The 72,089-nt window shown below is 45.7% G+C and overlaps 1 long non-coding RNA gene and 4 other non-coding genes across 5 annotated transcripts; all 5 read left to right on the top strand.

Moving 5' to 3' along the window:
* Window positions 1-40,134: 40,134 nt before the first annotated feature.
* On the top strand, window positions 40,135-40,229 carry LOC125555089. The gene has a single exon (XR_007304534.1). It is a non-coding gene; the product is annotated as a small nucleolar RNA Z103 (small nucleolar RNA).
* Window positions 40,230-40,482: 253 nt separating this feature from the next.
* On the top strand, window positions 40,483-40,577 carry LOC125555086. The gene has a single exon (XR_007304532.1). It is a non-coding gene; the product is annotated as a small nucleolar RNA Z103 (small nucleolar RNA).
* A 15-nt stretch (window positions 40,578-40,592) lies between these two features.
* LOC125553238 lies at window positions 40,593-42,913 on the top strand. The gene is made up of 2 exons (XR_007303999.1): window positions 40,593-42,443; window positions 42,572-42,913. It is a non-coding gene; the product is annotated as an uncharacterized LOC125553238 (long non-coding RNA).
* Window positions 42,914-53,758: 10,845 nt separating this feature from the next.
* On the top strand, window positions 53,759-53,853 carry LOC125555087. Its single transcript, XR_007304533.1, has one exon. It is a non-coding gene; the product is annotated as a small nucleolar RNA Z103 (small nucleolar RNA).
* A 253-nt stretch (window positions 53,854-54,106) lies between these two features.
* Window positions 54,107-54,201, top strand: LOC125555085. The gene has a single exon (XR_007304531.1). It is a non-coding gene; the product is annotated as a small nucleolar RNA Z103 (small nucleolar RNA).
* The last annotated feature ends 17,888 nt before the right edge of the window (window positions 54,202-72,089 follow it).

Below are 72,089 nucleotides of genomic sequence, written 5' to 3'. Positions count from 1 at the left end.
TTGAGTATATCTCCGTCCGTCCTCTGTTGGCCTCGGTCATTGTACGTCTTCTTAATAAAGGTTTTGTGCTGTACCACCCAAGGATCGACCACGTCTATGTGTTGTAGCGCGACTAGGTTTGCTCTTTCAAAGTCGGCGAGTCGACCCTCGAAGTCGACATGCATTTCGCGACGACCCTCACGGTGACCCCATCCAGCGAGCCTGCTGAGGTGCCTGTTGACGGGCAGACCAACGGGGTTCTCGATGCCTAGATAATTCGTGCAGTAGGAGATGCACTCTTCGGTCAGAAAGCCCCTGGCTATGCTTCCCTCTGGACGTGACATGTTGCGAACGTATCCTTTGATGACACCATTCATCCTTTCGAACGGCATCATGCTGTGCAGGAACGTCGGCCCGAGTTGGATGATATCGTCCACGATATGGACCAGCAGATGCACCATAACGTCGAAGAATGCGGGCGGGAAGTACATCTCAAGCTCGCATAGTATCACCACGATCTCTTCCTGTAGCCTTCTGAGTTGCCTCACGCCAACAGACTTCCGAGAGATGACGTCGAAAAAGTTGCATAGGCCAAATAGGGTTTCACGGACGTGCGCGTCCATGATCCCACGGATTGCAACTGGAAGTATCTGCGTCATCAGCACATGACAGTCGTGAGACTTCATCCCGCTGAACTTCAGCTTCGCTGGGTCTAGGTATCTGCTTATCTTCCCCGCGTAACCGTAAGGAAGTTTTACTCCTACGAGGCAGGTGAAAAACTGCTCGATCTCCTCCTGACTTAGAGTGAAGCACGCGGGAGGGTAGTCATTTCCGGTCTTCTTGGCCTTTTTGCCTTTGCGACGACTTTCCGTGTCCTGCTTTGCCTCATCATCATCATCATGATCATCATATATAGCGTGAAGCTCCTTCCTGATGCCCATTGATTTCAAGTCTGCCCTTGCTTTCGGCCCATCTTTGGTCCTCTCTGGCATGTTGAGCGGGGTACCAAGCAGACTCTCGCACACGTTCTTCGTGATATGCATGACATCAAGGCTGTGAGGCACACGGTGGATCTTCCAGTACGGCAAGTCCCAGAAAACAGACCTCGTTTTCCATACCTTCAGCAGCGGCTTTGGCGCCTTTCGCTTCTTTCCCAGCTCTGGCGCCTTTTGCTTCTTTTCCGGCAGTGGGCAGTCTTTCCAATTTTTCAACAGCTCGTCTATTTCCTCGCCGCTCCTCGTACGCGGGCGTCCTCGGGGTTCGGTTTCACCATCGAACAGATCCTTGCATTTTCTCCACGGGTCATCGTCGCAAAGCCACCTTCGATGTCCCATGAACACGGTTTTCGAAGACCCGGGATCTCTATCTAGCTGGCGATACGTTGTGTCATCCATGCACCTGACGCATCCAGAAAATCCGTGGACCACCTGCCCCGCGACATATCCGTAACCGAGGTAGTCGTGCACCGTCGTGAGCAGCGCGGCTCTCATAGGGAAATATTCTTTCTTTGCGGCGTCCCACGTATTGGCTGGCGTTTTCCACAGTGTGTCAAGCTCCTCTTTCAGCAGCCCCAGATACAGATTGATGTCGTTCCCTAGTTGTTTCGGTCCTTCAATTAGCATACTCATGTGAATGTACTTCCTCTTCATGCACAACCAGGGGGGAAGGTTGTACATCCACACAAACACAGGCCAGGTGCTATGTGTGCTTCTCTGGCTGCCAAACGGATTGACTCCATCGGTGCTCGCGCCCAGCACGATGTTCCTTGGATCGTTCCCAAATTCTGGGTCTTCGAAGTTCAACGCTTGCCACTGGCTCGCATCCTTAGGGTGACTCAACATCTTGTCTTTTTTATCTATCTCCGGATCATTTGCGTCATCTTCTCGCTTCTTCTCCTCCCTATCCGCGTGCCAACGCAGGAGCTTTGCTACCTTAGGGTCCGCGAAATACCGCTGCAGACGAGGAGTGATCGGAAAGTACCACACCACTTTTCGAGGAGCTTTCTTCCTCTTCTTGTATTGAGTGACGCCGCACACCGGACATATGGTAGACTCCGCGTGCTCGTCCCGATAAATGATGCAATTGTTCATGCACACATGGTATTTCACGTGCGGTAAATCCAGAGGACACACGATTTTCTTCGCCTCCTCCAAACTGGTCGGGCACTTGTTCCCCTTGGGAAGACGTTCTTGCCAGAATGACATGTTCTCGTCGAAGCATGCGTCGGTCATTTTGTGTTTTACCTTCATCTCCAAAGCCATGAGCATTACTTTCAGGCGGGTATCCTCGGGCCTGCATCCTTCATACAATGGAGTAACCGCGTCTAACTCAAGTTGATCCATCTTGGCTTTCTCTCGGGCGGCAGCTCTTGCGTTATCCGTCTGCTTGAGAAGCAGCTCTTGAATATGAGGGTCCTGCACCCAGCCCATCGATGGTCCAGCGTCGTCTGCTCCGCCGACATCATCATCTTCATGATCATGCCCGTCGTCTGCTCCGGCATCTTCCTCATCATCATGTCCTGCATCTTCTACATGATGACTGTGTACAGCATCACCGTCGTGATCATCTCCTGGGGATTCTTCGTCTTCTCGCCCGCCCGAGCCGCGGTGGTTATCTTGCTGCCCTTCCTCATTTCTTGCCCGGCCCCCATGGACGACTTCGTAGTCATCTTCATCACCTTGCCACCGATAGCCATCCATGAAACCACGCAAGAGCAGGTGGTCCCGCACCTGCCCGGATTCCAGGTCCGCAATAAGGCTCTTCAGCTTGCATCTTCGACACGGACATCTTATCTCCGTCTCGTTCTTTTGAAGCATCTCGGTCTTCGCGGACCTCAAAAATCTATTCACGATGCCTTCGGTCATCATGCGGACCATGGTCGCCTGCGGGGTAGAGCAAAACGATATTTTAGAACCAAGAAAAAATTTGGCATGACTTTCCCTAAAAATAGGACCAAAAAGAATGCTTAATGCCAAAATTCTCGCCGAAACGGAAATGAATCAACATTCCGGCAAAATATTGGCAACTATCGCATTTCAAATACCGGTACACCTCCAAACACAAACACATATGCAACACCACAAACATATGCAGCACCACGAACATACATAGATCTAGTTAGGCCATAAAAAGTGCATGTGCACATTGTTGTAGGGATAACAACATAAATATAGCTTCCCTCCTTACTTACCTATCAAAACAAGGTAATTTAACCACTTAAATTGAATGAATCTATGGTGGAAATGAGGTGAAAAAGAGGAGGCACCCGAGACAAGGAGGAGGTGGAGAGAATGAAGTGGGGAGAAAGTGAGTGTGGGTAGGAGAGGCTGTCCAAAATATCTTGTTGCTGCCCACTTACTAATGGCGCACCAACTCTAAATGCGCCATTAGTAATCCAGGTTACTAATGGCGCACCTTCTGATGGTGCACCATTAGTAGTTTTGCAAAAAAAAAATACTAATGGCGCACGGTGGAACAGTGCGCCATTAGTAGTTTTGCAAAAAAGGGAATAAAAAATATAGTAAAAAAACAACATTAGTGGCGCACTTTCCGGCAGGTGCGCCATTACTAGTTACAACTAGTAATGGCGCACTGTGTCTGGATGCGCCATTAGTATGTTTGGACAGGCGCACTAGTTAAAAAATGACTCTACAAAGTTGATAAAGTGGTGCATGATAATATACACATGTTACTACCCACTATATAGGTAGTAACATATCTAAGTTACTCCCCACTATGACTAGGCTCATTGATAAAAAAATTTCTTAATCTTGCATGCAACGATTGAATGCTTCTTAAAATCTGGAGTACATGGTACACGATACAAACGGCCACATGCTCCTCACCAAAACGTACATAAAATAAAAATAAAAGCAGCGTCATGGAAAACCGCGCCGGTCACATGACTCTCCTTGGACTGTCCGCAGCATTGCGTGTGACCTCTGGCCAACTTGCAGTTAGACTAGCCACAGTGGTAGTAACTTCAGCAGTAACATCGAGTCCAACTCAGCAAATTTGCTTATGTGGCAATGAGTTAATGAGGAGAGAGGTAGTTGTAGTAACTTAGCTTTTTTTAGAAAAGGAGGATGGCCCCCGGCCTCTGCATCTAGGAGATGCATACGGCCACTTTATTGATTATTCACGAGTACCTTACAAAGTAGTACAACAAAATGCCTGAATCCGCCATCTTGGCAACATATGCCACTACTCCTATCCATATGATGAAGGGGTGCTACTTGGGCCAAATACCCGGTCTACTCACCTAAGCCTATCATCAAAAGCCAGAAACCCCAGCCGAGTCACATACCGGGTCTGGGGCATAAACTGGTCTGACGCACTCACATGTGTCGTCGCCGCCATCTTCCACAGGTCCGTCTTCAGAGCAGATATTGAGGCTTCTACCTTGTCAGGCCACGCCGCCATCGACGCCACCTTGACGCCAGACAACTACCTCCACCTGTGCGAGTCCATCACCGCGCATCGGGCGCCGAGTCTCCACTACACCACGCCGCCGAGATCCGCCGTCATCAATGTGAAGGATGAAGTACCGCTCCACCAAAAAAGGCGCCCGCTGGTCCCTCGAACCTGTGTACGCCTCTAAGAATGATGCCCCCAAGGAGGAAATGACACCAACGCATCGCCGTCATCCGATCAACTGATCTAGGGTTTCCCCCGGAGGTAGCGGATAGAGGTCTAGAGCTTCTCCACGGCGATGCCTTCAAGAAGGTAATGACACCACATGGTGCCACCAACGCCGGTCTTGGCATCAGGCCGAGCACAAGGTTTTCACCCGGATCCGCTCGAAGAACCTTCATCACGTACTGTGTGCACGGGTCGCCGCCGATCTAAGCCGCCGCACATGGAGCAGGCCGCACCGGCCAGATCAGATCTGTCCGGAGGGCACAACCCGCATGGTGCCGACCCAACCACCAGGCCCTCCATACCGCCACCGCCGATCCGAGGTCAGACGTTGTGTCGCCGCAAAACCGACCGCCGCCGCCGAACGCCGCCACGCAGCCCGAGGCAGGGCCGGCTGCCGCACCCCACCATCGCCGCCCTTGGCCGAGGCAGCCGCCGCGCCGCCACCGGAAGGCAGGCCCGCCGCGCCGCCAGGCCAGATCGGCCGTGCCACCCACGCCACGGGGCTCCGCACCGCCCGCACGGCGCAGGCAAGAGGGAAGACCCCCACCACCGCCATCAGCCCCGGGCTATAGCCGCCGGCGTCCTTCGGCGGCGGCGGAGGGAGGGGAGGACGGATGGGGACCCCCGACGGCTAGGGTTTTAGATCCCGCCCGAGTCGCCCGAGCGGGAAAGATGGTCGTAGTAACTTAGCTAGTTATTGTAATATCACATTTCCCAATGCAATATGTGAAGGAAATATGCCCTAGAGGCAATAATAAAGTTATTATTTATTTCCTTATATCATGATAAATGTTTATTATTCATGCTAGAATTGTATTAACCAGAAACATAATACATGTGTGAATACATAGACAAACAGTATGTCACTAGTATGCCTCTACTTGACTAGCTCATTGAATCAAAGATGGTTAAGTTTCCTAGCCATAGACATGAGTTGTCATTTGATTAATGAGATCACATCATTAGAGAATGATGTGATTGACATGACCCATTCCATTAGCTTAGCACCCGATCATTTAGTATGTTGCTATTACTTTCTTCATGACTTATACATGTTCCTGTGACTATGATATTATGCAACTCCCGTTTGCCGGAGGAACACTTTGTGTGCTACCAAACGTCACAACGTAACTGGGTGATTATAAAGGTGCTCTACAGGTGTCTCCATAGGTACATGTTGGGTTGGCGTATTTCGAGATTAGGATTTGTCACTCCGATTGTCGGAGAGGTATCTCTGAGCCCTCTCAGTAATGCACATCACTTATGCCTTGCAAGCAATGCAACTAATGAGTTAGTTGCGAGATGATGTATTACGGAACGAGTAAAGAGACTTGCCAGTAACGAGATTGAACTAGGTATTGAGATACCGACGATCGAATCTCGGGCAAGTAACATACCGATGACAAAGGGAACAACGTATGTTGTTATGCGGTCTGACCGATAAAGATCTTCGTAGAATATGTAGGAGCCAATATGAGCATCCAGGTTCCGCTATTGGTTATTGACCGGAGACGTGTCTCGGTCATGTCTACATTGTTCTCGAACCCGTAGGGTCCGCACGCTTAACGTTACGATGACAGTTTCATTATAAGTTTATATATTTTGATGTACCGAAGGTTGTTTGGAGTCCCGGATGTGATCACGGACATGACGAGGAGTCTCGAAATGGTCGAGACATAAAGATCGATATATTGGACGGCTATATTCGGACACCGGAAGTGTTTCGGGTGATTTCAGAGAAAATCGGAGTGCCGGAAGGGTTACCGGAAACCCCCGGGGAAGTATTGGGCCTTAGTGGGCCTGAGGGGAGAGAGAGGGCAGCAGCCCAGGAGGTGGCGCGCCCCCTCCCATGAGGAGTCCGAATTGGACTAGGGGAGGGGGGTGCGGCCCCTCTTTCCCTCTCCCTGTCCCTCTCTTTCCTTCCCCCTTTTCTCTTCCTAGTTGGACTAGGAAAGGGGAGTCCTACTCCTACTAGGAGGAGGTCTCCCCCCTCCTTGGCGTGCCCCAAGGGCCGGCCGGCCTCCCCCCTTTCTCCTTTATATACGGGGGCAGGGGGGCACCTCTAGACACACAAGTTGATCTTCATGATCGTTCTCTTAGCCGTGTGCGGTGCCCCCCTCCACCATAATCCTCGATAATATTGTAGCGGTGCTTAGGCGAAGCCCTGCGACGGTAGAACATCAAGATCGTCACCATGCCGTCGTGCTGACGGAACTCTTCCCTGACACTTTGCTGGATCGGAGTCCGAGGATTGTCATCGAGCTGAACGTGTGCTAGAACTCGGAGGTGCCGTAGTTTCGGTGCTTGATCGGTCGGGCTGTGAAGACGTACGACTACATCAACCGCGTTGTCATAACGCTTCCGCTTTCGGTCTACGAGGGTACGTGGAAAACACTCTCCCCTCTCGTTGCTATGCATCACCATGATCTTGCGTGTGCGTAGGATTTTTTTTGAAATTACTACGTTCCCCAACAGTGGCATCCGAGCCAGGTTTTATGCGTTGATGTAATATGCACGAGTAGAACACAAGTGAGTTGTGGGTGATATAAGTCATACTACTTAGCAGCATGTCACACTTTGGTTCGGCGGTATTGTTGGATGAAGCGGCCCGGACCGACATTATGCGTACGCTTACACGAGACTGGTTTACCGCCGTGCTATGCACACAGGTGACTAGCGGGTGTCAGTTTCTCCAACTTTAGTTGAATCGAGTGTGGCTACGCCCGGTCCTTGAGAAGGTTAAAACAACACTAACTTGACAAACTATCGTTGTGGTTTTCGATGCGTAGGTAAGAACGGTTCTTGCTAAGCCCGTAGCAGCCACGTAAAATTTGCAACAACAAAGTAGAGGACGTCTAACTTGTTTTTGCAGGGCATGTTGTGATGTGATATGGTCAAGACGTGATGAGATATAAGTTGTTGTATGAGATGATCATGCTTTTGTTGAAGTTATCGGCAATTGGCAGAAGCCTTATGGTTGTCTCTTTATTGCATAAGATGCAAGTGCCAAATAATTGCTTTACTTTATCGCTATGCGATAGCAATAGTTGCAAGAGAAATAGTTGGCGAGACGACCATGTGACGACACATTGATATAGATCAAGATGATGGAGATCATGGTGTCATGCCGGTGACGATGGAGATCATGACGATGCTTTGGACATAGAGATCAAAGGCACAAGATGATGATGGCCATATCATGTCACAGATTTTGATTGCATGTGATGTTTATCTTTTATACATCTTATCTTGCTTTAATTGACGGTAGCATTATAAGATGATCTCTCACTAAATTTCAAGATAAAAGTGTTCTCCCTGAGTATGCACCATTGCCAAAGTTCGTCGTGCCCAGACACCACGTGATGATCGGGTGTGATAAGCTCTACGTCCATCTACAACGGGTGCAAGCCAGTTTTGCACACGCAGAATACTCGGGTTAAACTTGACGAGCCTAGCATATGCAGATATGGCCTCGGAACACTGGAGACCGAAAGGTCGAGCGTGAATCATATAGTAGATATGATCAACATAGTGATGTTCACCATTGAAAACTACTCCATTTCACGTGATGATCGGTTATGGTTTAGTTGATTTGGATCATGTGATCACTTAGATGATTAGAGGGATGTCTATCTAAGTGGGAGTTCTTAAGTAATATGATTAATTGAACTTAAATTTATCATGAACTTAGTCCTGGTAGTATTAGCATATCTATGTTGTAGATCAATAGCTCTCGTTTAGCCCCCCTATTTTATTTTTGATATGTTCCTAGAGAAAACTAAGTTGAAAGATGAAAGTAGCAATGATGCGGACTGGGTCCGTGATCTGAGGTTTATCCTCATTGTTGCACAGAAGAATTATGTCCTTGATGCACCGCTAGGTGACTGACCTATTGCAGGAGCAGATGCAGATGTTATGAACGTTTGGCTAGCTCAATATGATGACTACTTGATAGTTTAGTGCACCATGCTTAACGGCTTAGAATCGGGGCTTTAAAGATGTTTTGAACGCCATGGAGCATATAAGATGTTCCAAGAGTTGAAATTGGTATTTCATACTCATGCCCATGTCGAGAGGTATGAGACCTCTGACAGTACTTTGCCTACAAGATGGAGGAGAATAGCTCAACCAGTGAGCATGTGCTCAGATTGTCTGAGTACTACAATTGCTTGAATCAAGTGGGAGTTAATATTCCAGATAAAATAGTGATTGATAGAATTCTCTACTCACCATCACCAAGTTAGTAGAACTTCATGATGAACTATAATATGCAAGGGATAACGGAAACGATTCCCAAGCTCTTCGCGATGCTGAAATCGACGAAGGTAGAAATCAAGAAAAGCATCAAGTGTTGATGGTAAACAAAACCACTAGTTTCAAGTAAAGGGACAAAGGGAAGAAAGGGGAACTTCAAGAAGAACGGCAAGCAAGTTGCTGCTCAGGTGAAAAACCCAAGTCTAGACCTAAGCCTGAAACTGAGTGCTTCTACTGCAAAGGGACTGGTCATTGGAAGCGGAACTACCCCAAGTATTTGGCGGATAAGAAGGATGGCAAAGTGAACAAAGGTATATTTGATATACAGATTATTGATGTGTATTTTACTAGTGTTCGTAGAAACCCCTCGGTATTTGATACTGGTTCAGTTGCTAAGAGTAGTAACTCGAAACAGGAGTTACAGAATGAACAGAGACTAGTTAAGGGTGAAGTGACGATGTGTGTTGGAAGTGGTTCCAAGATTGATATGATCATCATCGCACACTCCCTATACTTTTGGGATTAGTGTTGAACCTAAATAAGTGTTATTTGGTGTTTGTGTTGAGCATGAATATGATTTGATCATGTTTATTGCAATACGGTTATTCATTTAAGTAAGAGAATAAATTGTTGTTCTGTTTACATGAATAAAACCTTATATGGTTACACACCCAATGAAAATGGTTCGTTGGATCTCGATCGTAGTGATACACATATTCATAATATTGAAACCAAAAGATGCAAAGTTAATAATGATAGTGCAACTTATTTGTGGCACTGCCGTTTAGGTCATATTGGTGTAAAGCGCATGAAGAAAAACCATGCTGATGGGCTTTTGGAATCACTTGATTATGAATCAGTTGATGCTTGCGAACCATGCCTCATGGGCAAGATGAGTAAGACTCCGTTCTCCGGAACAATGGAGCGAGCAACAGATTTGTTGGAAATCATACATACTGATGTATGTGGTCCGATGAATATTGAGGCTCACGGCAGGTATCGTTATTTTCTGATCTTCACAGATGATTTGAGCAGATATGAGTATATCTACTTGATGAAACACAAGTCTGAAACATTTGAAAAGTTCAAAGAATTTCAGAGTGATGTGAAGAATCATCGTAACAAAAATAAAAGTTTCTATGATATGATCACAGAAGTAAAATATTTGAGTTACGAGTTTGGCCTTCAGTTAAAACAATGTGAAATAGTTTCACTACTCACGCCACCTGGAACACCACAGTGTAATGGTGTGTCCGAACATCGTAACCGTACTTTATTAGATATGGTGCGATCTATGATGTCTCTTACCGATTTACCACTATCATTTTGGGGTTATGCATTAGAGACAACTACATTCACATTAAATAGGGCACCATCTAAATCCGTTGAGACAACATCGTATGAACTATGGTTTGGCAAGAAACCTAAGCTGTCGTTTATGAAAGTTTGAGGTTGCAATGCTTATGTGAAAAAGTTTCAACCTGATAAACTCAAACCCAAATCGGAGAAGTGCATCTTCATAAGATACCCAAAAGAAAATGTTGGGTACACCTTCTATCACAGATCCGAAGGCAAGATATTCATTGCTGAGAATGGATCCTTTCTAGAGAAGGAGTTTCTCTCGAAAGAAGTGAGTGGGAGGAAAGTAGAACTTGATGAGATAACTGTACCTGCTCCCTTATTGGAAAGTAGTTCATCACAGAAATATGTTCCTGTGACTACTACACCAATTAGTGAGGAAGCTAATGATGATGATCATGTAACTTCAGATCAAGTTGCTACCGAACCTCGTAGGTAAACCAGAGTGAGATCCGCACCAGAGTGGTACGGTAATCCTGTTCTGGAGGTCATGTTACTTGACCATGACGAGCCTACGAACTATGAGGAAGCGATGATGAGCCCAGATTCCGCGAAATGGCTTGAGGCCATGAAATCTGAGATGAGATCCATGTATGAGAACAAAGTATGGACTTTGATTGACTTGCCCATTGATCGGCGAGCCATTTATATTAAATGGTTCTTCAAGAGGAAGACGGACGGTAATAGTAGTGTTACTATCTACAAAGATAGAATTGTCGGAAAAGGGTTTTCGACAAGTTCAAGGTGTTGACTACGATGAGAGTTTCTCACTCATATCTATGCTTAAGTCTATCCGAATCATGTTAGCAATTGCCGCATTTTATGAAATCTGACAAATGGATAAACAAAACTGCATTCCTTAATGGATTTATTAAAGAAGAGTTGTATATGATGCAACCAGAAGGTTTTGTCAATCCTAAAGGTACTAACAAAATATGCAAGCTCCAGCGATCCATCTATGGACTGGTGCAAGCATCTCGGAGTTGGAATATACGCTTTGATAAGTTGATCAAAGCATATAGTTTTATACAGACTTGCGGTGAAGCCTGTATTTACAAGAAAGTGAGTGGGAGCACTACAACATTTCTGATAAGTATATGTGAATGACATATTGTTGATCGGAGATAATGTAGAATTATTCTGCAAAGCATAAAGGAATGTTTGAAAGGAGTTTTTCAAAGAAAGACCTCGGTGAAGCTGCTTACATATTGAGCATCAAGATCTATAGAGATAGATCAAGATGCTTGATAAGTTTTTCAATGAGTACATACCTTGACAAGATTTTGAAGTAGTTCAAAATGGAACAGTCAAAGAAGGAGTTCTTGCCTGTGTTACAAGGTGTGAAGTTGAGTAAGACTCAAAACCCGACCACGGCAGAAGATAGAGAGAGAATGAAAGTCATTCCCTATGCCTTAGCCATAGGTTCTATAAAGTATGCCATGCTGTGTACCAGACCTATTGTATACCCTGCCCTGAGTTTGGCAAGGGAGTACAATAGTGATCTAGGAGTAGATCACTGGACATTGGTCAAAATTATCCTTAGTGGAATAAGGATATGTTTCTCGATTATGGAGGTGACAAAAGGTTCTTCGTAAAGGGTTACGTCGATGCAAGTTTTGACACTGATCCAGATGACTCAAAGTCTCAATCTGGATACATATTTAAAGTGGGAGCAATTAGCTAGAGTAGCTCCGTGCAGAGCATTGTTGACATAGAAATTTGCAAAATACATACGGATCTGAATGTAGCAGACCCGTTGACTAAACTTCCCTCACAAGCAAAACATGATCACACCTTAGTACTCTTTGGGTATTAATCACATAGCGATGTGAACTAGATTATTGACTCTAGTAAACCCTTTGGGTGTTGGTCACATGACGATGTGAACTGTGGGTATTAATCACATGGTGATGTGAACTATTGATGTTAAATCACATGGCGATGTGAACTAGATTATTGACTCTAGTGCAAGTGGGAGACTGAAGGAAATATGCCCTAGAGGCAATAATAAAGTTATTATTTATTTCCTTATATCATGATAAATGTTTATTATTCATGCTAGAATTGTATTAACCGGAAACATAATACATAGACAAACAGTATGTCACTAGTATGCCTCTACTTGACTAGCTCGTTGAATCAAAGATGGTTTAGTTTCCTAGCCATAGACATGAGTTGTCATTTGATTAACGGGATCACATCATTAGAGAATGATGTGATTGACATGACCCATTCCATTAGCTTAGCACCCGATCATTTAGTATGTTTCTATTACTTTCTTCATGACTTATACATGTTCCTGTGACTATGAGATTATGCAACTCCCGTTTGCCGGAGGAACACTTTGTGTGCTACCAAACGTCACAACATAACTGGGTGATTATAAAGGTGCTCTACAGGTGTCTCCAAAGGTACATGTTGGGTTGGCGTATTTCGAGATTAGGATTTGTCACTCCGATTGTCGGAGAGGTATCTCTCGGCCCTCTCAGTAATGCACATCACTTAAGCCTTGCAAGCAATACAACTAATGAGTTAGTTGCGAGATGATGAATTACGGAACGAGTAAAGAGACTTGCCGGTAACGAGATTGAACTAGGTATTGAGATACCGACGATCCAATCTCGGGCAAGTAACATACAGATGACAAAGGGAACAACGTATGTTGTTATGCGGTCTGACCGATAAAGATCTTCGTAGAATATGTAGGAGCCAATATGAGCATCCAGGTTCCTCTATTGGTTATTAACCGGAGACGTGTCTCGGTCATGTCTACATTGTTCTCGAACCCGTAGGGTATGCACGCTTAACGTTACGATGACGGTTTCATTATAAGTTTATATATTTTGATGTACCGAAGGTTGTTCAGAGTCCCGGATGTGATCACGGACATGACGAGGAGTCTCGAAATGGTCGAGACATAAAGATCGATATATTGGACGGCTATATTCAGACACCGGAAGTGTTTCGGAGAAAACCGGAGTGCCGGAAGGGTTACCGGAAACCCCCAGGGAAGTATTGGGCCTTAGTGGGCCTGAGGGGAGAAAGAGGGCAGCAACCTAGGAGGTGGCGCGCCCCCTCCCATGAGGAGTCCGAATTGGACTAGGGGAGGGGGGCGCAGCCCCTCTTTCCCTCTCCCTCTCCCTCTTTCTTTCCCCCTTCTCTCTTCCTAGTTGGACTAGGAAAGGGGAGTCCTACTCCTACTAGGAGGAGGACTCCCCCCTCCTTGGCGCGCCCCAAGGGCCGTCCGGCCTCCCCCCTTGCTCCTTTATATACGGGGGCAGGGGGCACCTCTAGACACACAAGTTGATCTTCGTGATCGTTCTCTTAGCCGTGTGCGGTGCCCCCCTCCACCATAATCCTCGATAATATTGTAGCGGTGCTTAGGCGAAGCCCTGCGACGGTAGAACATTAAGATCGTCACCACGCCATCGTGCTGACGGAACTCTTCCCCGACACTTTGCTGGATCAGAGTCCGGGAATTTTCATCGAGCTGAATGTGTGCTAGAACTCGGAGGTGCCGTAGTTTCGGTGCTTGATCGGTCGGGCCGTGAAGACGTACGACTACATCAACCGCGTTGTCATAACGCTTCCGCTTTCGGTCTACGAGGGTACGTGGACAACACTCTCCCCTCTCGTTGCTATGCATCACCGTGATCTTGCATGTGCGTAGGAATTTTTTTGAAATTACTACGTTCCTCAACAATATGAGTCTATAACCTAATAAATGAATCTTTGCATGTTACCACGCTTAAGTTACTACCCACTATGAAAGTAATAATATAGTCTAGGAATATGTGTATGTTACTAGTGTATAACACTCTCCATTGTGGCTAGCCTTAAAGCAGAGCCTAGTCTGTTCACATGAAACGAGGAGGAAGACACGCACAACCATTTGCAAGGAGAGGCTGCTTACCGCCCAAAGACCGTCTCCAGATCTCCAGAGCTAAAAATATATACTCCCTATACTTCAAGGAATAAGACGTGCATGTATGCGGAATTTAGTTTTAATCATAAGTTCAACCAATAGAAAGTGTGTTATATGTGAAGAAAATTACACCGTTGAATTTGTATTAAAAAATAGTACAATATAAATGTATTATCAATCTAGTATATGCTTAAAGTTGCATTTAGAGATGCCCGCACACCTTATTCGTTGAAATGGACGAGAATAATCATTTTTGTAAAACCTATCAACACGCATACTCTAGACAAGGGCAAGTCTTATGAAAATTCGTGCAGGCTACTTTACAGTTCTACCATGGTGGAGCATCTCAAGTTGCTAGAGGAAGTGTTCCAGCAGAACAAACTTTTTGTGGGTGAGCTAAATTTCATAAAGGAAATACATTATTTATGAAATTGGGATATCTACTGATACAAACAAGGTAGAGGGCATGACAGCTTGGCCAGAACCAGCCAATGTCAGAGAACTCCGAGGGTTGCAGGGGTTATTACAGGAGGTTTGTACCGGGGTATGGAGCTATCAGCAAGCCTTTAACTGAGTTGTTAAAGAAAGGTGTGAAGACGAAGCCAGAAAAGCATTTCTCAAGCTCAAAAGTGCTAAGGTATGGTGATGCCTTTGAACGTTGACTCTCCAATTGGGCCGACAAGGACCAGTGGCCAACTTGCACTCAAAGCAGCCTAGCTGACATTCAATATGGCCAACTTGCACAGTTGCACTCAAAGCAGCCTAGCTAAGAGCATCTCTAGCCGCGTCCTCAACAGACCCTTCCCAAATGACTTTTCCGTGCCGGCGCTCAAAAACCGGCCCAGTCGCGTTCCCAAGAGCCTGTTTTTCGCCGGTTTGGACCGAAACTGGCGCCAACGGACCCAGGCCGAACCGGGCGCACTGGGGGGCACCGAGGCGAGTGTTTTTGGCATGAAAGAGGATGGGCCCGCCGAGTCAGCGAGACGCCGCTTCGTCGCCCTCATCGCCTCGGTTTCCGTGGGAATCAATTTGGCTGGCCAAGGCTGCCACGCTGCCTCGTCGGTCAGCCTCCATTGATGCCTCACGGATAGCGCAGTGAACGCGCCGCGACGTGCGTCCTGCCACGCGTCGCCCGACATGCAGCCCGTCGCTGCCTAGCTACGGCTATAAAGGGCGACCTCCCCGCCGGTGGACGGCACAACCCTCATTTCCCCCCTATCTAGCGCAGAAAGCAACACTCTTCCCTCTTCCCGCCGACGAAAAAGATGACCGAGAGGTACCCAGGCGACGGCGCGGCGGCGAACGGCTTCGGCCGCCGCCACCTCCAAGAGCTGGAGGCGCGCCTTCTCTACGAGACCGAGTACCCGGAGCCCCCGGACATGCGGGTGCCGGGGACGTGGAGACTGAGCGCCGGCGGCGTCCCGATGCCACCAGTGCCCGAAGGGGCGGCGTGGCGGGCCGAGATCGCCCGCATCCACTCATCCCTGACGAAGGAGCAGCGGAACGAGCCGCGCTACGCCACCGACGGCCACACCCTCTAGACCATGTACTTCCAACGCCACCGCGAGGAGCAGATCACCTCCACCAACAGCGTCATCCCGCGGGGCCGCCTCAATGCTGACGGACGGCGCGAGTGGTGGGGCATGCCAGGCGCGCCGCACCCTCGAGGCCGTCCTCGACCACATCGAGACCGGCAACGTACCGCGCCTCAAGTACCCGCCGAGGCCGTCCTTCTCTCACCGCCGTGGTAGCTCCTGGACGCCACGGCGGATGGAGCCGGGGTCGTCCTCGTCGTCCGACTCTGGCTCGCCAACCGCGCTCCGCCCCCTCAAGCCCGAGCCAGAGGAGATGCCGCTGGGGCGCCGCACCCGCAACGGCGCCCTCGTCATCAATGAGGGTGGCCGGCCGTCCCCGCGCGGCTCCCTCCGCCTGGTCCAGCCGAAGCCGGAGCCGGGGCTGCTCCCAGTGAAGCCGGAGCACGTCGAGATGGCGGCCCCCCGACGACGAGTCTGCCCTCAAGTGGGCGAAGGAGGACTATGTCCGGGAGCAGGTATGCCGGCAGTGCCGGGCGTACGCGAAGCTCCAGGCCCGGCGCCGCGGGCGCAAGGAGGGCGGTTTCATCATCCTCGACAGCGACGAGGAGGACGAGGCCGGGCCGTCCAGCGTGCCACCACGCCTCGGCGCCCCTGCCCAGGGCTGCAGCAGGGACGACACCGGCCCAAGCCATCCACGCGCGATGACGACGACGACGCCCGCTTCTACAGGCTTCTCGGCATGTAGACGACGGCGGCAGCGGCAGCTAGGCGTAGTTTGGCGTAGTTTAGGCGTGCAAAAATTTCTGTACAAATTTCAATGAATTTTCGCCAAGTTTGTGCAAAAATCGCCGAGTTTGCATATATTTGTACGGAACATCGCCGAACCCGGGGCGTCCTGTGGGCCGACGACTGGGAACAAAGTCGCCCCCACGCGCCAATCTAGCGCCGGCTCGCCCCCAGACGGCTCTTTTTCGGTGCCCTTGGGGGCCGAACGGCTGGAGATGCTCTAACGTTCAATATAGAGCATGTACTCCCTTTGTTTTCATTTACTTCGCATATTAGCTTTGTTTTGAATGAAACTGTCTAAACTTTGATCAAGCTTCTAAAAAAATTAACATTCACAACACAAATTAATATTACTAGAATTATCATTCAATATATTTACATACCATTCTTTTATTGTGAGACTTTAGATTGTTTTTGATAAAGTTGGTCAAACTTCATAAAATTTGACTGAGGTCAAAACTAATATGCAAAGTGAATCATGTATGTCATTTAACCTCTGAGTGGGGAGCAAAATTATGTTGTTGAATTCATATTCGAACAAAATTTTCAACAGTATAGCTTTTATGATATTTTTCGTGTGTATTATTAGTGAGATTTATGAAACTGGAAAGCCGTGTAATTATGAAGGAAGTACTACCTCCATCCTGATTTATTAGTTTTCTTCTTATTTTGTGTCAAACTTTGACCATAAACTTAACTAACAAAAATTTAATGCATGTCACAAAAAATTATATCATCAAAAACTATATTCAAATATGAATCCAACGATTTTTTTGCTGACATGCAATAACATTTATTAGTTAAATCTATGGTCAAAATTTCGCACAAAATACGTAAAGGACTAATAAACCAGGACGAAGGTAGTATCTCACAACCTACTAAGAATAATAGTCAACCGTTTCCAATGCATGGGGTGCTTGATGAGGTGCTAAGCACATTAAAGACTTTAGCAAGTAAAGCCCCCAAATGCATAGATGCTTAACTTGTTGTAGCTAAGCTCCCTTCATTGAATGATTTAGCAACTAAGACCTCCTCCAATGCACAAGTGCTTAGATGAGGTGCTAAGCACATTAAATAGTTTAGCAACTGTAGTCCCGAGTGCATAGGTGCTTAACTTGTTGTAGCTAAGCTCTCTTCATTTACTGACTTAACTACTAAACTCGTTCATGCATTGGTGAGTATGCTTCACTTAAACGTTTTGCCAAGGTTCTCGCGGTTGGTATTGGTTCCTCCTGGGGTCACCAAACCCATCTCTCTCCTCTTAATTGTCTTGCCACATCAGTTTTTCGCCTACATGATAGGCTTAGCACCTGTACAAGATGGAGCATTGGGAGGGGCCTAATGTCCTCCATGCAGTGGTGGGCTTCTTTCATTTAATTATTTTGCCTAGGTTCATTCGCTTGGCATTGTTTCTTTCTGGGGTTGCCACACTAATCTCTTTCCTCTTAATTACTTTGCCACATCAGCTTTTTAGCCTACATGGCTGCCTTAGCACCTGTACAAGGTGGAGCATTGAGAAGGGCCTAAGGTCTAACTATTGACCACTTTTGGACTTTGTCTCACAGTTGGTGTAATGTGCTACTACTTCTCGATCTTCGATGCCTTTGGTTGTTCTTTTACCAAAGAGTACAGATTTCCAAAGGACCCCATCGCTACACTAAAAGCAACTCTAGCATATCCGTGTGCACCCGCCTTTATGCTGCAGCTCCAGCCACAGTTCTTCGGTAATTCCGCTTCCTCCAGCTAGCCCGCGACGCCGAGAGCTTCGGCCGTCATCGCCCACATCTTCTCCACCAAGATTGGACCTCAGGGGTACCCATTTCTTGATGTAGGTGGGCAGTAGCCGCCATCGCCATCGATCCTGTTGGGGAACGCAGTATTTCAAAAAATTTCCTACGATCACGCAAGATCTATCTAGGTGATGCATAGCAACGAGAGGGGAGAGTGTGTCTACGTACCCTCGTAGACCGAAAGCAGAAGCGTTTGACAATGCGGTTGATGTAGTCGAACTTCTTCTCGTTCCGACCGATTAAGCACCGAACGTATGAAAACTCCGAGTTCTGCACACGTTCAGCACGATGACGTCCCTCGAGCTCTTGATCCAGTTGAGGACGAGGGAGAGTTCCATCAGCAGACGGCGTGGCAACGGTGATGATGAAATTACCGGTGCAGGGCTTTGCCTAAGAACTACGCCGATACGACTGAGGTGGTAAACTGTGGAGGAGGGCACCGCACACGACTAAGAGATTGTCTGATGTGCTATTGGGGTGCCCCTGGCCATGTATATAAAGGAGGGAGGGAGAGAGGAGGCCGGCTAGGTTGGGCGCGCCAGGGGGGAGTCCTACTTGAACTCCTAGTCCAAGTAGGATTCGCCCCCCTTTTCCTTTCTTCTACCGGAGGGAAAGGGAAGGGAGAGAGAGGGAGAAGGAAAGAGGGGGGCCGGCCCCTTCCCCTAGTCCAATTCAGTTTGGGCAAGGGGGGGGCCTCTCACTTGGCCCTTTCTCCTCTCCTCCAATAAGGCCCAATAGGCCCAATACTTCTCCCGGGGGTTCCGGTAACCTCCCGGTACTCCGGAAAAATGCCCGAACCACTCGGAACCATTCTGGTGTCCAAATGCAACCTTCCAATATATGAATCTTTACCTCTCGACCATTTCGAGACTCCTCATCATGTCCGTGATCTCATCCGGGACTCCGAACAAACTTTGGTTATCAAATCACATAACACATAATACAAATCATCATTGAACGTTAAGCGTGCGGACCCTACAGGTTCGAGAACTATGTAGACATGACCGAGACACATCTCCGGTCAATAACTAATAGCGGAACCTGGATGCTCATATTGGTTCCTACATATTCTACGAAGATATTTATCAGTCAAACCGCGTAACAACATATGTGATTCCCTTTGTCATCGGTATGTTACTTGCCCAAGATTCGATCGTCGGTATCATCATACCTAGTTCAATCTCGTTACCGGCAAGTCTCTTTACTTGTTCCATAATGCATCATCCTAGTAAAGAGATTTGCCGGTAACGAGATTGAACTAGGCATGAAGATACCGATGATCGAATCTCGGACAAGTAACATACCGATGGACAAAGGGAATTACGTATGTTGTCATAACGGTTCAACCAATAAAGATCTTCGTGGAATATGTAGGAGCCAATATGGGCATCCAGGTTGCACTATTGGTTATTGACTGGAGAGGTGTCTCGGTCATGTCTACATAGTTCTCGAACCCGTAGGGTCCGCACGCTTAACGTTCGATGACGATATAGTATTATATGAGTTATGTGATTTGGTGACCGAATGTTGTTCGGAGTCCCGGATGAGATCACAGACATGACGAGGAGTCTCGAAATGGTCGAGAGGTAACGGGTACCGGAAGTGTTTCGGGGGGTAGTGGGTACTTATCGGGTCACCGGAAGGGGTTCCGGGCACCCCAGGCAAAAGATATGGGCCTTATGGGCCAAGAGGGGAAACACACCAGCCACAAGGGGCTGGTGCGCCCCCCATATGGGCTGGCCTAAGGAGGAGAAGGAAAGGGGAGAAGGGAAAGGAAAGTATGGATTAGGATTCCCACTTCCTTCCCTCCCCCCCTCTTTCCTCCCCCCTCGGTTAAATATGGCAGGGGAGGGGCGTGGCTTTGGAGGGACTCCAAGTAGGATTCCTCCTACTTGGGCATCTCCTATGGCTGCTCCTCCCTCCCTCCCACCTATATATATGTGGGAGGGGGGCGCCTAGCACACACCAGACAATTGTTTACCCGTCACATTCTAAATTACCACCATGCTATATTTAATTGCAAACCTATTCACACCGATCAAAATCTAAATGGTTTCCCACTTAGGAGTGTATTAGTACTTGGTTATAAATACTACTCCTCCTCAACTCCTCATCCACAAAAACAAACAAGTCATTCATCGTCATTCCCTTGCGCCTGCCATGGCTAGTGTGAGTTCTGGGTCAAGAGATTACTACCAGGGAGAGGCGAGCATGGAAGCGGAAGCACGAGATATGTCCCGCGTCGCCGCAAAAGTAGCTGACATGTCCCGCTGCGCGGCCGTAGCAGCACAGAGGTCCCATCGTGCCGCCGAAGCAGCACAGAGGTTCCGCCACGCCGTCGATGCAGCAGACTGGTCCGGCCGCGCCGTGGAAGCAGCAAAGATGTCCCGCCGCGCCACGAATGCAACACAGATGTCCTTCCGCGCCTCGGCGGCCTGGGAAAATGTCTCGCGGGCAGGCGAGGACTCTCACAGGCGCATGCGTGCTATGCTTGATGACCTGATGGGTCGGATCTCCGAATGGATGAAGCAGCAGGACGAGATGAATGCCTCGTTTGAAAATGCTACCAGCGCCATCCGGGGACTAGGGGAGGACAAGGCGAAGCTCTGCACCGAGCGCGACCTGCTAAGGGCGAAGATCGCCGGAAGGATGAAGTAGCACGAGGAGACCACTGCCTTGTTGCAGAGGACTGGCGTCATCATCAAGAAACTTATGGATGAGAATGCCATGCTCTGCATCGAGTGCCAAAGGCTGGTGGAGGAATCTGTGGATGCTCTCAAGCAGCGTCCTGAGGACACCAAAGAGCTCATACCCGTTCGCCGCGGAGACTAGTTCCCGCGGCCTGCAGCAACGTATCAAGAAAGTAGAGATCAGCGAGCCAGATCGTTGTCTTCCTTCTTCTTTTGCCCTTGTGTATTTCGGGCGTTGCCGCATGTGGCTTTTTTAATTTTCTTCCTAAATATGTAAGACAATTATTATACACTGTCATTGTCCTTATATTTAACAGTCTTGCTATAAGTCGCAGTCAATGCTATATCGGTCCGTCGGATCTTACATCAACAGTCGAGTGAGACATAGCCACGCCATGAAATAGGGGCTCGGGCGCCATTAATGGAGACATTGGGAGGGAGGTGGGCGGCAGATAGAGGTCAAAGGGCTCTCCTCCTGATGAGCACGCGTAGGGGTCTGATCGCACGCCTGCCATACTCAAATAGCTACCCTGCACGACACCTCCTAGACAATAAAAGAAGGGGACGCGTGGTGGCACACAAATGGTAAGTAGAACGCTCATGGTTTCAATAATACTTGTGTTTCCAATTTGTAACGTGACAACACTTGTTCCAAAATGACTTTGTTGATTATTAATGTGTGCGCCTTCGCAAATCGGACAAAAAATTTACCACATCATGTTGGTGTCATGTCATGACACCATGCCAAGTTTCATGATTTTGAGGTGAGTTTTGGATTTACGAAAATTTTGAAACCAAGTTTCTTGATGTTTCCAGCCTAGCCAAGATGCCCAGATGTTTGAATTCCATTCCCACTTCTTCCATGGGACCTAGAAATTCGCCCAAGTACACATAAATGATTTTCCAACTAACTTTTGTGCACTGGAGCATGCATTTGTACTTCAAATTTGAATTATGTGCATTAAATCCTGGAAAATCAATTAATGTATAAAAAGGCCAAACGAACCTGGAATAATTCCAAATTTTAGCACGAAACGCCTATTTGGTATAAGCTACATGTGTAAAAAAATCAAGGCGGGAGAAGGTAGTGTATGTTGTTTCGCACACAGAGGTGACACGTTCCCTCTCGGAACCGCGAGCCTTCTTGAGAGAAGCTCCGGTTTGCAAGAAGCTTATACCAAAGCTTGTCCCAATTCGGCCAAAAAAATTACCACATCAAGTTGGTGCTATGTCATGACACCATGCCAAGTTTCATGATTTTCATACGTGTTTTGGATTTACAGGAATTAAAAACCAAGTTTCTCAATATTTCCGGCCGAGCGACGACGCCCAGATGTTTGAATTCCATTCCCATTTCTTGCATGTGACCTAGAAATTCACCCAAGGACACACATGTGATTTTTCAACCAACTTTGCTGCACGGGAGCATGTGCTTGTAGTTCAAATTTGAATTATGCACATTAAATGCCCAGAAATTCAATTAATGTAAAAAATGCCAAACAAACCTGAAATAATTCCAAATTTTAACACGGTACTCATATAGTTCTATGTTGCCTTTGTAAACAATCAAGGGGGCTGCGTACATCGTTTCGCACACAAAGGTGACACGTCCCCCCCTCGGGAACCATGAGTCTTCTTGAGAGAAGCTCCAGTTTGCAAGAAGCTTATACCAAAACTTGTCCAAATGCGGCCAATTTTTTTACCACAACATGTTGGTGCCATGAAATGACACCATGCCAAGTTTTATGATTTTCAGGCAAGTTTTGAATTTACAGGAATTTAAAAACCAAGTTTCTCAATGTTCCCGACCGAGCCACGACGCCCAGATGTTTGAATTTCATTCCCATTCTTGCATGGGACCTATAAACTCACCCAAAGACACAATTGTGATTTTTTAACAAACTTTTGTGCACTAGAGCATGTGCTTGTAGTTCAAATTTGAATTATGCACATTAAATGCCTAGAAACTCAATTAATGCATAAAAAATACCAAACAAACCCGGAATAATTCCAAATTTAGTCACGACACTCATGTAGTTGCATGTTCACTGTACATAAATGTTCTAGCAATTCAAACACCATCCTTTCTCTTCGTGACACCATTTTGTCTTTCAAAACATAATGACAAAATCAGGTATACCACAAACACTTTATTAGCAAGAATCGTGTGGGATGCGATATAAAATATCTTGGCGCATCGTCTTGTCTGGCTTACGCAGGAAGCGTCGTCGTCTACAGTCCACCGCCCGCGCATGAACCACACTTGCCAACCAGTTTCTCGCAGCACCGAGCGAATTTTTTCTGCCACCGTGGAAATATCTATCTCGCTGCCCCTCCCTCCACAAAAAGCCACATTTCCACTGTTCCTCCTTGCTTTTCCAAGTTCAAACCTTCACTGTTGCTTACTAGCAGCCCAGCCTCCTCACCGGTGACCCTCTTCTTGCAGCGCCGCCTCCTCGCCGGCGACCCTCTTCTTGCAGCGCCGCCTCCTCACCACCGACCCTTCTTCTTGCTGCGCAGCCTCCTCGCTGCCGACCCTTCTTCTTGTCGCACGGCCTCATCGATATGGTCAGGTAATCCACACCCCACGCACACCATCCTCATCCTTCCCCATCCCACATGCCCCGACCGATGGCGCGGCACCTTCCACCGAAATCACTGGCCCAGTCCTACAATTAAGCGCCACCCACAGCCATTTTGTACGTAGTATAACATGGAGCTCAGTAGCAGCTGGCTGCGGAGAAGCAATCTGCGGCCGCACGCGCGCACAAGGTCACTATGGCTGCCATGCGTGCCGACCGCCAGATCTTAGAGGAGCACCTCGTCTTCGAGGCCACCGTTGACACCACCACGCGGTTGTATACTTTAAAATATAGTTCATGCTGTTTTCTCGAGGCCACCGCTAGTGCCTTCTAGTGATTTGTCCTTTATAATGTTAATATGCAATCTGATGTTCAGCTAACAGTTTGGTCCTCTGAAATGTAATGTTCAGTTAATAGTTTGGTCCAACAATTGCTACATTTCGTAGTACTGTTCTCAAGCATTCTTTGTTTTGTTAACTGTCTTATCTTCTAGTACATGTTTCTATTCTGCAATGTCATGCCCAGTTAACTATTTTGGTTCATTTGGTCTGCTGTCCATTTAACTATTTGGTTCAATTCTGCAATTTGATTTTCATTTGCTGTGGGTACAATTTTGTATTGTTATGCATGTGAGAAATAAATCGAATTTTGCTGTACTCAATACATATTCTACTGATAGTATGGCAGCTCTCAGTTAGCCTGATCAAGATCTTCCTTATATGTGTTGCAGGGAAACAATGGGAGACACTGCGGTTTACCATCGAGGTTTGCTCATGCATGGTCCTTTCGCTAATAGCACATTATTGTGTAGTTAGGTCCTGTTGTAGGTTCTGCTGTCAGAGGTTTAGACCCACTTTTAGGTTTCTTACAATTTGGTCTTGCACATGTAGGTCCTGCTGTCAGAGGCTTATACCCACTTTTCGATCCATTTTGCATATGGGGAAATGAGATGTCCATGAATACCAGTCAAGTCAAGAAACTCAGAAAGATTGTTAGGATGAAGAAACTTGCGACGAATAATAGCAAGATCTTTGTTTGCACAATGAAGAAGACATCAGTCAATTATAGGATGGTACTAACTCTTTTACCTTGTTTTTACCCCTTGCGCCATTTCAAAAGTTATAACAGTGATTTATGCATATCTTTGTTTTCAGTACTTTTCAAAGCAGTTCACCGATGATTTCCTCTCAAACCACCTGCATGGTCAAAAGGCGAGGAAGGTATTCATTCAACACCCATGGGACAATATTGAAGTCTTCCTGAAGAGGACTAAGGTTGGGCGGACAATTATCCATAGCCACTGGCCTAAAGTTGCAAGGACATTCAACATCACTGAAGGCTCAATATTTGCCTTCCACTTCTGTAGTTTCCTAGATGAGATTCATCTGTCTATTACCGTGTATAATGCTACTTTCCAAAGGTTTTCGATGTTGCATGTGAAACCTGGTGCTGTTGTGTAATGGTGTAACTGAGTGCTGAAGCTATTTGATGTAATTCGATTATGAAATCCTAGTTGTCGTTATACTTATACATATATGAAATATTTGGTGTGTTTTATAAGATATGTCAATTTGATTACTACATGGATTATCAATAATAGGCTAATTACGCTGCTTATTGGGGTTTCCTATTGCAGACGGTTACTCAGACAACACCGTGGGCGATGAACTCAAACAACCCACACGGTTTCTAGAAAGTAGGCGTGTTGGATCAACTAACAATCACACATGGCTTCCAGCAGAGAACTATTTGCGTTAGGCCACCTTGCACAGACGTTTCCACACAAAAAACTATGTGTGATATACATACGAACGAAAATGTTTTTCTGGGATTCACCGTGTGGGATGTACATACGAACGGAAACGATTGGGTTTCGATGCCTCGCCCGATCGCACACGAGCTCATTTTACCCCCGCCTATGTGGCCGGAGGGCCTATCCCCGACGATTTCTGGGTCCTGTGGGAAGGACCCCCCTATCGCACACACTCACTAGGCGATGGTCTAAAACTCCATCGTGGAAAGGGGGTAAAAACCGTTTGTATAGCACATCTCTACACCAGTGCTGGAACACAGGGTCTCTGACAGGGAAGCTTCGGGAGCTAGTTGATGCCGCGGTGACAAGAGGTGTTGATATACTTTCTGTCCAAGAAACTAAATGGAGGGGATAGGAGGTGAAGGGGGTGGAGGGTACCGGCTTCAAGCTGTGGTACACGGGGACGGCTAAAAACAAAAATTTCCTAGGCATCTTGATCAACAAGAGCCTCAAGTATGGAGGGGTAGACGTGAAGAGACATGGGGACCGGATTATCCTGGTCAAGCTGGGAGTTGGGGATTTAGTTCTGAATGTTATCAGCGCATATGCCCCGCAAGTAGGCCACAATGAGAATACCAAGAGGGAGTTCTGGGAAGGCCTGGAAGACATTGTCAGGAGTGTACCGATTGGCAAGAAGCTCTTCATATATAGGAGGAGACTTTAATGGCCACGTGGGTACATCTAACACAGGTTTTGAAGGGGTGCATGGGCGCCTTGGCTACGGTACCAGGAGTCAAGAAGGAGAAGATGTCTTAAGTTTTGCTCTAGCCTACGACATGATTGTAGCTAGCACCCTTTTTAGAAAGAGAGAATCACATATGGTGACTTTTAGTAGTGGCCAACACTCTAGCCAGATTGATTTCATCCTCTCGAGAAGAGAAGATAGGCGTGTGTGTGCCTAGAATGTAAGGTGATACCTGGAGAGAGTCACTGGTGCACATCGGTCCTAAACAAACTGTTTTTAACCCCTTTCCGCAACGGCATATGGAACCGTCGCCAAGTGAGTGTGGGCGATAGGGGGGTCCATCCCACACGACCCACAAACCGTCTGGGATAGGGAGCCTTGATGCATATAGTTGTCCCTATATAACCGTTTCCGATATCTCGAATATCCCAAATGCTTCATCCTTGCTAATCGTTTATGCTCGCATTGCCATCGCAGTCGGAGTTTTGTGGTTCTGCCTAAAACTAGGCAGATTCCAAGCATGGGAGTTTTCCAGGCAGATTCTAGGCATGGGAATTTTACGATTCCTGGCACATCACAAACAGTTCATGATTATAAACCGTGTATGATAGGTAGACAATCACACACATTTAGTTTTCCCGCACCGTATGTGATAGTGTTTGACATCACACACACTTTGCAAACGGCAACTGTGTGCATGCTTGCACATGTTTCCTCTCTGTGAACCGTCTTAGATTATGGTGTATATCACAAACGTTTGTGTTTTACCAACCGTGTGTGCCGTAATGACCTGCACAACGTAATTTCTCCCTAATTAATTGCTGCTATTTAAAATTGTACCTAATTTAAACTTGAAAGTAGGCTATAGCTTTATTCATATCCATCAAGTTCAAACAACCAATCATTATTCGATTCACAGGTACATATGTTTAAGAATTACAGAAGCACCAAATAAAGAATGATGTACCAGGGTTCCATACTTGTACTATTACAGATGGTAAACAAAGAGGAGACAGACATTCCGGTTGTTGAACAAGGTGAAGCGGAATGGCCCTATTGCGCTCTCCTGGATGCAGAAGGCATGCATGACTCTAGTCCAACCCCTTGTGATGGCCGGCCGCCAGTCATGTAGTTTGAGAGGTAATCTTGAGTAAACTGCTTTAGGATCCATTGCAAAAGAAAAAAGATTCAGATATTGTTGTCTAACACAACTCATTACGGGCAGTAAAAAGAAGGCTACAGGGTTCTTACTTACCATCCTACAGTTCACTTTTGTCTTGCATAAAGTGTAAAAAAATAGTTTGATTGACATCTTTTGACCCATTTTAATAACAATCTTTATCAGTTCCCTCACTTGATGCTGGTTCATGAGTATCTCATTGCCCCATACGCAGAAAGGGTCGAAGTGTGGATCTTTGGCAATGATATATGTACCTAAAAGCACCAAGTTAATATTAGAAGCTAAACAACAATTGAAAAATGATGTAGTACAACACTCCGTCCATCCCATTATATAAGATTTTATTACATGTGTATCTAGACATCATCAGAACATTAAGGTAACACTCTTCCTTGTTGCTATGTAGCCTGGGATTGCATATTTAGTCATTCAGTACAATGCATGTTTCTAAACAACAATTGAAAAACGAAAAGGCATGTTAACTGCAATATCCTTAACAACAACCAAATATTGTAATTCATAGTGGTATTGTTGACACTGTTATTGATGAAATTGAACTGCACGGAAAATAGTTGCACATATAGAGCATCACATTGTGAAGAACTGAAATAAACAAGTCATAAGGACATCTCTAGGAGATCCTTAAAAAGTTAAAGGACTAAAACCCTTAGTGGATATATATACTCCATCAATTTTTGGCCTTTTCTAGTCGATCCCCTAAACTTAAGGTTGTAAACTTCAATTTGATCAAGTTCAAAGAAGGTTCAACTGAAAGTAGCATGCACACTAGTAGAAAAAGGGCCTTCAGTCCCGGTTCATAAGGGCCTTTAGTCCCGGTTCTGGAACCGGGACTAAAGGGTCGGTACTAATGCCTCTCCCTTTAGTCCCGGTTCAATCCAGAACCGGGACTAAAGGGCGCGGCCACGTGGAGCTCCACCTTTAGTCCCACACCAACCGGGACTAAAGGAAATTTTATGCTTTTTATAAAAAAAATTGAAATTTTTTTAAAATTTTTTTTTGAATTTTTTTAACCTCTAGTCTGTAATCACCACCCCTCATCACTTCTCAATTTATCCTCTAATCACCCCTCATCATTCCAAATCATCTAACTTCCCGAACGGTCACCCATCCTCCCACTCTCCCAGCCTGAGCACGCTTAACTTCCGGGTTCTATTCTCCCTCGCTCCAAGTCTGCACTTGTTGTTTTCCTAACAATACTAAGATGTCAATCCTATTAACCTTCAGGAATTTTGCTTGAGCATGAAGTGACACATTTCATAGTTTTATTTTGAAACTATTGTTTTAAAAAACAATAATTATTTAGTAACACTAATATTTCTTGAATAATTAGTTTGACCATTGTTTGACCATAGTTTGACCACAGTTTGACCAGATTTGACCAAAATTGAAATAACTAAAATAATTATTTAGTAACACTAATATTCTAGAATAATTAGTTTGACCATTGTTTGACCACAGTTTGCCCACTGTTTGAATTTTTTTCGATTTTTTTCACTCTAGATCTTAAAAGCCCCATAACTTTTTTCTATTAGGTTTTTGAGGATTTTGAAAATGTTTATAAATTCGGATGTACCTTTTCGAGTAGATGATTTTTCATATAAAAAACTTTTTCATCCGAGTTAGTATGCAAAAGTTATGCCCATTTTTACAAATTTCAGAGAGATTTTGCAAATAAAGTCAAAATTCACATTTGCAAATTTTCCCAACAACTAGACCACATATCACATGGGAAACTTATTTTCTTTTATTTTTTTGACATTTCCATCATTTTCTTTTATTTTTTTGAAACTGAAAAGGCGATCCACTAGGGGGGTAGAGTTTGAAAATGGGACCTTTAGTACCGGTTCGTGGCACGAACCGGGACTAAAGGTCTCAACCCCATTAGTCCCGGTTCGTGCCTCAAACCGGGACTAAAGGTCTAATCTTTAGTCCCGGTTTGAGGCACGAACCGGGACCAATGGTTGTGGGCCAGGAGCGAGGCCCATTGGTCCCGGTTCATCCCACCAACCGGGACCAAAAGGTCCAGATGAACCGGGACCAATGGCCCACGTGGCCCGGCCGGCCCCCTGGGCTCACGAACCGGGACCAATGCCCCCATTGGTCCCGGTTCTGGACTGAACCGGGACTAATGGGTTGTCCCGGCCTGGACCAAAGCCCTGTTTTCTACTAGTGGCATTCAAACATAAACACAGATAGTTTTACATAACTGAGCATAAAACATAAATTTAAACTAAGCTAAACTACTTTCGGTTGAAGTAGAGATCGAGTCAATCCTTCCTCGTCATGTACGGTGTGCCGCGAGCCGGGTACGGGCCAGTACCATCGTAGGGGTCGTTGGGGAAGGCACTCCTCCACTCGTCGACGTCGATCTCCTTGTCCTCGGGGCCCACCTCGACGCCCTCCGCGCCACCGCCTTCAACCTCATCATCAGCGGAGAGCGCGATAACCTCGCCGCCCTCAGCGCCACCGTCCTCGCCTCCTTCGACCTCGTCATCGGAGGGGAGCGCGATAACCTCGCCGCCCTCCAAGTGGCAAAGATCTCCCGCTCCGCCTCCACAAGCTCCGGGTGATGCCGGCGGAGCTCTTGCATGTAGGCCTCGTCGGCGGCCTCGGCCTCAAGGGGCTCCCATGCCTCACGGTCCTCCCGCGCCATAGCCGAGCTCACCACCACTGGCTTCGGCGGAACGAGGTGGACCGGACGTGTGCCAAAGGGGAAATTGAGCGTAGCCGCTGCGCCGTAGTAGCGGACCTGCCAACGGTCGTACTCCATGGAAGCGAGCTCGGCCGTGTGGAAGCTACCGAGCCACAGACTAGTGTGGGTCTCTCAATCTGTAATCTCGGCGACCCACGTCCCCCACCGCCGCTGCCGGACCCCGAGGTAGGAATTCGTCAGCTGTCGGGTCCGAGGGAGGATGGGGAAGTTGTTGAACGGGCGTAGGGGTGAGGCGGCGAGTGGATCAGGGGACTGGCGATGGCGGATCGGGCCCGCGGAGGACGACAGGGACACCTCGGCGGCCACCTCGCCAGAGTCGGGCGAAAATGCCGCGATAAACCTCTTTTTGGCCATTGGCTCCTCGAGCTCCCCGGCACACAGGCAGATGTTGAGTATGGAGGCGCCGGCGATGGTGGTGACCTACCAATGGTTTCAAGGGTTGTGTGTGTCTGTGTGAGCGGAGGTTGTGTTTGAGGAAATAATGCGGCAACTGAAAATTTTACTAGGAGGGAGTAACAAGGAGGGGATACTGAAAATTTGGATCAAGGGCGAGCAAATATTTTTGAGATTGTGAGGGATGCAGAGGCGGGAGTAAAATGCCGGGGCTACCGAAAATTTAAATCAAGGGACTGAAGCAGAGCGAGAGTAACAGACATCGCACATGGTCCGCACATACTAATCGTGTGATATCAAACATTAAAACCTTCTAGGCGGTAGATATTTTCAAGATTGCGAGGGATGCAGAGGCGGGAGTTTTGGGGGAGCAAGCTAGTGTGCTTGACACGCCGGCTGTGAACTGTAGCCGACGCACCTTCTCACTTAAGCCATAGGCGTACTATACACCGACGATGCTCCAAGATATTTTGTACTACATCTCACATGGTTGGTGATAATAAACTGTGTGGGATCTACTTGATTTGAATTACAAAATGGGGTCACAACGACAATTGACGCTGTTTGAATTGCTAGACCTTTTATCTGCAGTGAACATGCAACTATATGTGTGTCATAAAAGAATTGTAATTATTCAACGTTCGTTTGGACATTTTATACATTAAACTAGTTTTCTAGCCATTTCAGGTCCACAATTCAAAATTAAACTACATGCACATGCTCCGGTGCATACAAATTGGTTGAAAAATCAAATCTGTGTCCTTTAGTGCATGCTTAGGTCCCATGCAAGAAATGGGAATGAATTTTTCGGGGTTCATTTGGCCTTTTTATACATTAACTGGGTTTTCTAGGAATTTTATGTGCATAATTCAAATTTGAACTACAAGCACATGCTCCAATGCACTAAAGTTGGTTGAAAAATCACATTTGTGTCCTTGGGTGAATTTCTAGGTCCCATGCAAGAGATAAGAATGAAATTCAAACACCAGGGCACTCTTATTGCCGGCAAAACGTTGAGATACCTGGTTTTTAAATCCAAAACTCGTCTGAAATTCATGAAATTGGCATGCTATCATGGAGCGGCATCAACATACCGTGGTGAAAAATTTTGTCCCATTTGGGGCAGGTTCGGGTATAAGCTTCTCACAAACCAGAGCTTCTCACAATAAGCATGATGGTTTCGATAGGGAACGTACCACCTTTGGGGACGGGACGATATCCGTTGCCTCTTATTGCTTTCAAAAATTTTCTAGTGTCAACATAGAACAACCGGAATGTTGTGTTCAATCTTGGAATTTTTCAGGGTTTGTTTGGCCTTTTTGTACATTAACTAGGTTTTCTAGGCATTTTATCTGCATAATTAAAATTTGAACTACAAGCACATGCTCCAATGCACTAAAGTTGGCTGAAAAATCACATGTGTGTCCTTGGGTGCATTTCTAGGTCCCATGCAAGAGATGGGAGTGAAATTCAAACACCACGGCATTGTTGATTGCCGGCAAAATGTTGAGATGCCTGGTTTTTAAATTCTAGTAAATCCAAAACTTGTATGAAATTCATGAAACTTGGCATCCTATCATGGAGCGACATCAACATGCCATGGTAAAAATTTTGTCCCATTTGGGGCAGGTTCGGGTATAAGCTTCTCACAAAACAGAGCTTCTCACAACAATCATGATGGTTTCGATAGGGAACGTCCCACCTTTGGGGACGAAACGATATCCATTGCCTCTTATTGCTTTAAAAAAAATTCTAGTGTCAACATAGAACAATAGGAGTGTTGTGTCAATTTTTGTGAGTTTTTGGGGTTCGTTTGGACATTTTTATGCATTAATTGGTTTTTCTAGGCATTTTATGTGCATAATTCAAATTTGAACTACATGCACATGCTCCAATGCACTAAGGTTGGTTGAAAAATCTAATCTATGTCCTTGGGCGAATTTCTAGGTCCCATGCAAGAGACGGAATGAAATTCATGTTGGGGAACGTTGCAGAAAACAAAAAAAAAATTCCTACGGTTTCACCAAGATCCATCTATGAGTTCATCTAGCAATGAGTGATTGGATTGCATCTACATACCTTTGTAGATCACGCGCGGAACCGTTCAAAGAACGGGGATGAGGAAGTCGTGCTCGACGTGATCCAAATCACCGGAGATCCTAGCGCCGAACGGACGGCACCTCCGCGTTCAACACACGTACGGTCAGCGTAACGTCTCCTCCTTCTTGATCCAGCAAGGGGAAGGAGAGGTTGAGGAAGATGGCTCCAGCAGCAGCACGACAGCGTGGTGGTGGTGGAGCTGCAGTACTCCGTCAGGGCTTCGCCAAGCTCTATGGAGGAGGAGGGGGTGTTGGAGAGGGAGAGGGAGGCACCAAAGGCGTGGGTTAGAGGCCCTCCCTCCCCCCCACTATATATAGGGGGCCTAGGGGGGGCGCCGGCCCTAGGAGATGCAATCTCCTAGGGGGGCGGCGGCCAAGGGGGGTGGAGTGCCCCCCAAGGCAAGTGGGGAGCCCCCCCCCCCCCCCCTAGGGTTTCAACCCTAGGCGCAAGGGGTGGGCCTTGGGGGGCGCACCAGCCCACTAAGGGCTGGTTCCCCTCCCCACTTCAGCCCATGGGGCCCTCCGGGATAGGTGGCCCCACCCGGTGGACCCCCGGGACCCTTCCGGTGGTCCCGGTACAATACCGATGACCCCGAAACTTGTCCCGATAGCCGAAAAGGCACTTCCTATATATAACTCTTTACCTCCGGACCATTCTGGAACTCCTCGCGACGTCCGGGATCTCATCCGGGACTCCGAACAACATTCGGGTTACTGCATATACATATCCCTACAACCCTAGCGTCACCGAACCTTAAGTGTGTAGACCCTACGGGTTCGGGAGACATGTAGACATGACCGAGATCGCTCTCCGGTCAATAACCAACAGCGGGATCTGGATACCCATGTTGGCTCCCACATGCTCCTCGATGATCTCATCGGATGAACCACGATGTCGAGGATTCAAGCAACCCCGTATACAATTCCCTTTGTCAATCGGTATGTTACTTGCCCGAGATTCGATCGTCGGTATCCCAATACCTCGTTCAATCTCGTTACCGGCAAGTCACTTTACTCGTACCGTAATGCATGATCCCGTGACCAGACACTTGGTCACTTTGAGATCATAATGATGATGCATTACCGAGTGGGCCCAGTGATACCTCTCCGTCATACGGAGTGACAAATCCCAGTCTTGATCCGTGTCAACTCAACAGACACTTTCGGAGATACCCGTAGTATACCTTTATAGTCACCCAGTTACATTGTGACGTTTGATATACCCAAAGCACTCCTACGGTATCCGGGAGTTACACGATCTCATGGTCTAAGGAAAGGATACTTGACATTGGAAAAACTCTAGCAAACGAACTACACGATCTTGTGCTATGTTTAGGATTGGGTCTTGTCCATCACATCATTCTCCTAATGATGTGATCTCGTTATCAATGACATCCAATGTCCATAGTCAGGAAATCATGACTATCTGTTGATCAACGAGCTAGTCAACTAGAGGCTTACTAGGGACATGTTGGTGTCTGTTATTCACACATGTATTATGATTTCCGGATAACACAATTATAGCATGAATAAAAGACAATTATCATGAACAAGGAAATATAATAATAATCCTTTTATTATTGCCTCTGGGGCATATTTCCAACAATTCAAACACCAGGGCACTGTTGATTACCGGCAAAACGTTGAGATGCCTGGTTTTCAAATTCTACTAAACCCAAAACTCGTCTAAAATTCATGAAACTTGGCATGCTATCATGAAGCGGCATCAACATGCCGTGTTAAAAAATTTGTCCCATTTGGGGCAGGTTCAGGTATATGATTCTCACAAACCAGAGCTTCTCACAACAAGCATGATGGTTTCGGTTGGGAACGTCCCACCTTTGGGGACAAAATGATATTCATTGCCTCTTATTGATTTCAATTTTTTTTTCATGTCAACATAGAACAACAGGAGTGTTGTGTCAATTTTTGGTATTTTCGGGGTTCGTTTGGACATTTTTATGCATTAACTGAGTTTTCAATGCATTTATCTGCATAATTCAAATTTGAACTACATGCACATGCTCCAGTGCATATAAATTGGTTGAAAAATCAAATCTGTGTCCTTGGGTGCATGCTTAGGTCCTATGCAAGAAATGAGAATGAATTTCAAACACCAGGGCATCGTTGATTGCCGGCAAAACATTGAGATGCCTGGTTTTTAAATTCTAGTAAATCCAAAACTCGTCTGAAATTCATGAAACTTGGCATGCTTTCATGGAGCGACATCAACATGCCGTGGTAAAATTTTTGTCCCGTTTGGGGCAGGTTTGGGTATATGCTTCTGACAAACCAGAGCTTCTCACAACAATCATCATGGTTTCGGTAGGGAACGTCCCACCTTTGGGGATGAAACGATATCCACAGCCTCTTATTGCTTCCAAATTTTTTCTCGTGTCAACATAGAACAACAAGAGTGTTGTGTCAATTTTTGTGATTTTTCGGGGTTCTTTTGTTCATTTTTATGCATTAACTAAGTTTTCAATGCATTTATGCGCATAATTGAAATTTGAACTACATGCACATGCTCCAGTGCATATAAATTGGTTGAAAAATCAAATCTGTGTCCTTGGGTGCATGATTAGGTCCCATGCAAGAAATGAGAATGAATTTCAAACACCAGGGCACCGTTGATTGCCGGCAAAACATTGAGATGCCTGGTTTTTAAATTCTAGTAAATCCAAAACTCGTCTGAAATTCATGAAACTTGGCATGCTATTATGGAGCAGCATCAACGTGCCGTGTTAAAAAATTTGTCCCATTTGGGGCAGGTTCAGGTATATGCTTCTCACAAACTAGTGCTTCTCACAACAAGCATGATGGTTTCAGTAGGGAACGTCCCACCTTTGGGGACGAAACGATATCCATTGCCTCTTATTGCTTTCAAAAAATTTCTCGTGTCAACATGGAACAACAGGAGTGTTGTGTCAATTTTTGGGATTTTTCAGGGTTCGTTTGGACATTTTTATGCATCAACTGAGTTTTCAATGCATTTATGTGCATAATTCAAATTTTAACTACATGCACATGCTCTAGTGCATATAAATTGGTCGAAAAATCAAATCTGTGTCCTTGGGTGCATGCTTAGGTCCTATGCAAGAAATGGGAATGAATTTCAAACACTAGGGCACCCACTACAAGAAATATGTCAACTAGTGACCTTCTGTCAGTGACCCTGAAAGAATTGGTCATAGATCTACGACCATTTGAGATCAATTGGTCAAAAGCTGTTCGGGTGGCTCCAAACCCTAGACTATAACGACCATTTTGGTCAGATATGTCGTAATTTCCTTACACGAAATGGTCAGAAAGTAGAAATCATTGGTCCACTGCCTTATTTCTAGCTGATCAGTGATCACGACCAATATAGATGGTCATAACCTTGTAAATTGTGGTGGATTGCTATGACTAGGCGCCACCTCATCAGTTTTGCCTATGTGTCAATTTTTGCCCTAGGTTGTGAAGCAACCTATATTTCTGTCATTCCCAAAATTCCTGAAAAAATCTCATAAATTCTTTGGGTCATATCTTCGTCAAATATGTAAAAATCCTTCCTTGCCTAGTTCAAAAATAATTCAACAATATTCATTTTCCTATTCTGTTCAGAACAACACTTTGTGAAGGAAGTGCTATTTATATATTCTTGATTGCCCTCAAAATTTTTGGGCACTCTTTCCTATCCAAATCATTGCCTCATGACAAAATTCACCTCCATTTGCTGAGTAAATCTTCCTTGGCAAATTTCCAAAGTTTTTGTCCACCTAGAAGCATTGTGAAGGAAGTACCATTTTTATATATCCAAATGACATGAAATTTGTAAAGTTCCTTCATATGACCAAATTATCACCCTCCTCCAAATTGCAGCTCAGCCAAATCATCTATGTGAGCCCAGGTTCAATTTATATTTTATGGCCAGATTGGCACGTTGCAAAGCAAGTGTTATCTAGACCCCTCCTATTACCCTCAAACTTTTTGGGCACTCTTCCATACCCAAATCATTGCCACATGATAATAGTCAGCTCCATTTTCCTGGTAAATCTTTCTCAGGAAATTTCCAAAGTTTATATCTCGAGAGAAGCTTTGTGAAGTAAGTACTAGCTAGGCTTACCCAAATGATCTAAAAATTTACCAGGGCATGGCCATGCCTATGTAACTTACCTACACCAAATGTGAGCTAATTTCATTTATCCAATTTCTCTCGCTAATTTTCCCAAGTTTTTGTCTAGAGAAGAGCATTGTGAAGGAAGTACCACTTTGGCATGTCCAAATAGCATCGATTTTCTACAGTGTTTTCCTATGCCCAAATAACCATTCTCCACCAAATTTCAGCTCAATCCATTCATTATTTTGAGCCCAGCTTCAACATTCATATTTTTGTCCAATGTGGTACTTTGCAAAGCAAGTACCACCTAGGCTCCTCCTTTTGAGCTGAAAATTTGTGAAGACAGTCTTCTTAGTAGGTGATCGTCCTCAGCCAAAACACACGCTAATTGGCCATGTGCATTTCTCGTACCGCTAATCAAACACTTGGCTGCTAATTCATATTTGAGCATAGTTCGGCCTCCTTGCGAGAAACTTCTGGTGTAATTTTATTCCTAGCACCTACCTGGGGAGTGCCCAACCCACTAGACATGCCTAGGCCACCCAGAACGCATGTTAACGCCACAGTCACGCGGTGAACACGCGGCGGGCATGTGACTTTACGCGCTTTGGAGTTGGGCCCCTCGGCTACCGTCCAAACCTCGATGTATCGCCACCAAACCATGTATTTCTGATTAAATATGGCCTAGTATTTTATAAAATTGATTTGGTCCAATTTTGCAACAAATATATGGTAGGTCCTTCACAAAAAAACTCAATTCGGGCACTCGGAAAATGGAAAATGAATTTTTCGTGCAAAGAAAATGAAAACTCCCTTAGGCAACATTGTTTGGAATTCCAAGATGCACCCTTGTGCACCATATGAGATCATTTGAACAAACTATGCCATGAATGTGGCCATAAGATTGATCATTTGGCTTGAAAACCCTGAATCTTCACGCATGATAGCTCATTTCTGAGAACACTTTTTTAGAATAATTGCCGTATTACAAGTTTATTATTTTTCCTGAAAACTTGGTCACATATAATGACACAATGCGAAGGTTTTCCAATTTTTTAATTTTTTTAATTTTTTATGCCCGTTTCGAAATGCGATCAAAACGACGGGTTTGACCGTTCCTACCTAGTGGTTGAATCTTGGAAAACTTTTGATGTTTCTCTGATTAAATAGATACTTATGTACCTAGAAAAGATTTTTGGAAAAAATAAGAGCAAACTATGAGGCAGCTGCAGTTCAAATTTGACCCGCTTCCTGCTGAATCGGCAGGAATTTGTCTTTTTTACCAGAGGTGGATCAAGGCTTTTGACACCCAACCATTTGGTCAATTGTGAATTAAATATGGCCTAGTATTTTAGAAATTGATTTGGTCCAAATTTTAAACAAATATATGGTAAGTCCTTCACGAAAAAACTCAATTCGGGCACTCGGAAAAATGGAAAATGAATTTTCCGTGTAAAGAAATGAGAACTTCCTTATCCAACATTGTTTGAGAACTTTCAAAATGTGATCAAATTTGACCGCGCGACCGTTCTTAGTTAGGTGCTTAATAATGCAAAACTCTTGGTTTGTCCATGATGAAATAGCTACTTTTCTAACTAAAAATGTTATTTGAAAAAATAAATAGAAAACTATAAAACACATCTTCTATATCTAAATAGCTAGCCCCCACTAACCTTATCATTCAATATGCATGGAGGAAGGTCCACCACAACATGCAATCATGCATAATAAAAACCACCTCAACATGCAAACATGCATGAGAATTTACATTATACAATAATCAAACACCACATATCATATTTATTTTCAGCTTCTCATATTATATATTATTCAAATATTCATGTTCCATACAACCAATTCTAACTGAATATATTGCAAAACATTCCCGCAACAACGTGTGTGGTATCATCTAGTGTAGTTCAAATTTGACCCGCTTCTTGCCGAATTGGCTGTTTCACAAAATAGCTAGAAAGATCGAAAATGCAATCAAATTGATAATCATCCATGAAAGGTGGTCTAACTTAAGTAAAAATCTTAGTGATGCCATTTTGTGAAATATTTTGGGTAGCTGCGTCAACCCCCCTGTTTTTAGCACTAAGAAGAGTAATCTTTAATAGCTCATTTTTTGAACCAATCAGGACGCACGGATCACCCCCTTTATTCGATCTGATCCGTCCTCCTGCTGATCCAGCGTCTCTCGATCCCCTCCTTCCCGAGAAACCCTAGGGAGCTGGTGTCCCCCTCTCCCCGATCCAAATCCCTCCTCCGCCGCCCTCCTCCCCCATCCAGATCCAGATCCCTCCCCACCCCTCCCATCCACTCCCGCAGCCGACGCCCCACCCTCACCGTCGACGACCCACGCCGCCGCCGCACACCACCGCGCCCTCCCCTCACCCTGGCGAATTCAATCCAACCCCGCGCGCACACCGCTGCCGCCGCCGTCGACCCCTTCCTCCCTCCCCTCCCTCGCACCCATGGTGTTCGCGCTCAAGGCCTCCGCCTCCCCCGCTCTCACCACTGCCTCCTCGGCGGCGTTCCCCTCCTTCTCAGCCGCCTCCGCGGCGCCGAGGGGCCGCGCCGCCACGGCCAGGAGAGTCTCGCTCTACGGGGCCGCACCCGCGACCTGCTACCTCGCGCCTGCGACAACTCCGGCGCTGCTCCACCCGCGCCCGTGCCACCTGCCGCTCCCGCCCCGGCGCCGGCGCCGAGGCCATCCCCGCCCACCATGACTTGGACGCCATGTGGGATGCCTGCCTCGACCTCTCCATCCGTCGCATCGCCTATGCCCCTCACCGGCTTCGGGGGCCTCATCCTCTTCTGTAAGATCCCCTCCGTCCCACCTCTCCCTTCCCCTCGCTGCATCGCGAGATCTGTTCGCTGCGCCTCCATTTGTATCTCGAGATATATTAGGCCGGCTGCCTTTGCTCTGATCGACAGGTTGGAGTCACGGATGAGTTGAACTCTCCCCTTTTCTCCTAAGATGACATACTTGCTTTCTTTCTCTGGCCTGATTACTAGAGTTATGAGCCATAGTTCTGAGTACAAGCCATATAAATAACAGAAGAAAACCATGAACCAAATTACCAGAAGTCATCTTCTGGAGTGCTTTGCTGACTTTAACAGATGTAGAATTGATACCATCACAGAGACCCTTGTCAGATGTAATGGCTACAATAACATTCTTCTTGACATTTACCCATGGCACTTGACAACAGCAGCAAGACCGTACTGCACCGCTGCTGAACTATTGGTCTGGCTGTGCTCTGTACCTTGATTTGGTTTTAAGTAGCAAGGAGTGCCTTAGTACTTTTTTGTCATGTGGTGTTAGTACTTAGCATTCTGTTCTGTTTTGTGTTGTACTCCAATTAGGTGCTTGAAATTTCGTTAGTACCTCCAAAATTATCTCATGCTTTTAAGATGTGCCATTGTGTTGATATATTTTATCTTTATTTTTCTTTACATTTTATATGCTGTACCTATCTTGGTTTGAACTAGATAAGGATGATCCTTTACCTAGATGATAAACAATTAACTAGCTCAGCCTAAGCTATGATCTACAAATTTCTTGACGGACATGTACTACTTTGGTGGAGATGATGATCCTTTCCCCAGATGATCGACAATGAACATGCTGAGCGCTATAATTTCTCTTAGGAGAAACCAAGCCAGGACTCTGATCTGCCCAGTAGTACAGATATTTGTTCTTTATTGCTTGCTACTGTTTTGTAGTTTGTTATCTTTCTTTGGCACCATGGATGTATTTTTTAATGTTTTGATATGCCCATTATGCGGTGAAAACTGATTACTAGTGGATCTATTCATATGGCCATCGAGTATGAGTCATAGTAATTCTCAAATTCTCCAAACAGATGTAGGTTTCTCTGTGCTAGATTTACTACAACATTCTATTTGTTTTCAATGTGCCATTCGATTTGGAGGATATGATGATCCTTTCCCCAGATGATTGGCAATGAACATGCTGAGCTCTATTATTTCTCTTCAGAGAAACCAAGCCAGTATTCTGATCCTCCTAGCCATTGTGATGCCTGTATTCATATGGCCATTGTGGATAATCCTATGCTTTAATAATTCTCCTGATATATCACTGTTTATTAGTAGGATATTTCTTCTGCTTGGCCATAACAACAATTTCATGTTGTTTCTTTTGTAATTCGATGGTTGACAGTCTCATATATTACACTAGCTAATATATTACAACAGAATGAATCAACTACTCTCGTGGTCGATCCCATCCAATCTAGTATTATTTACCGTCTATCTGTCTGTATGTATTTACTCTGAACAAAATTCAGTCTGCACATCTGCATTTGCAATGCACAAGTACAGATACATCCGCCCCTGCTATTTTCTTGTTATACATTACATAGACGCATACACACGCCGGGCTATTTCTGTGTCTGTCTGCCTGGCCTCTCAAGGATGCATATCTCTTTCGTATGTATTGGATTTTGTAACAATTTTGTTTTCCTCATACTTATAAGATGATGTGCTCGCTACTTACATGTTTTCTGATGCCGCAACAAAGGACTATATGTGGTTTCTTCAGTGGGGTTGTCACTGTCGCTCCTCATGTTCAATAACATTTCAGCATTGGACCTGCTAGTCACCCAAGCCAAGCCTCGCATCGCTTCAACAAAGTGATACTTCTTCCAATCAACCCCTGCTTCGACTCTGCTCTTTTTTCCATCTTCTCTTATTTAAGCTAAGAAAGATTCTGAGTTTGCATCCATCTCATTACACTAGCTAGCAGAATATATTAGTTAAGGCAACTCTACTACATATCAATTTCCCGTACTGGATTGTTCTATATTTTTAAAGTTGTTTCGTGGTGCATGAGCGCAACCAGAAGAAATATAGGCTTATGATGACAATTTTCCTTCTTAAGTAATCATAGTTGTTGGCTTCGGTAGCTTGCTGAATATGCTTTAGTTATATATAGAAATGACGTGCCTTCTATGCTTAAATGATTGTTTGGCTCTATATAATTCTTGACATGAATATCTTGACTTCCCAAACAAGTATAGGACTGTACCTATGCATACAGATTATCCTAACAAAACTGAAAATAAAAATTGAAGCATGAAATAAGCAATAAGTGGTTGATTTTTATTTGCATGTGAAGTGGAAAGTTGTAGCCAAGGCTTATATATTACGAAATATTGTCACACCTCTGAGCTTCTACTGTTGTTAGGGACATCATAGTGTGATCTTCATGATTTTTCACTTGACGATGTACTGATTCATTAGTCAAGCAGAGACCGAAGTCATCTTTTGCTACTGTTAGCTCTATGGATGTTTATTTACCTACAACTTCTGCCAGCTCTAAGTTGGTTATATAGCAGTTCAATTCAGTCAATCTGTTGGAACTCGGTTTGTCTATTACTTGTATCCAGATTTTATATCCTGCCCTATGCCATTGTCGACTTGCTTAGGTACATAATTGTTATGTCTTGCAATCTGGTATTGATGATTGTCAATGTATTCATTTATACCTTTATAGTGTACCTTGTATGTGACCCAGCTGATTTGTATAACAATGCTCTGTTTCCAATAGATGTATGTTGATGCCTGATGGCCGATTCCTTAAAACTTCACTGTTGCAGTAGCATTTTAACTTAGTGCATAGATGTATGAGCAATCACTTATGCTTGAAACCTTGCTCTCTTTCCCAGGAACCATCGTGGTCTGCGTCACTACTGGGGCAGGAGAGGAAAGACTGTTGGTGTCTCCAAGAAGCGATAAACTGCTTCAGAAAGATCCCCGCATAGCTTCACTACTACTGTGTTGGTCCATTTCCAGAATCGTAAGGAGTGTTCTTGTTTAGACGATCACCTTGGATGATGCTTTTGCTTAAGGAGAGGCTCAAGAAGATCAGGTATAAACTCCTCCCCCTCTTGTTCGTTTTTGCTTCATACTGTTTGGTGGTTGATACATTACTGTGCAAGTTCTATGGTATGTGAGTTCTTTCTGTTGCTGCAAGCATTGACACTATGTCATGTGCAGGGAGCTCCACATCCGAGTTTCAGCCATCCTCTACAGCAAGGAGCTCTGGGCCAAAGGAGCAAGCAGCGCTGCTAGTTCCTTGAGGCCAGATCGAGTAAGATGGCGCACCATGGCGTGTGGTGGCGTATTTTGCTTCCGAGAACAGTACTGTTTATTTGAAGTGAGATGTACTCATCTAGTGCCTGGCAAAAACTGAAGGATGAAGTGTCATGTACTGTCTATGTTGTAGTGAGCTATTGTAGGAGTGAAATGAAAATTTATCTGTTGGTGTATGTGCTATTTCCCTGTAATGTGTTGTGTACATTTTACTTGAACATTAAATTCCTAGAAAAAATGTTCTTACTGGACCTGATAGTGGCCACGGCCCAAATATGCTTGTACTATTAAAATGCCATGGCCCAAAATAACCTGGGCTGAAAAGCTATTTAGAATTATTATAAGCATGCCTCAACTCAAATAGAAAATAGAAACAAAAAGGAAACAAACTATGTGGAAAGGTAAAGGCCCATTATAGAAAAGGCCCAAAAACATGAAGCAAAAAAATATCATAAAAGGCTGAATTAATGGGCTTGGTCCATGTAGAACACCGAATTGGACCGGGATGAATCTTACCGATGACCAATTCAATTGGTCGCAATTTTGCCACGTCAGCTTGCCACGTCGGATCCGACGTGTCCTGGGCAAACAACTAGGGACCAAAACAGAAGGTCATAGAATCCATGACCATTTGTTTTGGTCGTGGCCTTCCACGACCTTCTCACAAAGAAGGTCGTTAATTTTCAGTTTATGACCGCCAGCTTTTGATCATTTATTTTGGTCAAAAAAGGTCGCAAATGAAAAACACTGATCTTTCAATGACCAATAGTGATAGTTGCAAGTTGACATATTTCTTGTAGTGATCGTTGATTGCTGGTAAAACATTGAGATGCCTGGTTTTAAATTCTAATAAATCCAAAACTCATCTGAAATTCATGAAACTTGGCATGCTTTCATGGAGCGGCATCAACATGCCGTGGTAAATTTTTTGTCCCGTTTAGGGCAGGTTTGGGTATATGCTTCTCATAAATCAGAGCTTCTCACAACAAGCATCATGGTTTCGGTAGGGAATGCCCCACCTTTGGGGACGAAACGGTATCCACTGCCTCTTATTGCTTCCAAAATTTTCTTGTGTCAACATCGAACAATAAGAGTGTTGTGTCAATTTTTGTGATTTTCCGGGGTTCTTTTGGACATTTTTATGAATTAACTAAGTTTTCAATGCATTTATGTGCACAATTCAAATTTGAACAACATGCACATGCTCCAGTGCATATAAATTGGTTGAAAAATCAATTCTGTGTCCTTGGGTGCATGCTTAGGTCCAATGCAAGAAATAGGAATGAATTTCAAACACCAGGGAACCGTTGATTGCCGGCAAAACATTGAGATGCCTGGTTTTTAAATTCTAGTAAATCCAAAACTCGTTTGAAATTCATGAAACTTGGCATGCTATCATGGAATGGCACCCGACATGATGTGGTATTTTTTGTGTCCATTTTGAGAGAAGGCACACTCGAATAATGACAGCCAACAAAGGCATTTTGAGAAAATAGCTGCCACTTTAATATCTCAAATGTTTGTATAATTCAAACCGTGTGCGTTCTGTTAACCATTCATGTGACGCCACGTGTCTTGATTTTAATGGCTGTAGGAGGTGCCGTGCGGACAGCTGCTTGACCTTGACTGAACGGGAGGCGTGCGAGCGTAGTCCGGTGCGCAGGCTGACCGAGAGGCGTGCAAGTTGTCCTCCAATGCGCAGGCTCACCGGAAAGCGTGCGAGCTGTACGCCACGCAGGCTCACTGGGAAGCGAGCCCTTTGACTTTCATGGCCGCTCGCCTTCCTCTCCGTTAATGGCGCCCGAGCCGCTGTTTAATACGGACGGCCTTACTGTTCGCCTCCCATTCCACTCCCTCCCGCAGACCTCCACCAACGCCATGGCACAGAATGATCATCTGCCACTAGTCTTCAAGTTTGGTGAAGTCGACTCCGAGTCGGAGGAGATAGAAAATAAGGAGGAATGGGGCCTCATGGACATGGCCCAGAACGAGATGGCCGTGGCGGTTGCTGCCCCCACTCCCGTCCCAGCTCCCATCCCCGCGCTCGCGCCAGCGACCATCCCCGTAGCATTGACGGGCTGGTCGCCGAGCACTATGGCAGAGCTGGAAGCCGCGGGCGTCAGCGAGGTCTCTGTGGACCCGCGCGAGCCCGTGTACATGCTAGCGCGCCTGTGCCCGTGCGCGCCCCTCCACCCATCGCGGTGCCGGTCCCCATGCATTTGGCTGCACCTGTCGCGCCCGTACCCATGCCCGTGCGCGCGCCCCCCTCAGCGGCATGGGACGCTGCCGTCGACCGCTACCTCTTAGCGATACCAGTTGCCGTCCTCCCGCGCCCCGCCCATCGATCGCGCGATGACATGATGTTTGATTTACAAGTGAAGAACATTTTGTGCTGCCTGGAAGACTTCAACAACGGCGTCCCGGAGGACGACAACGACAATGACGGCATGACACGCCGCTGCCTCCGCCGCTGGAAATAGTTTTTTTTGAATATAAATTCGCAGTGTAACTGAATGAAAGATATGGTTTGAACGAACTTGCGTTTTTCTCTCTTAATGTACAGACTTATCAAACAATTTTCTTTTGAAAAAACGTCAATGGTTTTTAAATATAAAACACTCATCGCAAATGTTTTAGTTAGAACATCCGTATGCAAACCGACAGTTTCCCCAGGAAGCCAAGGGAAAATGTGCCGAGCAGGATTTCTGCATCCCTTCAACGCAAACGGTTGTTTTGCATGACCCGTGTGCAACCACGTACAAACAATTGGGTAAGATTTGCATATCTGTCATTTTGGGTATGTTGCCATTTGTCAAACTGGAAAGATTGACATTTGTTTATCTAGTAACATTGCCATTTGTCAGCCTTGTAACACCGCGATTTGTCAAAATATGCAGCTACATATCACTAGCACTATCTAATTTTTGCAACTAAAATCACTAGCACTGTTCATATGGACACCACTAGCAGGCGTGAGTTGATGGACGCATATGCAATTGTACCATTGATTACATACAAAAAGTCATCAACCCACAACGACAACGAGGATACACGTTGGATTATAGATCATTTCCAACAAAACATTCTAGTAAAGTTTTTCTCACACAACAAATAACAAAGCGATGAAATGAACTTCAGCTCAACCACTCGTCGGCGTTGGAAACGCTTGCTTTCAATCAGAAGTGATTCTCTGGGAAGGGCCAGGTACTGTCAATCTCGAGACCAACGTATGACTGATCATCGAGGCTGAAGCGGCCTATGTCAGGACCCATATTGGGACGGTAGGGAAGCATACTAATGTCCGAGGTATAGATACAGTTGCTTCTCATAAATGGTAGTAACGTTGTGTCAACAGCAGCTGGGTCGCCTTCCACCATCATTGGATAGTTTTGTCCAAGGAAGAGTGATTTTCCTCCAAGACTTTCAATACTAAACCAGGGAGAAGGTGTTGGCGCTAGTACACTAGTATCCATCCCGAATACCCTGCAACCGATGTTGCAATCGGTCCGGAGAGTGCAACCATGCGAGACAACACCTGCTTCCTTAGTAACATCAGCAGTGCCTTGTATACAGACAAGAAGAGGTGATCCATCGAATAAGTTGCCAGGAGCCACTGAGTATATGGGTCTTGCTCGTCCTCATGCTCGTGATCATCAACATCGTCATCTCCCGCTTGGTTATAAAAAATTTCAAGTATAGGTGGTGGAATGTTCACAGGACCTTGGAAACACAAGAAGGTTAATTAGTAAAGGGAAACTAGCTAACCCGCATGCATGTGGATGAATCAATTATAATTAAGGTGGAAGACAAACGTACCGAAAGCATCAGGATTCCATGCAAAAACAGTGCCACGAGTGGTGGCAGCAAACACAAGACCCTCATATTGAATTGCATCACAGTACTCATCCGTGTACAGAAATTGATTTTTGAGCAATATCCATCGAGGTGTGGAAGTAAGGACGGCGACAAGCTTGTCGAAGATAGCAACAACTTCATAGTTCGTGTAATCCCAAGAGTAGTTGGGAACTTGACAAATTGCTATCTTCCGTAGACGACAGTCAGCATGATCGTATTTAACTCACATAGAATATCGGTGTACTCAACCTCTGGGCAGTCGTCTGAGATTTTTGGAAGTGGAACCCGGTGACGAGTGTACACATTCACAAGTTCCCACTCACAGTTGTACCCAATATAAACAACCCAATCTCCATTTGCGCCTGCCCAAGCCTTGCCCTCAAGCGATGGTATCTTAACATCATACGTATCATTATCAAGCGGCATCAACTTACACAAGACGAGGCTTCCCTTGTCCCCGCGCTAGTCAGCAGGGTTACAACGAAGAAGATAGGGCAGATCAAACCGCTTCTAGACCCTTGGGTTCCTTGTAATGACGTTATTAGTTGAGTCAAGAATGGTCTTGAACGAACCTGCCATGCTAGCCGAGGTGATGACATCACACCGATCAATGAGTTCCTCCACCGCGTCATCATTCAGATCGGGGCAAGAATAACAGGGTCGTTTCCGGCCCGTTGCCTCCATGGAGAAGACGATCAAACAATGGCAGAAGGAAGGGTGAAGGCAAATGGAGGAGGGAGGAAGAGCTAGCGTGTGACAGTAGTTCCAAATCGAGAGGGAAAGGAGAAGAGTCGGTGGACGGTTGCCACGGTACACGAAGAGGCGCCTGAGGAGCGAACGGTTGCCACAGAGGTCACACACTAACGACAAGGGCCTAGTGAACCGCATGCGTATATCGCACACACCTTGATCTGGCTGACCGTTGATACGTCTCCAACGTATCTATAATTTTTGATTGTTCCATGCTATTATATTATCTGTTTTGGATGTTAATGGGCCTTATTTTACACTTATATATTATTTTTGGGACTAACCTACTAACCCAAGGCCCAGTGCAAATTGCTGTTTTTTTTGCCTATTTCAATGTTTCACAGAAAAGGAATATCAAACGGAATGAAACCTTCAGGAGAGTTATTTTTGGAACAAACGTGATCCAGAGGACTTGGAGTGGACATCAAGAAACAAACGAGGAGTCCACGAGGCAGGGGTGCGCGCCTACCCCCTGGGCGCGCCCTCCCCCCTCGTGGCTCAACCGACCTACTTCTTCCTCCTATATATACTCATATACCCCCAAAACAACCAAGAGCACCACGAAACCCTATTTCCACCGCCGCAACCTTCTGCACCCAAGAGATCCCATCTTGGGGCCTTTTCCGGAGCTCCACCAAAGATGGCATCAATCACAAAGGGCCTCTACATCAACTCCATGGCCTCTTCGGTGATGTGTGAGTAGTTTACTTCAGACCTTCGGGTCCATACACAAAAAAATACACTTCCGTGATGATACGTGTTTATCACAGTAGGTCGCGTTTTCTGTCATGCATGTACATCCATGACAAATTTATGACAGAATCAAGATAGTCATACTTGTGCTGTCGTAGAAGTATTCCATGACATTAACAAAATTATCATCACGGAAGTTTCCACTTACATGACGATAAATCGCGCGTCATAGAAGTGCTTTCATCAAGGGTGACCGACACGTGGCATCCACCGTAACGGAACGCCGTTAAGTTATCGGGTCGGGTTTTGGATTCGATAACCCGTTAACAGCCCCGACCAATGGGGATTTTCCACTTGTAAAATCATCATTGGCTGGAGGAAACACGTGTCGGCTCATTGTTGGAATAGATGGCAACCACTCATTGGACGGAAGGCGCCTATGATACGTCGACACGTGGCACGGCCCAATAGAGGCCCATTCCCGTGAAAAGGCCGACCCGTTTGACTTGGTCAAAAGCTGGCGGGCTGGCCCATGGAAAGCCTGTTAACAGCCTGTTCGAATATAGCCCATTTACAGCCCGCTAACCCAAGGCCCATTACGCCCTATCCGAATTAGTCCCAGTAGCGTCATCTGGGCCATCCAATATGATTCCAGCCCATTTTCACTTCTGGCCCATGTATGGCCCATGATGTCTTTCGGCCCATATGAGGCCCTATGTAACTCTTGGCCTACTAAAGGCCCGTGGTGAAACTGGCCCGTAATGAACAGTGTATCACTTTACACCCATTAACGGCCCGTGGTGAAACTGGCCCGTAATGAACAGTGTATCACTTTATACCCATTAACGGCCCGTTATTCCGTTGGGCCGTTTCCAGCCCATGTTATCTTTCGGCCTTCTCAGAGCCCATTTATTCTTGGGCTCATTTCCAGCATTCGTTTACTTATGGCCCGTTACTGTCATTTTCTGCTTGTGGGCCAAATTCAGCCCGTGGTTACAGTCGGCCTGTGGTCCGTTAATACGTTGGGCCGATTTCATAGCGTCATCAAATACAGCCTATTAACGATGGACCATTATGGTCGGCCCATGAACGGACGATTCCAACTCTAGCCGGTTTACGGCCATAATGCGGTCTGTTTGGCCCATGTTTGGCCAATTGATTATACGGCCCGTATAAGGCCCATTGATATTACGTCCCGCAGAAGGCCCATTGTTTCTACGACCCGTAGAAGGCCCATTGTTTCTACGACCCGTAGAAGGCCCACTGTTTCTACGGCCAGTAGGAGGCCCAGTGTCACTATAGTAAATATTAGCCCATGGTTATTGTGGCCTAGTTTTAAAAAATAGGTTATTACAGCCACTAGCTAACCGCGGAAAAAGAACTGCAATGACTACAAGCAAACAAATAAACAAGACAACAAGGAAATAAATAAGCAAGCAACTAACGCTAGGCTATCACGGCTATTACACATATTACATCCACTGGGCATCAAAGTTCGCCACCAGTGCAAATATAGGGAACAAAGCAGCATATCATATACACTGGTTGTCAAAGTTGGCGACCAGCGCAAATAAATGCCGCAGCAAAACAAATCTAGAACTGAAACCACTTCAGAAGATCTCAAGAAACAATATCCTGGGTACCCATAATGCTGGCAAGATGCTTAGCAAGCTTATTAACTTTCTCTTGTTTGGCACTTAAATCCTCCAGTACTTGCTGTTGCACCAGAAAATATGCATCTGAATTCTACAGGGACTTCCTCAGTCCTTCAGCTTCCTTTCGCAGCACATCTGATCGATGTCTTTCAACTTGAAGTTGAGACTCAAGAAAACGAACTGATTCAGGCAGCGAGTTCGAAGAGCTTGTGCCAGTAGTAGTGGCCAGTAACTCGAACACTACATCAAGACAGGACTTTTGGGTTCCCTCACTGTCGTCAAGATAGTTTTTATCAGCTTTGTTGGAGACCAACAGGGATGTCTCACTATCTTGAACCTTATCTGCATTACTTCCTTTACCATTGGATAACGCGGTACTGTTCTCCAATATTTTGTCCGCATTCTAAAAGAAAAACAAGCAGACACATCATATGTTTACCATGTTGTATATGAAACTCATTTTGGTAAATGAGTTCAGTAGTAAAGTGGACAGGATAACAACATGAAACAAACATATATCTATGTACCACAGTCACTTTATGGTCTATATCATTCTAGTTTTTGTTGCCAAATCAAGATAGAGACACAGTTCAAATAATATTTGTTCAAGACAAAGCAGAATAGACAGAATATAAGTGTGGGTAACTATAGAGCAATAACAACACTTGTAATGTGCATGACATGAGAACATAACTGTTTATTCAATTGAAACTGAAATCAACATAGAGCAGGTTACAACAGCAAACCAGTTAAAGAAACAGGTTTAAAACATACCTGTTGCGCCATTGGAGTTTCAATTCCATCCTTCAAATTTGAAAATAGTTGGTATGAGTAAATACAGTCATGCAAGAGCAAAGGAGTATGAACCATAGCTACAGAACCTGACCAGAGAACAAATCTTCTCCTTTAAGCGTTGAGTTGGGATTCAGAGTGGTGGTCCTCGTGCTTTGGGCACCACAGTTCCCTTACTAACTACTCATGTTTGGGTGCTCTGTGGTGGAGACGGTGTTGTGTCAACTGGAACTGGGTTACTATCTGCTGGGGTTGGGGTTAGAAGGGGTGTAGCTGGTTCTCTGTCCAACTGGGTAGGGGTACAATCTGCGAGAGTCTGGGTTATGTGTGGTGGATCTGGTCCTTGGGCAAGTACAACCGTGGTTCTATCTGCATCAACTGGTAGCACTATCTTTTCTGAAGACCGTGTTGTTACTCTCTTAGATACTGCCATCACGCTCTCCAATTCAAATGGCTGATAAACAAGAAAAGTAATTGAAAGTATAGACATTGTATGATAGACAGGTGCAATGGATAGTGGGGAATAAAAGAGGGCATGAAATAATTCATATTTATGTTGTCTAACCAAACAGGATAGCATGACACAATTTCACATATATGATGGCTAACTAAACAGGATAGCATGACACAATTTCACATTATGATGGCTAACTAAAAAAGATGGAAAGACATAGTTCAAAATATGAGACTATGTAAACAGGATGACATGACATAACTATATAATGTGTTTATTAAATAGGTTGGCATGCCATAATTCACATACATTCACGGATAGAATGCCATAATTCAAAATATGATGACTGTAAACACTAAACAAGATGAGATGATATAACTATATGATGTCTTTATTAAATGGGTTGCCATGCCATAATTCAGATAGATGATGTGTATGTACTATGTAAACATGATGGCATGATATAATTCAAATATATGATTTATATAGTAAGCAACTAAGTAGATGGCAATCCATATATGATGTAAAAACTAAGCAATGCAAGACAACATGCATGACATGGGTAATATAACCCTGCCAAGTTTGAGCATAGACCTCAGGGGGAAAATAGGACTGGTCATCAGTCTCTGAATCCTCCTCTGAGGAGCTCTCTGTAACCAGCAATATGTCTGCTTCAGCAGGTAGCATTGTCTGCTCTGAATACCTTGTTTTCACTCCAGATACTTCCATCACTGCTTCAAATGGCTGATGCACATGAAGAGTAGTTGAATATACAAACCTTGTTGACAAATGGAACACGTAATACAAAAAAAATGATAGCATGATATAATTCACATACATGATGATTGGCTAAACAGCATGGCATTGCATAATTCACATATATAATGCCTTTGCAACAAGATAGCATTGTATAATTCACATATATAATGTCTTGCAACAAGATGGCAATGCATAATTCACATATATGGTAATTAGACACTGAACATGTGGCATTCACACAAAGCATGTCTAAACTAATCAAATGACATAGCAATGCGAGACACCATACGCACGATATGAGCAACATAACCCTGCCAAGTTAGAGCATACACCTCGGGGGGGGGATAGGACTAGTCATCTGTCTCTGAATTCTCCTCTGAGGAGCTATCCGTAACCAGCGAGATATGCGCTTCGTCAGATAGCATAGTCTGCTCTGAAGACCTTGTTTTCACTCCAGAATTTGCCATCACCGTGTCAAATGGCTGATGCACACGAAGAGCAGTTGAATGTAATAACATTGTTGACAAATATAATATGTAATGAAAAAAGGATGGCCTGATATAATTTACATATAAGATGAATGGCTAAGCAGGATGGCATTGCAAAATTCACATATATGATGCCTGGCTAAACAAGATGGCGTTGCATAATTCACATAAACGATGAATAAACTAAACAGATGGCATTCACATAAAGGATGTCTAAACTAAGCAGATGACATATTTGATGTATAAAGTAAGCAATGCAAGACACCATATGCATGATATAACCAACATCAGCATGCCAAGTTAGAGCGAAGACCTCAGGGGGTAAATAGGAGTTGTCTTCTCCTTCTGAATCCCCCCCAGAACAGATATCTTCCTCTCGATTACAATCCGAAATGCGTGGAGGGGGGGGGGCTGCCTTTGCGCCTACCATGGAGCGACGTCTGCATGAAATTTTATTGCCACGCAAGGCTTGTCTCTTTTGCTCTACATGTTCAGTTCCATTGTTTACAATAACTGTCATGCATAGGAATAAAACATAGTGAGATTATGTAAGGAGTGCATGCAGAAATCCAGAGTGATGGTAGCAACCTGTGGATAGACCCAAAACCAATAATAGCAGGCAGATAATGGCTTCAATTAAAAAATACAGATAATGGCTTCTTTGCTGTTTGTTTCCCACCCAACATGAAACTCATAGTAGACACCGGAGATTAACCAGATAGTAGATAGATAATATTGATAGCGGCCCCGATATGTACCCCACAATCATTTAAAAACTCAAGTTTGACCATTTGTTTGGAGATGACTCAGAGTCTAATCGGTGAACAGGACGATAAAGTATCATGTAATATTAAGCGATGCATAACGTAAGCAGACACGAAAGAGTGCAACCTCTCTTGCGGACCCGTGTAGTCCTCGAGGTCATCTGCTTAGTTGATGATGGTAGTGCTGTTTTCATGGCTGCCAGTGGCGGGGAAGAAGATTTGAGGCAGCGAAAGACAGTCTGGAGGCCGGATCCCTGCTGTGCTGGACCCTTCTGTCGTTGGAGCAGCTGAGCTGGGGTGGACGACGGCGCAACAGGAGCGGGACAAACCACGCAAAGTTTTCTTTGACAACTATCTATAAGAGAAGTAATTCTGTAAGGGCTCGTTTGAATTGGAGGATTCCAACAATACAGGGATAGGAAATAGACATGAATAGGATAGGAATGCACGTGCAAAATAGAGAATTTAAAAACACAGGATTTCTTCCAATCTGGGTGTTTGATTCATAACAATTGGAAGATCACAGGATGCAAAGAAGCATGGTGAGATTAAGTCAAACCACAAGAAAATGTACGGTTATAATGCTATTATGCTACTATCTCTTAGTCTTGTGCTTCATGAATAGGAATTTGAAAAGGAGGACAAGTGAAAATTATCTCATGCTTTTAAGATGTGCCATTGTGTTGATATATTTTATCTCATGCTTTTAAGATGTGCCATTGTGTTGATATATTTTATCTTTATTTTTCTTTACATTTTATATGCTGTACCTATCTTGGTTTGAACTAGATAAGGATGATCCTTTACCTAGATGATAAACAATTAACTAGCTCAGCCTAAGCTATGATCTACAAATTTCTTGACGGACATGTACTACTTTGGTGGAGATGATGATCCTTTCCCCAGATGATCGACAATGAACATGCTGAGCGCTATAATTTCTCTTAGGAGAAACCAAGCCAGGACTCTGATCTGCCCAGTAGTACAGATATTTGTTCTTTATTGCTTGCTACTGTTTTGTAGTTTGTTATCTTTCTTTGGCACCATGGATGTATTTTTTAATGTTTTGATATGCCCATTATGCGGTGAAAACTGATTACTAGTGGATCTATTCATATGGCCATCGAGTATGAGTCATAGTAATTCTCAAATTCTCCAAACAGATGTAGGTTTCTCTGTGCTAGATTTACTACAACATTCTATTTGTTTTCAATGTGCCATTCGATTTGGAGGATATGATGATCCTTTCCCCAGATGATTGGCAATGAACATGCTGAGCTCTATTATTTCTCTTCAGAGAAACCAAGCCAGTATTCTGATCCTCCTAGCCATTGTAGATGCCTGTATTCATATGGCCATTGTGGATAATCCTATGCTTTAATAATTCTCCTGATATATCACTGTTTATTAGTAGGATATTTCTTCTGCTTGGCCATAACAACAATTTCATGTTGTTTCTTTTGTAATTCGATGGTTGACAGTCTCATATATTACACTAGCTAATATATTACAACAGAATGAATCAACTACTCTCGTGGTCGATCCCATCCAATCTAGTATTATTTACCGTCTATCTGTCTGTATGTATTTACTCTGAACAAAATTCAGTCTGCACATCTGCATTTGCAATGCACAAGTACAGATACATCCGCCCCTGCTATTTTCTTGTTATACATTACATAGACGCATACACACGCCGGGCTATTTCTGTGTCTGTCTGCCTGGCCTCTCAAGGATGCATATCTCTTTCGTATGTATTGGATTTTGTAACAATTTTGTTTTCCTCATACTTATAAGATGATGTGCTCGCTACTTACATGTTTTCTGATGCCGCAACAAAGGACTATATGTGGTTTCTTCAGTGGGGTTGTCACTGTCGCTCCTCATGTTCAATAACATTTCAGCATTGGACCTGCTAGTCACCCAAGCCAAGCCTCGCATCGCTTCAACAAAGTGATACTTCTTCCAATCAACCCCTGCTTCGACTCTGCTCTTTTTTCCATCTTCTCTTATTTAAGCTAAGAAAGATTCTGAGTTTGCATCCATCTCATTACACTAGCTAGCAGAATATATTAGTTAAGGCAACTCTACTACATATCAATTTCCCGTACTGGATTGTTCTATATTTTTAAAGTTGTTTCGTGGTGTCTGGGTGTTTGATTCATAACAATTGGAAGATCACAGGATGCAAAGAAGCATGGTGAGATTAAGTCAAACCACAAGAAAATGTACGGTTATAATGCTATTATGCTACTATCTCTTAGTCTTGTGCTTCATGAATAGGAATTTGAAAAGGAGGACAATGAAAATTAAAATTCCTACATTTTTTCTTTCAAGGAGACACTAAAGGAACAAATCCGTGTGCTCAGTGGACAATATATATAACATGTAGAGTAAAAAAGAGATGCAACAAGTGTACAACCTCTTTGGCGAAGCCATGTCGATCTCAGTGTGATTGGGTTGGCCGGTGAGGATGCTCCGGCTGACTTGGCTGTCGGAGGAGGGGAAGAAGATCTTAGGCGTCTGGAGATGGAGCCCGTGGTACTGCTCCGCTGTGATGGAGGGTTTCATCGTTGGAGCAGCTCCGGTGAGTTGTACGATGCCGAGGCTAAAGCAGGACAAGAGAGACAACGAACAACGTTAACCTGAGTGGAATTCTAATAGCATCTCCAATGCATGACGTAAACTTAACTGTTGAAACTGAATTTAACTGTCGAAACTGAACTTAACTGTCGAAACTGAACTTAACTGTCGAAACTGAATTTTGCTGTCGAAACTGAATTTTGCTGTCGAAACTGAACGCACTAGCAAGGTGAGGCTACACGTCGGTCGACTGACTTTTTCATCTCTGGTTAGTCGATTTTGCAGCCGTTGGATACGAAATCAAGGGCCTGCGGTTCATCTTCAACCTCCACCCCCCTAAGCCGGCCAAACAGCAGCCCCCCACCCCCCACGGCCGGCGGTGCGCTGCCCCCCCCCCCCCCCAAACACTCCCCACCGCCGCCCTGGCCATCCCTCTAGGCCCCCCATGCCGAGCTTTTTCTCCGGCGATCCCCACGCCACCGCCCCGCCACCGCCGGCGACCACCGCCCCCATCCTGAACCCTAAGATAGATAGTGGGGTACCTCTCCGGCGAGCCCCCCTCCCTGCTGCGGCTAGTTCTTCCTTCACCCCGGCGGCATCGGAGTGAAGTGTAGCTAAATCGGAGCAGCATCGCAAGCAAGAGCAAGAGCGAGAGCAGCGGCGCTAGCAAGAGCAATAGGAAGAGCAGACCAGGCAGGGGATCGAGAGCAAGACCAGAGCAGCAGCGCGAGCAAGAGCTAAAGCAGCAACAGGTCCTACTGATGTGGACGTCGCCGCCGAGGGAGCGACTCCGTGGAGGAAGTGGCCGGCGACGCCGCCGTGTCGGCTCGAGACCGAGCGCCGACATCACCGTGAGATAGAATCAAGAAGAAAATGTGGCGATTAGTGTACAACCTCTTTGGTGGCGCCAATTGGGCCGCAGCTTCATCCGAGGAAATGGTGATGATGATGCTCATCCAGTGGTGCAGGTGAAGACGGCTTTGTGGGAATGGAGGTGGCGCGAAAGACAAGGGGAACATCGGGGCAGCTCCTTGGAGGTGGAGGACGGGGTGGCTGAACCGGCGGGACGATGAGATCGATGACGGATCCTCATCCGGTACGGTGGATGAGGGACGTCGAGGTGTTGCTGTGGACGATGTCGTCGGGGAAGAGGCTCCGGCTGGGTGGCGGACGGAGCAGGGTGTGGGGTTTCGTCGTGGGTTTTTGCGGCCTCGGTGTGCGAATGGGTGGGCGGATGGGATGGCAGTGGGGAACCATGGCTTAGAGACGCGCTTGTCCGAAATGTGGGGTAAGTTACGAAAGTACCCCCACCGATTTGAGGCGGTTCTTTCGGTTCAGGGGTAGCACGGGCATTTCGCGTGTCGGGATTTCACAGGAGGTGGGAGTTTTTGCGCGCGTTGTAATTTCGGAATAGCAAGGCGCGTGTTGAGATGGAGGGAGTTGTCGGAGCACCACGAGACAAAGATATATCTAAATATTTCGGGCTAACAAGGCACGGGTTGAAATTTCCGGACAAGCCTAACGTGTACTGTACCAAATCAATGCGCCCTACAAATGTCATTCAAAACTTTGAATTCATTTTATGTTCAATTAAAATATTTCGCTACGTGTATAATGCATGCAACCTACTACTCAAATGAACGTTTTAGTGCATTCCAAACGTATATACTACCGCTTCAATATGAACTAAATTTGAATTTGTTTCTCTATTTGAATAAGATCTACAATAATGATTGTTGTGAAATCAAAGCATTTGAATTCGTTTCTCTGTTTTAATAAGATCTACAATCATCATTATTGTCAAGTTAAACCATCGTTTGTGTATTATCTTCACAGCACACCACATGATTAGTCTCGAGTTACATATGAACTATGTGTACTATATGAACTCGAACTAGATTGTTTGAATCCACTTTATTTTGATTTCAAATCACATTACATTTCTAGCTCTAGCTAGATCTTCATAATCTAAACCATGTCTCATATGTATAATGTGCTTATCACATTATGTATGGTGCCCCGCCCCCTACGCCTACAAGTATTTAGATGTGAGTTGCAAACACCACACATTACCACAAATTCAAATAAAATGTGAGAATGTTCGATATATAGTATTGTTTAGATTGTTTGATATTTAGTTGTAAGCTGCAAACGCGACACATTATCACAAATTCAAATAAAATATGAGATTGTTTGATGTATAGTATGGTTTAGATTGTTTGGCATTTAGCTGTGAGTTGCAAACGCCATGCATTATCACATTATGGTATAACATGTGCACAACACGTGTATCACCGCTATATTCATGCATGCAATGTTTAAAACACTATGATCTCCTATTCAAATATATGAATCCGCTTTCATATCAAATTATGATCTTTGTTAGTCTCTTACACCCACACAATCCTCTAACCTTTGTAGCTACCACTAACTTTCTCTCGTGCATGCACACGCCCTCCTCGCCCTCCCCCTCCCTCAGCATTCTATCCACCGGGCACATTCATTTTTTTCTTTAGGTCATTCTCCCAGAGTCTCCACAACTCCTTTCCGACACACACCGATCGATAAACCTATCCAGTGATGCCTGCCTACAACATACAAACGCACCTTCAATCTCCTCCTTTATGTGTCCTTGCCTCGTGTCTCTCATACGGTCAGACACACGTGTAAACTCTCGCCCCTCTTTTCATCGCTCTCACAACCGCACACTCCTCCCCCTATCTAGCTAGTAGTTGGGCCTCTCGCACCAGCTCCTAGCTCCATTCTCTCTGTCTATCCGTCTCGCTGGGCCTTATTTGCCTCTAAGAAATGGATGTACACCGACCGATCTCTCGCTATACATATAGCTAGCTAGGTCCTTATAACTCATTTTTACCCACACGTCAATCGATCTACCTCATTAGTTGTGTCTCTCCCTTCCTCCAACAAACAACAATTGATCTACCAATCTAGTTAGGTTTGCTTACCAAACACATGGTTCCCCTTCATCATCCATGGATGCGTCCCGACAGATCTATCACGCACAGGCACACACAGAAACACATCCCCACTCTTATTGATAACATTGCAGTTCCACCCTCAGTTTGTCTAGTAGGACTCTCCCACCATCTTCGAGAAGCAACTCCATCACCCATCCAACACTCTACCCCTCTCCCTCCCTCTCCCTCCCTCCCTCTCTCTCTCTCCTCTCTCTCTCTCCCATCATATTTCCCGTCCTTCAGTTATGTATGGATGTCGACCGATCTCCCTCAAGACATAGCTGGGTCTCTCCTTCTCAACACATATACGAGTCGTTCTACCTCTATAGTTAGGCCTCTGCCTACCCCTCCCACCACCCCCTGCCCCCCACACACCGATACATCGAGCGCTCTAGTCATGTCTCCCTGCCACGCACAAACTTGATGTGTGCCCTCTAACGTTCCGGTAGGCCAGTTGCCCTATATCTTTGACTTGTACACACACACACAATTTCGATGGCTCTCTTCATCGATCTCGCACCCACCCACTTGATCCTCTCTTCGACTCTATCGATAGCTATGACCCCTCCCTCTCTTCTCATGGATTGCCCGACCCTCTATGTATGATATGGATAGGCCTCCATTTCACACACATTGCATGCAAAATTTTGTTTGAGATGTCATCGACACATATTCCCACAAATAATTCACGAAATCAACCCCCCACCCCACCCCCACCCAAAACAAAAAACACCCACGAACGCGGTTTGTATCTCTCACACACACCCACGTAGGTGGGGGACGTGCACGAAGAGAAGAGGTGCATGCACGGCGCACATACTCTCGTCTCTTTCCCAACCACACCCGCGCGGGTACACGGTGGAGCTCATTTCTGTACGAAAAAGGCAGCCCACGTGGTAATTTGGCACGTGTACTGGTTGTCCACTTGGGTGGAGGGAGGATCGTCTACCACGGGTGAACAAACAAATTGCGACTTGACGTGTTATGTTAAAAAAAGAGGCAAACCATGTGGGACCTACCTTAGAGGCAAGGCTCTATACACTGGAGTACTTTTGATGTGTCCCGTCTACTCGAAGAACGAGGAGAAGCTTGCTTAGTTCACCGTCTCCCCCGCCCACGGGCGCGGTGGCTCGCATGATGAGGTGAAGCTTGCTTACTACGCCTTACGCCCGCTCCCTCGCCCATGCGCGCGGTGGCTCGCAGGACGAGGAGAAAAATTTACTACTCCCTCCGTTTACTCCTCGTCCCTACTACCTTGGTTATAGAGATTATATCATATTGTTTGGAATATATATGTCCTTTAGTAGATTTCGATATGAACTACTAATACATACTCCAAACACTGATGTATATAGACGTATTTTAGAGTGTAGATTCAGTCATTTTGCTCCATATGTAGCACTCTCCCTCGCCCCTCGACCCTCGCCCACGTGGTGGACGTGCAGCAATTCATTCGGTCTCATATAGCCAGAACGATATATACCGCACTACCATTATTGCTCGACTTCCCGAAGAGGCGAAGAGCCAATCGCAAGGTTAATATTTTGGAGATGCCAAGCGCAAGGTTATAGGAGAACGAGTAGTAGGTGCCGCGTCATTTATAAATAAAGTTTTTTTCTTCTTCAGTGGCACGTACGCAATATGATAGGTTCATATGGAGAGAAAAGGAAACCGCTCCACTATATACATAGTCAGGACGGGCCAGCCTACACGGTTGCTTGCTGGGGTTGCTCTCTTCACACTCTCTCGCACAAAATGACTGTGGCCACATCTCTAACATCCCGGCGGATCACGTCCGCTTGGGGAAGGGGTGGATGCTTAGTGAAGATGCGGTGGCCGTCGCCGATGGCGAAAACCCACTGTCGGCACGTCCCGATCAGGGGTCCCCGTCGTTCTCTCTCACAAAGCCGGTGAGGTTGCCTTCGTCCCTTGCTCACTGCCACGACATGGGCAGTTGCCGCCTCCCACCGCCCTCCTCAAGGTTGAGCTACGTCCCTCAGGTACAACTCCCTTTACAGCCGGCTTGCACCACTGCTCCAGCTGCCCACATCACTCCCTGTGGATATTTCTCTACTTCTTTGCCCCGCACATACCTCTACTGGCTTCTACGTACTGTATTTGTGATGACTTTATGTCTCATCAACTAGTCCCAGTAATCTTATTCTAATCACGCTTGTTCAATTTCTTTGCCACAGGGATGCTCATCTCAATTTTGGTGAAACTGCACAAAATGATCCAATGGTCAAAAGGTTGCAAACTTCATTTATTAGGAAGCTCGAACGTTGCCAGAAAATTGAAGCCTGGTCAGGGTTCACGGTTCAAGGGCTAGGGACTGCATGGATCATTTTTTCTTTAGCTGCCTCTGTTCCAAAATAAGTGTCAACTTTAGTAGTAGTACAACTTTGTACTAAAGTTTGCACAAAGTTGAGAAACTTATTTTGGAACGGAGGGAGTACATATTTGCTATGATCTGTCAATCATTGAGATGCAATAGCATGCATGTTAGTCTCCTTTGTATTTGATGAAATGTTGCAACGGGCAACCTTGGACGCAGATACATGTAACAGAAGCTGGAAGTTTCATAGCATTGTACAAATTTATCTCGCTGATAAATTACAGTACGTACTATACTAGTACTTCCTCCGTTCCTAAATATAAGTCTTTGTAGAGATTTCACCATGAACCACATGCGGATGTATATAGATGCATTTTAAGTGTAGATTCATTCATTTTGTTCCGTATGTAGTGGAATCTCTACAAAGACTTATATCTACTAGTAATAGCTAGCCCCCACTACTAGGAATTCTCTATCCTATCCTTGAGCCACGTCATCAAAATTGATGTAGCCGTTAGATGAAGTAAATCAGTCCATAATAGCCGTCCGATCTTGACGTTGAGAGGCTCCGCACTAGGCCACATGCAAGCATGCAGAAATTCCGTGCCACATGCATGTGAGTGCATTTTAAATCACATCAACATGTCTGCATGCAAGCATGCACCGGTAGCATGCATGTAAGTGAGATTTTAAGTCCCATTAACATGTCAAAAGGAAAAATATAATCCCATTATGCAGTAGGAGTTGACTGATCTTTTTTCCTTACATGGGATGATCTAAATGATGACGGGAGTTTATTTAGTTTGGCTACCACATTTGTCATGCGGTTATAGAGTTTTTTTGTTCTATGAAATCGATAATTTTGCGTAGAGAGATATACCGCTGTTCCGCGCCAATGCGCGGGGACTCATCTAGTAATATTTAAGAACGGAGGGAGTACTATGTAAAGAGTTAGGTGTCGCACGGTGATAGTGTGAGGTGGGCCATGTAATCACTGAGCCTGCGTGTTTTCACTGCTCTTGCACGCCTCCGCTGTAAGAATGGAGAAAATTGTAATATAGTAGTAGTATACCTCCTTTTGCCGAAAGCGTGGGACATCCAGCAGTCCTACCACCTCAGTAATAAAGACCAATGAGCCGTCAAATCACATAGACCCAGCAGTAAGTTGGACGGACGAAGAAACCATCACTCTTGCGCCAGTGAGAGGTCGCGTCCGCTCTGCCCGGGCATGACTGCAGCACTGATTCTTTGGAGAGGCGCTGACCGTTTCGTGCGGGAAGTGCGCGCGGGCGATGGAGGGGCTTTGGGTGGGCCAGGCTAGTCAGGAGCGGCGTGGCAGCTATCCGCATGTCCCTATCGGACACGCCCGGAAACGAGAGGATGCACCGACTCTCGCGGCTAAAATCGTACACTACACAACATCTCTCTGTAGGAGAAGGTCGATCTGTCGCTCTCTCTAACACACACACGGTGTTAAACACACACACACACACGCACCTTGGTCCTATTGCACCTTCTAACGTGAGTTATTACACCTAGACGGAGGGAGTAGTAAGTATACGAGATACAGTGGCACACTGACTTAAGTCGAATACAAGTGCCCAAAATTTGTGTGCATGTTATAATAAGGATTCACTTAAAATAGTACGTGAGCAAAGAGAGGGATCAATTGGACAGTGTTCCCGAGCAGTAGCGAGATGTGTGAGGTAAGATACACCGCTGGCGCTTTTAATTTTTCTTATTAATTTGTTTGTTTCAATCTCTGACTGGTGGGACCCAATGTACTACATGGAGAGAGGTAAGATGACTAAGGCTGCATTATTTCTACACCACTGTGGATAGTCTTACCACCAAAGCCACATGACACGATTATGATTGAAATCCCAATGACTCCCACACACACACACACAAAACACGGCATGCTTGTCACACGAATGCAGGAATGTATAAAAGGTTATTTCCCTCTCGTTGAACATAACGGGAGGGTTGTGTAGCTGGTTAGCCTGTTCGCTCATCAAACTTGAGGTCTCGGGTTCGATAACTACACTTGAGCATAATTTGTGCCAGGAGGATTCTTTGACTGGTCAAAATGTTTTCTAGGGTTTGCACGCTTCACACTCTCTTTCACACTCTCAGCGCTTGTAGTTGCTCTCTTCACACTCTCCCGCTGGAGCCTCAGCACTTGTAGTTGCTCTGTTCACACTCTCTCGCCCTCTCCAGATCTAAAGTTGCTCTGGAGACGTCCACATTTGTAGCTGTTCACTTTCCACCCAGCGGCGGTGCAGGAGGGCCTCCGACCCCTTCTTCTTCACTGCCGTCCCGTCGCCCACCGAACCACGCCCCAAGAACCTTAAGGTATAATTTACTTACTCCACATGCATTGCTCTAGCTGCATGTATACCATGAATCTAGGACATGGTTCAAAGAGGAAAGGAGTGGGGGAAAGTAGTGGGAAAAGTTGTATATAGCATGAATCTAGGACGTGGTTTAAAGAGGAAATGAAGGGGGAAAGTTGTATAGCATTAATCTAGGACGTGGTTCAAAGAGGAAAGGAATGAGGGAAAGTAGTGGGGAAAGTTGTATCGCATAAATCTAGGACGTGGTTCAAAGAGAAAAGGAAGGGGCGAAAGTACTTTTTCAAAAAGGAAAGGAAGGGACAAGGCTGTAGAGTTTGAGCAGGACTAGATTTGCTGCGCTCACATAGGGAAAGGTGTCTAAAGATAACAAAACTGGGACCAACACAAATATGCTCATTGTTGTTTGTTTTTTGTTGCAACAGACTGTGCATGACCATAGTACATCAGTAGATGCACATGGTGCTGGTGCGTCCACTGTCCCGTGCAACTCATTAGCTGTTGTTAATCTAAGGCCCTGTTTGGTTAAAAACTCCCTAGTCCCTACCTGCTGGGTTCCAGGGACTAAACATGGACTAGAGGTTATTAAATGACATGCTAAAATACCATGTTACCCCTAGTAATGAACTAATAGAGACAAGGTGCGATGCGTGGCAGGGGCAACTATTGGAAAAAGTCCCAAAAAGACTCCCTCGGGGTCTTCTTTCTTTAGTCCCAAATGCCCACTTTTAGTCCCTAAAAGTCCCTCCTTTTTGGTTTAGATGGGACTGACACGGAGTTTTTTTAGTCCCTACACCAAAATTTCCCTGTAAACAAACACCCTCTAATAATGTCGCTGGAAAATTGATGCAACACCACAGTTAAAAGCAAATTACATGTTTAACGAATTTTATTGTTAATATAATCTCAATGTTAATATTAATCAATGCCACCGTTTGAGAAATGCTACTGTCTTGCTTTCTTTCCCATTTAGATAAGGTAGATGCTTCTTTTTGTTGGCTTCTATGTCATCCACCGTTATTGACCACTAATTGTTTCCTTTGCACCTCTGTGTAAACAGGGTTATCTGCTTCACCTCGTTGCCATTGTGACCTTTTGTTGCACTGCACAAAACACTTTTGTTTTAAGAGTGTTTTGTGCAGTTCAACCAAAATGTCACACCGACAACGTTTCTTGATTGCTTGATCTTAGTGGAACTGCACAAGAGGAGATCTTACTTCCTATCCGTTAAGGCGAATTTGGTTCGGATCTTCTTCTTGTGAGTTGTTTGAATTCTGCATCATGAGAGGTCAGTACTGTTGGGGAACGTAGTAATTTCAAAAAATTTCCTACGCACACACAAGATCATGGTGATGCATAGCAATGAGAGGGGAGAGTATGATCTACGTACCCTTGTAGATCGCAACGGAAGCGTTGACACAACGTAGAGGAAGTAGTCGTACGTCTCCCCGATCCGACCGATCCAAGCACCGTTACTCCGGCACCTCCGAGTTCTTAGCACACGTACAACTCGACGACGCTCCCCGGGCTCCAATCCAGCAAAGCTTCGGGGATGAGTTCCGTCAGCACAATGGCGTGGTGACGATGATGATGTTCTACCGACGCAGGGCTTAGCCTAAGCACTACAATGATATGACCGAGGTGGAATATGGTGGAAGGGGGCACCGCACACGGCTAAGGAACGATCACGAAGATCAACTTGTGTCTATGGGGTGCCCCTTGCCCCCGTATATAAAGGAGTGGAGGAGGGGAGGGCCGGCCCTCTCTATGGCGCGCCCTAGGGGAGTCCTACTCCCACCGGGAGTAGGATTCCCCCTTTCCTAGTCCAACTAGGAGTCCTTCCATGTATTAGGAGTAGGAGTCAAGGCAAGGGAAAAGAGGAGAGAAGGAAGGAGGGGGCGCAGCCCTTCCCCCTAGTCCAATTCGGACTAGGCCTTGGGGGGGCGCCCAACCTCTCCTATCTCTTTCCCCTAAAGCCCAATAAGGCCCATATACTCCCCGGCGAATTCCCGTAACTCTCCGGTACTCCGAAAAATACTCGGATCACTCGGAACCTTTCCGATGTCCGAATATAGTCGTCCAATATATCGATTTTTACGTCTCGACCATTTCGAGACTCCTCGTCATGTCCCCGATCTTATCTGGGACTCCGAACTCCTTAGGTACATCAAAACTCATAAACTCATAATATAACTGTCATCGAAACCTTAAGCGTGCGGACCCTACGGTTCGAGAACAATGTAGACATGACCGAGACACGTCTCCGGTCAATAACCAATAGCGGGACCTGGATGCCCATATTGGCTCCTACATATTCTACGAAGATCTTTATCGGTCAGACCGCATAACAACATACGTTGTTCCCTTTGTCATCGGTATGTTACTTGCCCGAGATTCGATCGTCGGTATCCAATACCTAGTTCAATCTCGTTACCGGCAAGTCTCTTTACTCGTTCCGTAATACATCATTTCACAACTAACTTATTAGTTGCAATGCTTGCAAGGCTTATTTGATGTGCATTACCGAGAGGGCCCAGAGATACCTCTCCGACGATCGGAGTGACAAATCCTAATCTCGAAATACGCCAACCCAACATGTACCTTTGGAGACACCTGTAGTGCTCCTTTATAATCACCCAGTTACGTTGTGACGTTTGGTAGCACCCAAAGTGTTCCTCCGGCAAACGGGAGTTGCATAATCTCATAGTCATAGGAACATGTATAAGTCATGAAGAAAGCAATAGCAACATACTAAACGATCAGGTGCTAAGCTAATGGAATGGGTCATGTCAATCAGATCATTCAACTAATGATGTGATCTCGTTAATCAAATAACAACTCTTTTGTCCATGGTTAGGAAACATAACCATCTTTGATTAACGAGCTAGTCAAGTAGAGGCATACTAGTGACACTCTGTTTGTCTATGTATTCACACATGTATTATGTTTCCGGTTAATACAATTCTAGCCTGAATAATAAACATTTATCATGATATAAGGAAATAAATAATAACTTTATTATTGCCTCTAGGGCATATTTCCTTCAAGTACTAGCCTTCTTTCACATGATTCTGCAATGTGCATTCATATGTTGTGCTACTTGTACGATAATGTTGCTTGATTTTAGTGAATTGCACAAATGGAGACAAGACTTCCAATCTGTATGTGCACCGTAATATCCCAATTGAGGTAAGATAAGGATATTTCACAACTGCTGGCCTGTATTTTGCCACTTTCATTAGAAAATTAAGTTTAGTACTATACTTGTGCTCCCTAATTGACATGCCAAATCTTACATTGAAGGCGAAGCTTGTTTGTTATTGAACCAAGTGATGAAGGGGAAGAACAAGGGGAAGAAAAACAAAAATCAACTCCCGGTGCTGTAATGAAGCACTGGAACTGTGATGACAAAAGTAATGATATAGTTTTGCATCTTAATTTATTGCTATGGCTGGAACGAGCAATTGTTTTGCCACTGATTTGATGCCACTCTTAATGTAATATGTAATTATCTCTACTTGTGAAAACAGGGATCTTCTTTGAAGATACCATATATTTTAGTGGAACTGCACAAGAAGATGTTGGAAACATTAAACTAATCGAGGAGTATATAGTAAGCATGGCCACCACCGTAGATAGCAACAGATGGTTCCGAAGAATTGCTTCATTTGTATGCTCTACACAATAAGCCTCCTGACAAAGGTTGGTACTCGCCCACTGATTTCATCCATATGATTGAGCTCTGTCATCTCTATTGGTGTTGTGCTACTGTTTAGATACTGTCATGAAAAAGTGATATTGTCCTTGAGAAGTGCTTCATCTGTGCTGTTTTAAATATTTCCTTTCCTTTTTTTCGAGCAAACAGTGATGCTAGGATTTAGTAGTCCTCTTGTCTTTGCACAACAGGATCATCTTCCTCTGAAGAAGAATATCGAGTACGTGAAGTGACTAGTTCCAATTATGCCAGGATGAAGAAGCCCTGTCTATCTTATCATCAGAAGGAGCAGTTGAAGGATGGTTACATTACTCCCCACAAGACCAAACTAACTTCAGCTCAGAAGGACTGACAAAATCTCCATTTTTTTTGCTGTGATGCGCGATTACAATGTTGTTCTAGGATTCTTTCTGGTGAGTTCCATTTTTCTAAAAGTGTGCTCTACATGGACCATGTATGTGCCTGTTGAAGCTGTCAATTCATAGTACAGTTTGCTCTATACTAATCACTTTTTTGTATGTGTGCAAACAGGGGTGCTCAGCTTGATTTCAATGGGAACTGCACAAAATGTTCATGAATACATCGAATCATTCATTTCCACCACAAGAAAGGAGGTGCCGATAAGTTCAAGGTGTTGCAACATATAAGGGCGAAATCATACAAGCTACGCACGAATTTGGTTGATTTTGGTGGAACTGCACAAAAAGAACAGCTGGTTTATTTAGCACGAGGTGCCATGTCAATGTCCGAACTGATGGCAAACCATGCCCATTCCACAATCGTAGGCATTTGATATTTTGGAATGGGACAACCTTGTCAAATTTTTCTCACTGATTTTAGCAAGACATGCGTTTGATATTTTCGAATGGGACGCCCTTTGCTGTCAGTAGCGTCGATCAATTTTTTCTTTATTCTTTAGTTGTGAAGTAAATATTGCCTCTGACATGTGAGTCGCTGAGATGCATAATCATCGATTGTTTTGAATGTTCTTTATGAATTGCCAGGCCTGTGTGTTTGATTGCAATGTACATAAACGCTAAAAAGCTGCTCAAACTCTTTGTACTCCTTCTGTTCCTTTTTACTTCGCACATTGTGAAAGTGCATACTTTTTTGTATAAGATTGGTCAAAGTAGAGATACTTTGACTGCAGACAAAACTTGTATGCAGACTAGAAAGGACCGGAGGGAGTACATGTGAAACTGCTGCAAACGAGGTGATCACCCTGGGAATAATGCTAGTACATATTGTTTTGCATATTCATCCAATGCCAGTGATACAGGAATTCGAACTAATCGAAATAAATTCATTCATACACGGTCGGATTTCATATAAACATGCCAGATTTCATTACATTTCATACATTCTTCAACTAAAAAGGGGTGCGCTGGAGGTATAATTAATTAACTGAAGCTACCCACCTGTGTCCCGCTGAGCCGAACAGAAGCTTCAGTGACTTAACTGCAGGTGCAGTTGCGTAACTGACATGTGGCCTGTTGGGACCACGTGTCAGTCAGCCAACTGCAACAGCAGTTAAGTAGAAGCAGCGTTATTCTCCAGCAGAACTCCCCGACTCCACGTCGCCGCCAAGAAGCTAACCGGCCATCAATGGAGGGTAGCAGCGGTGGCCTTGGACCCGAGCGATGGTGACCTACCATGTTCTACTCTTCCTCGTTTTCTATGTGGCGCGGCCTCGTTGGCAGCGGGGCGGGGCCTCGGCAGTGCCGGCGATGTCCTCTGTCTCGTTGCCGGCGGGCGGCGCCTCAGCGGAGCGGTGGAAATCCTCCCCCGCGTTACCGGCAGGGTGGGGCCTCGGCTGAGCCGGCGATGTCCTCTGCCTTGTTGTTGGTGGGGCAGGGCCTCGGGGGAGCCGACGGTGTCCTTTGCCTCATTGTTGGCGCCGCGGGGCCTCGGCGGAGCAGGGCCTTGTCGACGCCAGCGGAGCGGGGACTCGTCGGAGCTGGCATTGTCCTCTGCCTCGTCCTCGGTCTCTCCAAACAGCGCCTCGCCCTCTTCATCGCCCTCTTTGCTAGCCTCTTTGTAGACGGCCGCAGCCTCCTGCACCCGCATGCGGTACCGCCAGCGCTCGAGGCGGCCCTTGCGGGCGGAGCGGTACGAGTCGAGCAGCGCCTCCTGCTCCGCCCGCTCTACGGCGATCTGCTCCTCCGCCTGCAGGTGCTCCTGGAGGAGATGGTGGTTGTAGGCGGCGTCGGCCTGCGCCTCCCGGAACTGCTCCTGACGCATCTGCCTCACACTGTCCATATATTGGGCACGAGCCTCGCTGATGGTCATGGTGCAATGCACCGGCGAGGATGGCGCGGAGGAGGGGGTTGGCGCCGGATCATTGACTACCATGTTCTCCATTGGACGTCATAGTCCTCCGGCTGCCTGCCGGCCAGCCGGTCGGCAGGAATGGCTGCCATCTCCTTGTGGTCCATCGTCCGCACGTCCCGAAGAGCGCTGGAGCGCGAGAAAGCCATGGTGGGCAGTAGTGGTGTGGACAGGAGAAAGGGAACGGATGCGGATGACTGCGGCTATGGCCGGCGTAGCAGTTTATATAGCAATGGTGGGCGGTTGGAGGGACGAACGTGTGGCGCCGGAGTAGCCGCCTTGGCAACCGCGTATCATTAATGTGGGCGGCAGATGGACGGACGGACGACACTTGTGTCGTTTGAAGGCGGAGCAATCGCCTGCACCGGGAAGCGGGGCGGGCGGCGCTGACTGTTTTGGGTGGAAAGCGCGCGTGGGCGAGGAGATGACTTTACTTGGAGAGGATGACAATGGGGACCCACCAGGTCCATAGCCTCACGTACGCAAGTGCCTCCTTATATATATATAACTATACTCCCTCCGTCTAGGTGAATAAGTCGTATTAGAAGGTGCATCATGACCTAGGTGCAAGCAGATTGGTGGAAAAGAAGAATATTTCTCTCTTCTAAACACAACATTTAATCACAGCAGTTAAGAGGATGCCTTATTAGCTACCCATGCAGGCCATCGTAATTCATAGCATGCAAAGCGCTTTTATTTCTTGCCTAATATCCGCATGGACGTGCTGCATGCATTGGTCCTTGCCCGAGCAAAAAAAAGGGAGGAAAGGGGTTTCCACGGGAGACAACGAGGCAGAGGTGGAAGCGCTCACTGGAGTACTTTATTTTGCTTCCCCCTGGTTTCCAGACATCACGGTCCCACACCATTGTCAACCTATGTAGTAGTCAATAAACGAGAGAATTGCACAAGAAGCGGCCGACAGCTGGGACCAAGCAGCTTGTGCAGTATTTGTGTTTTTGAGGTGTGAGCACTGCAGAGTTGTCGATGTTTAGCCTAGATATTAATTTTTCACCTCTGAACAACAACGAAAACATCGCTGCAGGTATTAACTGGGCGGGCTGTGGCCCATCTAGCCCAGGCCAGATATCCAGCCCAGATATTAATTTTTTTCAAGCTAAAAATGGCTAACCCAGCTATACTTTTTTAGGAATACCCAGGGAAGATCAAGTTGTTGTTCTCCACCCCGCTGGGCGGCAAATCTTTCCTAGGAGGGATGCATTAGGCTTAACAAGAAAATGGGCTTTAAGAAATAATAAATGGGATGTAATTATAAAAACTAGGCAGTAACTATAAAAAAATGCACCAAACACATGATTACTTTATAAAATATTATTTTTGGATATTGAAGATTTTAATTCATTAATTGTTGTGAGCGCAATGTTTCGTTGGATTTTTACGTAATATAAATTTATATTGAAATTGTATTTAATCTGACTAGAAATTTCGGGATAAAAATATTTCAGATCCCATCAAAATGTGGGAAATTTTATTGAATTCTGTTTTGAATGGTTAGTTGAAATGGGCTGTACTTTTAACAAACTGTAAATGGGCTGTAGTAAATTCCATTAGAACTCAAAAATGGGCTACACATTCTTACAGATCTCAAATGGGCTATAAGTTCTCTGCCACACACTTCTGGCCTTACTAAGTTGACGCGTCCCCTAAAAAACAAAGTTGACGCAGTGGCCGTTGGATGTCCATCCAACGGATGCCATGCTTCTTCTTCAATCTCGGATATTCTAGCTTCACACGCCCAAAAAATGATTCCTCCCCTGACATCTGGGGCGCACCGTCTCGGAAGCTGACTTGTGGGCCTACTAAGTTGACGTACCAAGGGCTTTGTCAACTTAGTCAATATAAACGATTCTAGCTGCAGTGACCGTGCGATGTCCATCCAACGGCCGTAGTGCTTCTTCAACCTCTGGTCTTCTTGCTCCAGCCGTCCAAAGCAGTGCCGGTCGTGCCGCCTGCTCCTGCCTCCCGTGGCCGGCTGTGCTGCCGCGGAGGCCTCACCGCCCCTACTATTCCCACCGCTGGCCAGGCCCTGCGGCGACGGCAGCCTCACACCGCAGCCGAACGAGTGAACCCTCATACTCCTCTCCGCGTGGGCATCCACTGCCGCGTCTTCACCGGCTCTGTGTCATCCCCTTCCTAGGCCTCGCCGTCGTCCACCGCCCTGGTGCTCTCAGCGCGGCGTGGTCAACGTGGTCAAGGAACGACTTCCATCGGACATGGACTGTACGTGGAGAGGCTGACAGCTGGGTCCACGGCGGCAGTAAGGAAGTGCCTCCTTATTACGCGGAAAATAATGATTCCTCCACCTGATAGCAGGGACCCACCGGACGGGCCACCAGTATTTTGTGAAAAAAATCGTTTCGCCCTGACTGCTGGGACCCACCGAACGGGCTACCGTATTTTGCGAAAAAACGTTCCCCCGCTGTCAGCTCGGACCCACCGGAAGTGCCTCCTTATTACACACAAAAAATGAATACTCCCCCGGCTAGCTGGGACCCACCTTGCTGGGAGGCTGACTTGTGGGCCTACTAAGTTAACGGGGATGAAGGGCTTTGTCAACTTAGTCAATATGAAAGATTCTAGCTCTAGTGACCGTATGATGTCCATCCAACGGCCGTAGTGCTTCTTCAACCTCTGGTCTTCTTGCTCCAGCCGCCCAAAGCAGCGCTGGTCGTGCCGCATGCTCCTGCCTCCCGTGGCCGGCTGTGCTGCCGCAGAGGCCTCACCGCCCCCTACTATTCCCACCGCTGGCCAAGCCCTGCGGCGACGGCAGCCTCACACAACAGCCGAACCAGTGAACCCTCGTAGTCCTCTCCGCGCGGGCTTCCACTGCCGCGTCGTCCCCTTCCTAGGCCTCGTCGTCGTCCACCGCCATGGTGCTCTCCGCGCGGCGTGGTCAACGTG

The sequence above is a fragment of the Triticum urartu genome, chromosome 4 (genome assembly GCF_003073215.2).
Source record: "Triticum urartu cultivar G1812 chromosome 4, Tu2.1, whole genome shotgun sequence".
Lineage (NCBI taxonomy): Eukaryota > Viridiplantae > Streptophyta > Magnoliopsida > Poales > Poaceae > Triticum > Triticum urartu.
The sequence above is the reverse complement of the archived record's forward strand: the minus strand, read 5'-3'. Positions and strand labels throughout refer to the sequence as shown.